The sequence below is a fragment of the Arachis stenosperma genome, chromosome 9 (genome assembly GCF_014773155.1).
Source record: "Arachis stenosperma cultivar V10309 chromosome 9, arast.V10309.gnm1.PFL2, whole genome shotgun sequence".
Taxonomy (NCBI): Eukaryota; Viridiplantae; Streptophyta; class Magnoliopsida; order Fabales; family Fabaceae; genus Arachis; species Arachis stenosperma.
Window position 1 is genome coordinate 9,894,249 of NC_080385.1, and position 72,089 is coordinate 9,966,337.

The 72,089-nt window shown below is 33.1% G+C and overlaps 5 protein-coding genes and 1 pseudogene across 17 annotated transcripts; 2 read left to right on the forward strand and 4 right to left on the reverse strand.

Annotated features, from left to right (window-relative positions):
- Positions 1 to 10,916: 10,916 nt before the first annotated feature.
- Positions 10,917 to 17,490, forward strand: LOC130951634 (protein HEADING DATE 3A-like). The gene is made up of 4 exons (XM_057880332.1): positions 10,917 to 11,161; positions 11,898 to 11,959; positions 12,084 to 12,124; positions 17,264 to 17,490. Exons 1-4 carry the CDS (start codon positions 10,961 to 10,963, stop codon positions 17,488 to 17,490), a joined length of 531 nt encoding a protein of 176 aa, XP_057736315.1. The 5' UTR covers positions 10,917 to 10,960.
- A 4,032-nt stretch (positions 17,491 to 21,522) lies between these two features.
- Positions 21,523 to 24,636, reverse strand: LOC130948693 (LEAF RUST 10 DISEASE-RESISTANCE LOCUS RECEPTOR-LIKE PROTEIN KINASE-like 1.2). 2 transcript variants are annotated; one of them, XM_057877537.1, is made up of 3 exons: positions 24,411 to 24,636; positions 23,828 to 24,279; positions 21,523 to 22,984 (listed from the first exon to the last, which is right to left on the reverse strand). In XM_057877537.1, the coding sequence occupies exons 2-3, from the start codon at positions 24,216 to 24,218 to the stop codon at positions 22,176 to 22,178; spliced, it is 1,200 nt and encodes a 399-aa protein (XP_057733520.1). In that variant the 5' UTR covers positions 24,219 to 24,279; positions 24,411 to 24,636; the 3' UTR covers positions 21,523 to 22,175. The 2 variants fall into 2 exon arrangements, with proteins under 2 accessions (XP_057733520.1, XP_057733521.1); XM_057877538.1 differs by lacking the exon at positions 24,411 to 24,636 and having other exon boundaries at positions 23,828 to 24,389.
- Positions 24,637 to 28,190: 3,554 nt separating this feature from the next.
- Positions 28,191 to 30,552, forward strand: LOC130949021 (LEAF RUST 10 DISEASE-RESISTANCE LOCUS RECEPTOR-LIKE PROTEIN KINASE-like 1.3; annotated as a pseudogene).
- Positions 30,553 to 42,626: 12,074 nt separating this feature from the next.
- LOC130947800 (LEAF RUST 10 DISEASE-RESISTANCE LOCUS RECEPTOR-LIKE PROTEIN KINASE-like 1.1) lies at positions 42,627 to 46,086 on the reverse strand. Of its 9 annotated transcripts, none has more exons than XM_057876508.1 (6): positions 45,801 to 46,086; positions 45,325 to 45,503; positions 44,408 to 45,232; positions 44,085 to 44,183; positions 43,435 to 43,689; positions 42,627 to 43,281 (listed from the first exon to the last, which is right to left on the reverse strand). In XM_057876508.1, exons 2-6 carry the CDS (start codon positions 45,491 to 45,493, stop codon positions 42,842 to 42,844), a joined length of 1,788 nt encoding a protein of 595 aa, XP_057732491.1. In that variant the 5' UTR covers positions 45,494 to 45,503; positions 45,801 to 46,086; the 3' UTR covers positions 42,627 to 42,841. The 9 variants fall into 9 exon arrangements, with proteins under 9 accessions (XP_057732491.1, XP_057732490.1, XP_057732493.1 ...); XM_057876507.1 differs by having other exon boundaries at positions 42,627 to 43,287; XM_057876510.1 differs by having other exon boundaries at positions 42,628 to 43,281; positions 43,435 to 43,650.
- Positions 46,087 to 46,821: 735 nt separating this feature from the next.
- Positions 46,822 to 50,256, reverse strand: LOC130949022 (LEAF RUST 10 DISEASE-RESISTANCE LOCUS RECEPTOR-LIKE PROTEIN KINASE-like 1.4). The gene is made up of 3 exons (XM_057877860.1): positions 50,193 to 50,256; positions 49,639 to 49,770; positions 46,822 to 47,669 (listed from the first exon to the last, which is right to left on the reverse strand). Exons 1-3 carry the CDS (start codon positions 50,254 to 50,256, stop codon positions 46,822 to 46,824), a joined length of 1,044 nt encoding a protein of 347 aa, XP_057733843.1.
- LOC130948641 (APO protein 3, mitochondrial-like) lies at positions 46,940 to 60,173 on the reverse strand. 4 transcript variants are annotated; one of them, XM_057877467.1, is made up of 11 exons: positions 59,672 to 60,173; positions 59,460 to 59,567; positions 57,294 to 57,403; positions 55,343 to 55,824; positions 54,667 to 55,097; positions 52,948 to 54,540; positions 49,443 to 49,770; positions 49,138 to 49,298; positions 47,776 to 48,000; positions 47,299 to 47,669; positions 46,940 to 47,158 (listed from the first exon to the last, which is right to left on the reverse strand). In XM_057877467.1, exons 4-6 carry the CDS (start codon positions 55,714 to 55,716, stop codon positions 54,134 to 54,136), a joined length of 1,212 nt encoding a protein of 403 aa, XP_057733450.1. In that variant the 5' UTR covers positions 55,717 to 55,824; positions 57,294 to 57,403; positions 59,460 to 59,567; positions 59,672 to 60,173; the 3' UTR covers positions 46,940 to 47,158; positions 47,299 to 47,669; positions 47,776 to 48,000; positions 49,138 to 49,298; positions 49,443 to 49,770; positions 52,948 to 54,133. The 4 variants fall into 4 exon arrangements, with proteins under 4 accessions (XP_057733450.1, XP_057733451.1, XP_057733452.1 ...); XM_057877468.1 differs by lacking the exon at positions 57,294 to 57,403 and adding an exon at positions 58,843 to 59,153; XM_057877469.1 differs by lacking the exon at positions 57,294 to 57,403 and having other exon boundaries at positions 55,343 to 55,789.
- Between the last annotated feature and the right edge of the window lie 11,916 nt (positions 60,174 to 72,089).

Consider the following 72,089-nt stretch of genomic DNA (forward strand, 5'->3'; position numbering starts at 1 on the left):
TATCCTAAATTGCCGTTCTTTTTATTTTATACTTAAATTAATAATTTATTAAATAAAGATCTAATATTACTCAAACTTATTATCACTAATACTATTCAATTAAAGAGTAAAGTATCGTTTTTGTCTCCAACATTTGGAGTAAGTTCAAAGTTGTTCCTAAGATTTAAATTATCCTATTTAAATCATTAACGTTTCAAAATTGACTCAATATTGTCCCGTCATCAATTCTGTTAATAGATCCTTAACGGCAGGACAAAATTGAAGCAATTTAAAATGTTAGGGACTTAAATAGGACGAAAACGTTAGAGACAAAAAGCGATACATAAAAATAAATGTTAATATTATCTTTTAATAATATCAATTTTTTACGATACATAGTTATTCAATTATTTTTTAATCACATCTAAGTGAATTACACTTAATCACATTACTTTTATTCTAAATAAATTTATTTTTTTATAATTTTACTCTTAAAGATTTTTACACATCATAAGATATTTATAAAATGACTAAAATCACATTACTTTATTGTATATGTATAATTTTTTTCACAAGTTTATGTACTAGTCATTTTACAAACATTTTATGATGAGTAAAAATTTTTAAGAATAAAATTATAAAAAATAAATTTATATAGAATAAAAGTAATGTGATTAAGGGTAATTTATTTATGTGTGATTAAAAAATAATTGAAAAGTTATGTACCGTAAAAAATTGATATTATTGAAGAATAAAATTAAAATTTATTTTTATGTATCATTTTTTACCTCAACGTTTTTGTCCTATTTAAGTTCTTAACGTTTCAAAATTGTCTCAATTTTTTCCGCCGTCAATTCTGTTAACAGATCCCTAACGACAGGACAACATTGAGTTAATTTTGAAACGTTAGGAATTTAAATAGAACGATTTAAACGTTAAGGACAATTTTGAGACTTATTCCAAATGTTGAAGACAAAAATAATACTTTACTCTTGAATTAAATAAACATTATTTTTTTTCTTTTAAGAATGTTATAATAAGGGATAAGTACTTTTTTCGTCCCCAAGGTCTAGAGTCAAAATCAAAATCGTCCCTAAAACTTTTTTTTTTTTATTAAAATCATCCTCAACGTTCAAAAACGCTTTAAAACCATCCTTTCCCTAATTTTTAGACCAAAATACCCTCATCATCATCATTCTCCTCTTCACCACCACCACCACCACCACCACCAAACAGCAACAACACCCTCACCCCTCACCCCCTCACCTCACTCCCTCATCACAACCCCACACCCCCTCACCCCCACCACTCCCTCACCGTAACCCCCTCCCCCCCACCCCTCACTCCCTCATCACAACCCCACACCCCCTCATCCCACCCCCCCCACCCCCTCACCCCACTCCCTCACTGTAACCCCCAACCCCCTTTTCATGCTCCTCTCTTCAGTTATCATCATCAATAGATTTCATCAACAACAACAAATTTTATCAAAAATCTAGTTTACAGAAAAAGAAGAAAAAGAATAAGAAGTAGAAGGCAGAAAGCAAAAGCAAAAAAGCAGAGGCGGCGGGTTGGGCTGGACGCAGAGGCGGCGGCGGCGGGCTGGACGCAGAGGCGGCGGCGGTTGGACGCGGGGCGGCGGGCTGGACGCAGGGGCGGCGGCGGCGGGTTGGGGGTGATGGAGTGAGAGTTTGGGGGTGGGTGTAGGAGGAAGGAAAATTTTGGTGGGGGGAGGGGGGAGAAGAGAGAGACGAAGAAATGGGTGTGTGGGAGGGGGGAGGGGGGGGGGGGGAAGGGAGAGGGAGACAGACGAAGAAATGGGTGTTTGGGGGTGGGGGGTTAATTTTTTTTTAATATTATTTTTAATTTTTTTAATAGTTAAGGGTAATTTGGTCCAAAAAAATAGAAAAGGACGATTTTTTAACATTTTGTAACGTTAAGGATGATTTTAATAAAAAAAGAAGTTCGGGGACGATTTTGATTTTGACCCCAAACTTTGGGGACGAAAAAAGTACTTATCCCTTATAATAATTATCAGTATAATACATAGTATGAAGTATATAAACTGTACATGATAATAAAAAGAACAATTAACAAATGAATTATAAGATACAACATATATATTCATTAAATATTTTTCATTGTGCCTATCCAATTTAAACTAGTAACGAATGAACTAAAATTATTATTAAAAAGGTTTATGCATATTTAGTTATTTTACTTGATAATTATATACTTTTTTAGGAAAGAATTTTATTCTAGCACCTAATAAATGAAAGAAAAAAAATTATGTTGTCGCTGAAATTTCATTAAGTTTAAAAATTATTATTAAATTTTTATTTAATTCAATTATTTATGTGTAAAAAATAATTTATTTAATTTGGTTTTATTTTATATTTTTTTTACTCATCCGCTTCAAGTTATTTTCATCATATTCATATAATTAGTAAGTACTAATAAAGTTGTTCTTTGGTCACTGCTCATAGTGGTAAGAATGGAATCGAATTGGTCGGTTGAATTGAAAAATTAATAAATTGATGATCTGGTAAATTTTAGTTAAAGTTTGGACCATTTGAATAATCAAATTGTTGAGAACCGGTTGGTTCGTCAAAAACCAGCCAAAATTGATCGGTTTGTTACAAATTGTGAACTGGGCAGCTCCAGCGCCTTTTGTAACTTCCCAAGCATTTGAATATTAAAAAGTATTCAAAAGTGCATGAGTATAGATTCAAACTCATGTCCTCCACGGCTCCACCCACACAACAACATACCATATGCCACTAGCCTAGTTGCTTTATTACCAATTTATATGCTAATTATTATATATATTATATACATATTAAATTATTTTATATTTATTTAATTTAATTTTAGTTTTATATTCACTTTTTTTAATTTAATATTCTTTAGATTTTATACCATTATTAAAAGGGAAATTTACGTTAATAATTCAAATAATTGCCAAAATTACGTGAATCTCCCAAATCATAAAATGCTACGTTAAAGTCCTAATTTGCATTTAAATCGAATTGATTAAATTTAATTTATGCAAACACGTAGTAAATCGAATTCATAGGATTCGAATTACATGCATACTGAATGTCCTAGTAAATCGAATGCATGGAATTTGATTTAGTCACGTGAAGAAACCCATGGTAAATCGAAATCAATGGTTTCAATTTGATGGTTTTGGTAAATCGAACCCATAAATTCGATTTACATGCAACAACGGTCTCTACTAATTCGAATTTATTGACTTCAATTTATGGCGAATGTGGCTATATATACAAATCGAATTCATTTCATTCAAACTACAAAACACAAAAACCCCACACCCAACCCCAACACTTAGATTCAAAAATTTTGGAAAGCAACCCAGGATCAAATTTGTACACATGGAGGACAATTCGAACCGTCTATATCAGCTAGATGGAGTCACGCATATTGCTGGTGCCGTTCACCTCGAGGTTAGTGAAATTTTTTTTTTAACATAAATTAGTCATTCTAGTAATATTAACATAGTTCGTGTGGTAGTTTCTTAGAGTCGTTAATTAGGGGTTATTCAATTTTTTTTAATATAAGTGTATGTTAAAAGTAGTAAGTTATTAGGTGGTTAGATTTTGATAACTTGAAATGGTACCTAAGAAGGTTACTTAGGATTAGAATATGTTAGATTTTTTAAGTTATTAATCTTATATTCAACGAGACTTGGTTTATGATTAGGATTAACGAACTATAAATTTTTTGAGTTTTTTAAAACAATAAATATAAATATTTTTTAGACTTGTGACGCACTTAAGCAATTTTTGTGTTAGCATTTTGTATTTTCTGTGTAAACGTGTGGGACTATATGCTTTGAACATTGTTTTGTGACGATTGTGATAAAAATCTATCGTTGTCCAGCCCCATCGATGCATCACCAGCATGAGACAGCAACACAGTTAGGGGTGGAAAAATGTCAGGCGGCCTACCAGGGGCCTGTAGCCTGGCCTGTGTTTGGCCTGATCTAACCTAGCCTGTTATAAAATAGGCATAGGCTCAGACTCTTATAAAAATCTTATTATGTTAATAGGTCAGGTCCAAACTCACTAATTAGCCTTATAGGCCTGTCAGACCTGCCTGACCTGTTAATACATAATTACATATATAAATAATTTTTTTATTATTAAAAAAATTAGAAGATATTTTAAATTTATTATATTTAATTATAAATAGTTTTGTATATTTTAAATACTTTAAAATTTAATTTTTTTATAAATATTAAATATCACATATTATATATAAATATGTTTATTAAAAAATAATTTTTTTTAAATAATATTTTTATTTTTGTAAAAAAAAATTATTAAGCCTTTTAACAGGCTTCAAGCTAGGCCAGGTTTAGTACTTTAAAAAAAGCCTATAGCAGGCTACAGGCCAGGCTCAGGCCAATTGACTACATGACAGGCTAGGCCTGTTAAAAACAAAGCCTGGCCTGTTTCCAACCCTAAACACGGTATGCCATTAGATGATAGGATCGTTCCGTACTTTCAGATAGTCGGTTTGTACTATCTTGCAAGACTGAACGAGACTTGGTTTCAATTGGACGAATTGGTGAGCACATTTGTAGAGAGATGGCGGCTTGAGACGCATACTTTCTACATGCCACTCGGAGAGTGTACGATCACGCTCCAGGATGTAACGTACTAGCTAAGGCTCCCGATCGACGGTCAGTATGTCAGCGGATGCTTGACAGACTTTGCGCGACATATCGAGGGTGGTCGCTCAGCGTGAGTATGGTTTGAGGAGCTATTGGGTGTATTGCCTCCTGCGAACTGTATCAACAAGTTCATAGTGAAGTGTAGATGGTTTTAGGAGACATTTAGTGGGCTTCCGCAGGGGGCAGATGATGAGATGGTTAGGAGGTATGCCTGTGCATATATCATGATGCTCCTGTCGACGCAGCTATTCGAGGATAAGTCAGGTATCTGCCTCCACATCCGTTAGCTACCCTACGTTGCCAGGCTAAAAGACATGGGTCAGTATAGCTAGAGGTTTGCTGCATTGTTATGGCTATACATGTGTATGTGCTGTGTGTCGAACAGAAATGCCATCAAGTTGGCCGGTCCACTGCAGCTCCTCCAGTCGTGGATCTTCTGAAGGTTTCCTGATTTCCGGCCAGATAGATTTGATGTCTTTCATTGGTCGTTGGCGTACTCTCCTTTAGTTATTCATCCTATTTTCAATAATTCCTCACTTTACTTTATTGTTAATTAAATGTTGTGATTTTCAGATGGTTAGGTTATCAGTCGACGTTGAGCGACAATAGGCCTCGTGTCACGTATTGGAGGTTTAAGATAGATTTACTCCAACCCAGGAATGTGAGTATTTATGGTTTCGATATGTTCATATCTAATTTGTCCCTGATAAACTCCAATTTATGGTTTATCTTGTATTGAATTTAGTGAATTTTATCAACTTATCCCACATTTATTTAATAAAATTGCATGATTTTATGAATTTCTCCTAAATTGTGCTTAAGAGTGAAAACATACTTTTTAGGTTCTTAATTTGCTAAATTTAATTCACTTTAATTCCATTCGATACCTTGATGTGTTTGATGAAGAGATTTCAGGTTTAGAAGGAAAAGATTGGGTTGAAAAAAATGAAAAAAATCATACAAAAATGGAGAATTCATGAAGAAATGAGGTTTTGGTAATTTGTCGAGTTTCGCGTACGCGTGGCGTACGCGTAACCATAACTTTTGTCAAGCGACACGTATGCGTGACCTTCGCGTACGCGTGCCACTTGTCACATGACCAACTTAAAGGAACACACTGGGGGCTATTTCTGAGCTCATCCAGGTCCAAATCCAATTCATTTCTAAAGTATTTAAAGCCAAATTCAAGAAGGAACAAGGGAGAGAAATTAGTGTAGCTTAAGAATCATACTTTAGGTTAGTTCTAGAGAGAGAAGCTCCATCTTCTCCCTAGAAGTTAAGATTTTTAGTTTAATTTCATCTTAGTTCTTGTTAATTTTTCATTTTGGGATATTTTTATGTTATTGAACTCTTGTTGATTTTTATTTTCTTTAATGCAATTGATGTCTTTTATGTTTCTCATTGTTTAATTGAGTTATTATTGTTATTTTCTTGTATTTGGTAACTTTAGATTTTATATTTCTTGCACTTTAATATGCTTTTCTTTTTATGCACACCAAGTATTTGATAAAATGCTTGCCTTAGTTTTAGAGTATATTTTTTAGTATTCTTGGCTTGGAAAGAGAAATTAGGCAATCTTGAGTCATTAATACCCAATTTGGATTGGTGACCTAGAGTTGTTAGTTAATCTTGTTTCCATTAACATTACTTATGGATTAGGGTTAACTAGGCATATTTAACTTTCTTCCGGAGCGAAGATAACGTAATAGACTTAATTCTTGGTAATTATTGTGTTATGATTAATGACTAGGATAAAAAATATTGATTCTCAATTCTTGCCATGAATGCCTCTTTAGCACTTGTTATCTTTAGTTGTTTGCTTTATTTTCCTGTCATTTAAACTCTTGCCCATTTTATCAACCTACCCAAGAAATCTCATAACCAATAATTGAGCTCTCGATTGCAATTCTTAGGGAAAACAACACAGGAGTAATACTCTCAGTTATTTTTATTGGGTTGAACTTGTGACAACCAAAATTAAACTTTGATTGAGGGTTGTTTATTGGTTTAGATCTATATTTCGACGAGATTATTTTTGTGTGAAAATTCTAAACTGATAGTAACCTTACATCAGTCCCATTTTGAAAACTATTTCATGTGTGCCATCCGTATTAATCAGGTCAGTATAATAGGAGTTACGTTTGAATTTTTTTGTTGGATCTGACAGACCTAAATGAACATGAAAAATCGATATGTCCAAATTTTGAAAAGATTAAGAATTTAAATGTATTTTTAAACTTTCAAAGGCTTAAATATTTACGAATCAAAATGTCAAAGACCTATTTATCCTTTTCTTCATATTTTTATTTATATAGAACCGATTTTACCGATTCAATGATTGAACAAGTAAATCAATAAACTAATAGCTTGATCAGTTCGATTACCGATTCAGTTCTGTCACTACTTTTTTTTAAGCTATCATTCTAAGGGTCAATTGGGAATTGCCAGGTGACAAAAGTTTGACATACAACCTGTGCGTCCTATGTAACCTATATCAAAATTTGCCCCCACTTGCTAGTTGCTACAACCCACTATTTACGAATCGGTCCTTGTTTTTCTGGTTATCTTCATTTGTTCCCCTGGTCCTTCAAAGTCTGAATTATTCTTTTCTCACCGAAGCGAGCTCCCTATAAGAATTATGTATTTGAATAATTCCGAATCCGAATGTACGCGCAGCATGCATATAGTTAGATTAGGGTTCACATGTATCCACGTGCGCTACAGTGTTTGGGCGTGACAAAGTATCTATATTCTGTACTATACTTTATTTGAGCATGTTTGGAATCATTAAAATAAGACCGTCCTTTATAAAAAAATATTTATGTTTCATCTAAAATTTTAAAATAAATTATCATTAAAACTAATAATTTATTATAAAAAGTATTTTTAAGTAAAAATAATATTTTAAAACATATAAGTATAAGTAATAGTTTACTTTTAAAATCATAATGGTTTTTATTAATTTGATTTCAACTATAAAATATTAAATAACACACACAATCATTTTATATCTATTTTTGTAATTATTTCACTTAAAATAGTTTCTTTCACACATTCCAAATGCAATAGATTATTTTAAAAAAATAAATATTATTTTAATTTTTAATATTTAGGATCAAAATCAAAATCATTCTAAAACTTATTTTTAATTCAAAATCGTCTTTAACATTTTATTTGCTATTAAAATCGTCATTTTAATTTTTTTTAACAAAAATACCGTTATTTCCATCGTCCACCATCACCATCTCTCTTTACTTTCACTAATTATCAGCCATTTTTCTTCTCTCAACTATTCATCATCAATAACAACACAACATTTAAATTTAAAAATTCATCATCAACAATAACACAACTTTAAAATTCAAGAACAACGCTAACAACATATCATTTATTGTTATTGAATCCTTCAAACTCAACAATAATATCACAGTAATTTATATTTCTTTTGAAAGTAAAAAATTATGATAGAGAGACAAGAGAGATACAATGTTGTAACACCCTACCACACAAAATTTTACGTTTAAGACATAAATTAGAGATAGTGAGTCGTTACGACCTTTAAATATAAAAATACGTACATAAATATAGTGAAAAAAATCATAACTAGGAGTCTTAAAAAAAATTAATAAAAAATGTATCAAAAATTGCATCACACATATCTGGATAAACGTAAATAGATAAAAAAAAGATAAAAAAGGATAAACTATATACATAAAAATCAGAATTCCAAAAGATACAAATATCCAACTCTAGATTCGACCTACAAAACTAAGACCGTACAGAGTATATATATATATATATATATATATATACCCAAAAGTCTAAATTCCAAAATAAACACATGTTTCTCCGAGTTAGCCTCTAAGAGGGATAAAACATACAATATACAAAGTGGAGAATCTATTTACATATATGTACATAAATAAAACACAAACACTAAGTCCCGAAAATAATTCTTCGCTTCTAGAAGGTCTCCAGTATCCTCAATGAGGTGCCTCACAACCTACATTTGAAAAACAACAATATATGTATGGAATGAGAATTGAGGGTTCTCAGCATGGTAAATGTGCCCGTATAGTTAATATAAAAGGTCCCAAAAAAGGTAGAGGCAATCCTATAACTCCGACACACAGAATTAAACTTAAAGGAATACACTAAACTAGTAGAAAAGGTATTCATCATATGCATTTGTATATTTTGTATGAGTGTACATTTGTTTTACCTTCTCTAATTGCTTATATGTGATTAACTGCTATCTGATCTGTTTACATTAACTGTTATCTATACCTGTGCTTTTTTATTTGACTTGTATGTTTTTCAAACTGAGAGACCCCTCGTTTGGCGGAGGCGTGATGAGGGTTGTTCCACCGGTATTTCGAAGGTTGGAGGAGACAGAAAGTGAAGTGTTGAGTTAAAGTTAGATTTAGAACTTGAATACCTTAACTAGTTTACCTAATTTCTGGTTCAGTATATTCCTTTAAATTTAATTTTGGGTATTGAAATTCTATGATTGCCACTGGCTTTCCCAAGACCTTTTATATTAACTATGCGGGCACCTTTATCATGCTAGAACTCCCAGTTCTCATTCCATATATATATTGTTATTTTTCAGATGTAGGTCGTGAGACACCTCATTGAAGATACTGGAGAACTTCTGGAAGCAAAGAACTATTTTGGGGACTTACTGTGTTTGTGTACATATATGTAAATAGATTTTTCGCCTTGTATATTTTATGTTTTATCCCTCTTATATGCTAACTCAAAGAAACAAGTGTTTATTTTGGAATTTGAGTTAGACATTGGGTTATATATATGTGTATGTATACTTTGGACGGCCTTAACTTCGCAGGCCGAGTTTGGAGTTTGATATTTGTATCTTTTAGAACTCTGATCTTTGTATATAGTTTATCCTTCTTTTCAATCTTCTTTATCCATTTACACTTATCCTGATGTGTGTGATGCGATTTCTGGTACGCTTTTGATTAACTTCTTTTTCAAGACTCCTAATAGTTATGATTTATTTTGACTATATTTATATACATATTTTTATTTTTAGCGGTCGTAGTGCCTCGCCACCTCTAATTTACGTCCTAGCGTAAAGTTCTGTGTGGTAGGATGTTACACAATAAGCTCAAGAAAAAAGAGAAAGGGAGAGTTGGTCAAGGCCAAGTGCAACCAAACAAACCTAACCCCATACAAACAGAGACCCGAAACCCTACCCGAGCCTAACCATGCCGACCTGGAACCTAACCTTATCATTTTTCCCATAGCTCGTGCTTCTCTTCTGTGACCTGCCTTCGCCGGAGCTAGCTAATACAATACAATTGCACTTCGACGAAGAGAACTTCAAGGAATAGAGAAGTCAGCGCTTTGACCCTCGTGGTTATCGCTGCTCACCCATTGAGAGACCGAGATCACGACGAAGAGATCCACCTCTATGCACAATCTACCTCTATTGCCTGTGGCATTCCTGATTTCGCACTGCCTCTGTCTTTTCTTGGTTCTTCTTGAACTCATAGCTTCTCCTTCTTCTCAGTGGTGCCGCTTTGATATGATACCACCTCTGCTTCTCCTTCTCCTTCTCTCTTTTACTTTAAAGAGAGAGACTTGGTTGACGACGATGGCATCCCTCAATTCTGTTGGCGTCGGCGCTGTCCCTTCTCGTCCTCTATTTTTCTTCTTCTTTCATTATCTTTGCTTCTCTCTTCTCTTTTTTTTTTTTTATATGAATGTGTGTGTGTGTGTGATTGTTAGTCTGATTATGATGAAGAGAGGGTTAGTAAGATAGAATTAGTGAAATAAGGATAAAATTGTCAAAAAGATGATTTTAATACTAAATAAAACATTAAGGATGATTTTGAATTAAAAATAAAATTAGAAACAATTTTGATTTTGACTCCAAACTATAGAGATTAAAATAATACTTATCCCAATTTAAAACTATTTTTTAGCTAAAGTATTTAAATATAAATTGATTGTCACATACTCAATTATTTAAAATATATATATATAATTATTGAAAGAAATTTCATTTTTCAGAATTTCCAAACACGAATAACATTGTTTCTTTTCTTTCTTTCAACCTTTTTTTCATAATTGGTATTCAATAAAAAAACTCAAAAGGAGAATGAATGGGGACCAACCCTACACACCCCCTTGAAACTATAAATAGTCCCATGTATGTTATACCAAATATAATAAACTCGTAGAATAAGACAAAAACAATTTAACTATTTGATAGTTAGTATTAGTTTTGCACTATATCAAAATTCCAAGCTAGCCATGCCAATTGTTAGTAAGGACCCTCTTGTAGTTGGGCGCGTGATTGGGGATGTTTTAGACCACTTTGAAAGTTGTATTCCAATTAGAGTTACTTACAATAATAGAGATGTTTGCAATGGATGTGAGTTCAAGCCTTCTCAAGTTGTCCACCAACCCAGAGTAGCCATTGGTGGAGATGACCTCAGGATCCTCTACACTCTGGTAATATACTACCATTCATATTATGTTAAACAGTTTAATATAAAATATTAAATTAGTTGACGCTTTTTAACTATTCACCTGAAGATGAGATTTAACTTAAGTATGTATTATATTATATAGTTTAGTCAAATATATTAAAATATTAATAATTTTTAATATCGTCTTCGCATGAAGATATTTCTGTGTGAGTCGTTAATAATTTGTTTTATAAACGAAAGAGTTATATTTAAAGACAAATTATAACCAATATAGTAACAAATCAACTTAAATTAATTGAATAATTAATTTATTTATTCACTTAATCAAATGTCAAAAAATTTAAATTTTATTTTATACTTACAGCAATTTGTTAGACAAAGACCTACGGCCAATAAATCTTAGTTTACATGGTATATCTCTTTCTAATTTATCGACAAAAAAAAACTTGTATAGATTCTGTATCTCATTCCTCTTCCTTCAAATTTGGTATTTTATTTATTGAAAAAAAAAAGCAATATATCAAAACTTTTAGAATTAAAAATACTTCTCTCGTTTTTTTCGTAATTATTGTTGAGTATATAATTATCTAATATAACATTTTCATATGTTAGATATAAAATTACTAATATACTTAAACAATAGCTAAAGTTTGCCAAAACTTGAAAGAAAAATAGTTATGACATGGGATTATATATGTTTAAAACAAATTAAAGTGATTTTAATGACTTAATTAATTCTTATTTAATTTTACTTATAGGTTGCTGTGAACCCAGATGCCCCTAGCCCTAGTGACCCTAGTTTGAGGGAATATCTACATTGGTGAGTTACAATACTTTGCGCCTTAAACTATATTACAACAAGTCACGTCTTAAACTATATAGTTTTTTCTCTCCAGTTTAATAGTTTTACTTATGTAATATCTCTTTGTGTTGATTGACTTCAGGCTGATAACTGATATTCCCGCCACAACTGGACCTAGTTTTGGTACGTGTAATTATTGTGCATCTATCTGTTTATTTAGCATAATCTCGTCAACATAAAAGTTGGCCTTTTATGTATACTAGGGGCTGAACAGGTATTTTTTATTATTTTTAAGAAATTAATTTTATTTTTTGTTAATATATTATTTATTTTTAAGTTTGTTAGATAAATATTTTTTATTTTAATATTAACATGATCTTATTTATATTATATTTTATTAAAATTAAAATTACTATAATTTTTTTTAAAATATTAAATTATAAAAACACATAATAAAAAATATATATATTATCAGAAAAAATATAATTCAAAAAATAATGATAATAATATTTAAAAATATTATTTACAAATTTAACTATTTATAACTTTTATTAAGTTTAATTATTTATTTTTAATAGTATTTAATTTAAAATTGAGATAAAAATTTATATTCAAAGTACACTTTATCTTTATGCATAATTTTAATTAATAAAAAATATTTTTTTAATTTTATATTTAATTTTTTAAATTTTCTTTAATTTCATTATTTTTTTAAAATTATTAATTTATATTTTTATTATGTTATCTTACTATATCAAACACTATTCTTTCTCTTACTATTATTCTCTATACACATACATGTCATTGTCTCATTGTCATTATTATATTATCTTGTTCTCCTTTCTCGTTTTTTCTTATAACCATCTATTAACTTTTATGAGTGGTTGAAGTTTTGTTAAAAGAAGTAAGACATAAAGCATAGCGTTTAATTTTTTTTTTCAATTATTAAAATTTGATGTCAGTAATCCTAAAAAAAATATCAAAATATATTATTTTCAACTAAAATAATATATAATTGTAAGTTTTTTAACTAATAATTATAAATGTAAGTTGCAATTTAATATAGTAACTTGGGACAGAAGACAGCCATTGCTATCTATATTTCACATTTATTATTTTATTTTACATGTTTTGAAATAATGCCATTGTATTATAAGGATGAGATTAATTTTCATAATCTAATAAAAATCTTTTTATTATTTTGTTTGTCATTTGAAATTTTGAATACTATCCATAAAAAATAGTTACTTAAAGTGAAACACTATATGAAGAGAGATAGAAAACTTTTAAATTTATCGTTCTGGATTGCTTCTTATTAATCCTCACTTAATATACTTAAATTTAATAGCTTTGATGGTGGTGAATTTTTGTAATTAGTTAAAAAAGTTCAACTTTCTCTTTCTTTCTCTATCTTTCTCTCTACGATTTTGGATAAACTCAATTTTATTAGTAAAAAGTTTTTTAAGTTCAGAATATTTTTAACTTCTTATATAATAATTAGAGTTAATAAATTACCAAAATTTAAATATATTCTCTTGAACTACTTCTTGATCATATAATTGGAATCGTCTAAACGGAAAATCTTTAGACCCTAAAATTTTTAAAATAAAAAAATATGATAAAATAAATAGAAAACGTAATAAATAAAATGGTTTAAAAAATTAGAATATATATATATATATATATATATATATAGAAAAAATAATAAATTAAAACTTACGTGGTCCATGACATAGAAAAATAAAGGAAAGAAAATAATCAATAAGGTTGAAATAATAAAAAATGTATAACACAGTTCTTATTTTACTACATTTAAATATTATATGTATCTAATAATCAATAAAAATAATATTATTTAATATAAAATAGATTAAAAATAAAAAAGAGATTAACAAAATTAATTAACAAATTTCGTATCTTAGGTTGCCAGATTATTTGAAAAATCAATTAACAAAGTTCTTATATCGCTACATTTATTGTGTTATATGTCGAACAAATAATCAATAAAAAATAATATTATCCAATGTAAAATATATTACAAATAAAAAAAAGAAATTAACAAAATATGCGTGAGAATTTTTTATTCTATCACTGGTAGGTGTAGATTTTTTTTGTATCTTTTATATGTTAATCATGTGACAAACGAATAATATTAAATGAATTAATTTTTTTGCAATATAATTTAGAAAATTAATAAATGTCAAATCAAGTACTATATATAATTAAATATCAAATTCAATACTCTATATAATTAATAGTTTAGATAGTTTAGAAAATTAACATATTAATATTTTAAAGAGAATTTTCTTGCGTCTTATATATCAATCAAATAAATTGGCCAATATTTAAAACAAATAATATTGTAGTAGACAAAATTAATAATTTAATTTAGTTTCAAAGTAAATATTTACGTACTCAAATATCAAATATAATACTCTACATAATCAATATGTTAAAAAATAAAAATTATTACAAAGCAATTAAAAAAATAAGTTAACAAAATATTTATGAAACTTTTTTCATTCAATCGTTAATAGGTAAAGACATATCAAAAAATAAAAATACATATCAAATAAAAAAAACTATTTTCTTTCTACATTAAATTGATAAGATAAAAAAATTATTTTTTTTACGTTAAATTGATAAAAAAGAGACAGTACTTTTTTTTATACGTAAAAAGTTTAGAATAAATTAAAAAGATAGAGGAATTACGGAGAATATAGATTAGATAAGTAAATTAAAGAGAAAAAAATATAAGTGAATATTATGCACCTGAGAGCAGTAATCGCTGCAAAATCGTCCAAAATTTGCAACTAAAGACAATAGAAAATGATGGAGGCGCTACAAGAAAAAAAAACTATTTTAACATTTTATTTTTTAACACCATAATTAAATGTCAAAATTAATATATATTTTTGACAAATATCACAAATGTCAAATTTTTTATATTTTTTAATGAATAATTTGACCGTAGAAAATTACTTTCCAATTTTGACACTCATTTGTTTTCAATTTACTCTACTATTTCTCTTCTTCTTTGGGCTCTGTCAATTTTAACATCACACTGCTCTCAGTTTGGGATCATACTACTTATTTTTTATCTTCAAAATCTCAATTTATTCTTCAATTTCAAGATCTCATCTCATTCTTTGTTAAAAATTTTTGTTGAGAATATTTTATGGTCAATAAGTGTCAAAATAAATAGTATTTTTTACGATTAATAAGTATCATAGAAAATATATTCTCAAATTTTTCTAACAAATTATTTTTGACAGCCAATATTTATGAAAATTAAGATTTAAACTTTTTTCACAATTACTTATATGTTAAAAATACTATTTTTGACAAAACTTTTATTAACATATTTTCATAGTTAAAATAGTGTCAAAAATTATTTTTTGACAAATTTTAATTCTTTTTTTTACACATATAACCGTAAAAAATAATTTATATTGTTGTAGTGAGGCGAGGGTATTAAAGAAACGAGAAGAACGAACAGTAAAAAAAATACAGAAAAGTAGAAACCAAACTAACATAGAGTTAAACAATAAAGTATGAAGACAGTGAAGAAGGTGAAAATATTGATATTTATTTTCGTCCATTTTTTTATTTATTAGCAATTTGCAGACCGTCTGTATTTTTTTTGGAGATGTGTTATAGTTATAGGAGTAATAAAACGGTTTTTATTTTAGTGGGAAGTTATTGAATTTTTCAAAATAAATTTTATGACTATTTTGTCCTTATAATTTACTTTATGAAATGGTTTGTAATAAGGTTAATATAGTCCAAAAAAATTGGACACTAAAATCATAGTCAATCTTTTGTATTGGCTCTATATATTATTATAGATTATAGATATAATACAAAAATTCTAGTGGCATTAATTTTTAATAATTTTGGTCATTATTTGTTAACACAAATATTAAATTATTTTAATAAATAAATTTTATTAGTTTATATGTACAAAATTTAAAAAATATAAGTGCAAATTATATTAATTCATGTGTAGGGTTAGAAGTGAACCAAGTTGAGTTGAGTTAGACCAAACTCAAATTCGACTCACAAAAATTAAGCTTGACTCACAACTCGACTCATTAACAACTTAGCCTATTTCGTAAGTTTAAACTCGGCTCAATGAAAGCTCACGAACTGACTCAAATAATAGGAACATAATCTATAATTTTATATCAATAAATTATAACTTATATATATTAAAAAATATTTAAAAAGATAAATTTTATATATTATCTATCTATTAATTATAAATTTTTTATTTATATCTTACATCAAAATTATATATAAAATATGATTATAAAATTTTAAATAATTAAAAATATTAATATATGTAAAATTATATATTACTATTATATATATATATATATAAAATTATTAATACGCATATCCTATATGCATTTAATCTATACTTTTAATATTATATATATAATGAAGCCAGCTCACGAGCTAATGAGCTGAGCTTATCTAAACTCAGGCTCGACTTATTTAATTAATGAGCTCAATTCCAAGCTAAAGTTCGGCTCACCAGCTCACAAGTTCAGCTTATCAAACTATTAACGAATTAAGCTCAAGTTGGCTCATGAATTGACTTGACTCACTTTTAATCGTACTCATATGTGCAAACTCTGATAAATATATCATATATGTACAAATTATGAGCTTATTTGAAAAGTATTTAAGTGTAAAAAAAAAATTTATTTTCTTTAAGAAAAGAATTCATTTTTTTTTAATTCAATTCCATGATTTGAATGACTTTAATATACTAATAGAATAGAATTTAATTTTTTAGTTTAAAATAATTCTTATATGAGTTAAATTTTCTTCTTTTACAATTTTAGCTTTAACAAAATTATTTTATTAAACATCCACTTATTTAAATAGGAACATTTTTAATCTTTGACATTTTAAATTAAATTGGTGTGAGAATGGATTTTAAAATTACACCTTTTTTAGTCTGATTTGTAAATGAGAAAAAAATGAGAATTAAAATTTTTAAAAAAAGTTTAATTTTTTTTATTTTAGTCAAAATAAAAAAATATATAATTTTTAAGTAAAATTCATAGATTTTCAAACAACTTTTATATATTTCTTATATATAAATACCTGTAAATATAGATACAAATTATTGCTAGTAGCGTATTATAATATATAATATATGGACCATGTCTTTTGAAAATATATATACAAATTAAATAACTTCGTCAGGAGGATATAATGTAATTAGTAACAATTTTATCAAAGTACAACAGGTAATTTATTTAATTAATAAGGTTACTAATGAAATGGAATGAATACAATTATGAACAGGTAACGAGGTGGTAGCATATGAAAATCCACGACCAACTTTAGGAATTCATCGAATCGTGTTTGTGTTGTTTCGTCAATTGGGTAGAGAGAAGATTTATGCCCCAGGTTGGCGCCAAAACTTCAACACCAAAGAATTTGCTGAACTATATAATCTTGGCTCGCCTGTTGCTGCTCTCTATTATAACATTCAGAGGGAGAATGGTTCTGGTGGCAGGAGGTTATATTGATCATCATCATAATTACATAAACAATAATAATAATCAACAATAATAAATGACTACTTTCTTTTCGGTTCGAACTCAAGACAGCTGTATGCATAAATTGAACCCAGCCTAAGTTACTACTGCACGGTTCATTCTTTACATGTTGTGTATTGGCAATAAAAGTTATAGTATGTTGTTTGTTCACAGTAATATAGCTATGCTGGATGTTTTGCATGTTCATAGTAAAACTTAAATTGGAGAGAATTTTGTGTTACAACATATAGACTTCTTTTTCTCTAACACCGGCACCCCAGTACACCCACACTCTCAAAACAAATATTTAACTACACCTCATAACACTCTCTAATTAAAAGGTATAGAGGAAAAGAAAAGTTAGATACAAGCTTTAAATGTTTTCAACTGGTGCAAAAAAATATGGAGAACTTAGCCTCATATTTATAGCCTAGGCCACCCACTCCATTTGCTATCTTAAGCAATGTGGGACTAATTCAACCAAATTCTAACAATCTCCACCTTGATTGAAATAGTCACACATCTTCAGTTTCCATAGTCAACACCGACAATTCTTTGCTGACATTGTCTATACCGACAATCATAGTTTAGAGAACTATCATACTCCACCATGAAAGTATACTCACTTGGAATTAGACCACTCTAAACATTTCGCTTTGGTACAGATTGAAACCTTGCTGAAAATTCATGGTGCAACTTTTAAATTGGCTTTTCCTGGAAGTTCTTCAGCCATTGACATAACTCCGCCACACACCTTGCATCTCAATGCCAACCAATGCCCGTGTGCAATTGTGGACCCGATTGCTACAACTTATCCTTATTCATGACAGTGCGGTAATACTATGAGGATACTTCTTGTCTTCTAGAAAACATCATCTTCTCCTTCAACGCCTTGTGCAAACCTGATTGTATCAACACATCCTTGACTTGTATTTGCCACAAGCCAAAATTGATTCTTCCATCAAATTTCTCTATTTCAAGCTTCACAGCACTTGAATATCCTGACATTGTTGCAACCGTATACTGGAATAGTATAACTCAACTGTAGACCGTGCACTAGGAAGGGTCCCCAAGAAAGAGAGGTGGGTCACAATGGACACACTTAAATACTAGGTCTTTCCTTAGCCAGAACCTTTCCAAACTGCACTCTCACAGTGTCACACTGCCTTCCAACAACAACAACAGCAACCAAAGATCAACCTCAAGTCATAGGACAAAATCTCTTTCTGATGTGGAAGGTCAGACTAGGCTGCAATCACAGAGCATACTAAGAATAAATCCCACCGAGCCGAAGCTCTGATACCACTTGTTGGGCCAACCGTGGAGAGCTCTCAACAACCGGAGAGACTTCGGGGAGGAATTAAGTGAGAGAACATAATTGGAGTTTCCACGTGATTTTTTCTCCAGTAATTGGAGTTTTCACGTTAAATTCTTGTGTTGTGATTGTGTCTATTTTATTTCTCTGTAAAAGGTATTTTCTCAAAGAAAAATTGTGTATTATTCCTAACATTTTGTTCTATATTAAAAAAGATTTAACGAGTTACGCTTATTTTGAAAATTGAAGGTGAAAATAAGAACAAATACTAGAGCTATATACCAGTTGTATGTTGGCCGGATGATTTATAGTTTTCTTTAGCAATGTCGAAGCATCTGATAAGACTTGGGACTTGTCATTAAGAGATGTACCTGATGTTAAGAATGACATTGAGCTTTGAGCTTGAAGCTCCTTGGGGAGAGAAGGATCTCCATTGACGAAAAAACGAGAATCTATGTTTGACTTTGGCGGTGCATCAGGTGCATGAGTGCATCAGTCTCCAACAAAATTCTATCAGAAGGATCTAAATAGGAAACAATATATGATTGTCAATATGGTAATTATTAAAAATTATTTTTAATTTAATTTATTAAATACAAATGTCACAATTTTTAACATCTTTTTTTAAAAGTTAATTTTTATAAATTATCTTTAAAAAATAAAAATTTTACCATACTAATTTTACGAGAAAATGATTATATAAAGTTCATATTTTATCAAAATTATTTTCTTATCGGCCTACGATTAACTACTTTGCATTGTTGATAAATATTACACAAATCAAAGGATGCATTTTAATAACATTTTACCTAAGTTAAGAGAGTAAGAAGGTAAAATGTTCATAACTTTCTTTGTGAAATCCGAGATTCTTAAGAATATGAGAGGAAAAAACAGAAAAAAAAAATTCTAAATATACCATCATATTACATAATCAAATATTTTTGGTTACTGTTCATATTTGGAGCAAAGGATATAAATCCAGCCCATTAAATTACTTAATAATGATCAATTTTTAATTTAGGTCGCTACTTATAACTCGGCTCAACAACAAGAAATCCAGTCCATAAGGCCTCGTCCATATATATTATTAAAGTGCATTTTGATCAAATAGACTAAAATATACATTATTCTAATCTTACAAGGAAGAAGAATTTATATTTCACAAATAGAGAAAAAAAATATCATTTAATCATCTTAAAGAAAAGAAATCATTATTTTCTCTAGGAGTAAAAGTAAAAAATAAAAATTTAAGCATGTGTCGTCACCAAGTATGTTTGTGACCTTGAGCAAGGTCTCCTTCATATTTCTAGCGGATTGAGCTTGCATATCAATTATAAAGAACCTCAGTAGACAATATGACTGTGTATAAATAATATTTCTTTATAACAAGGTCATTTTTCCTATGAAAGTAACATTGTTTTAATAAATTAATGAATTAGTAGACATTTATGATTTAAATCAAGAAATCTAGTTTGTTAGAATTTTGTTTTTTGGTCATCAGTTTGTTAGAAATTTGAATATTTAAGTTGTTTTTGGGTACTCAATCAAGCTTGACTCCATTCTGCTAGTTTTTTTTTTGGGCTGGGCCAGTTAATTAAACAAGCCCACAACAATTTTAGTATGTTGAGTTTATAAAATTTGGGATAGTCTAATTAGCATAGTTCTTAGAATCGAACCGGCAATCGATCCGGTCAAATTACTGGGTCATTGGTTCAATCGGTGAGTCACAGGTTCAACCGGTTAATCCGATCATAATTAAATAATTATATAAAATTTATTTTTTATATCAAATTAACTTATTTTCTAATTAATTAATTAATTAGTATCTATTACATTATTCAAATATATGTTAAAAAATATTAATATTAATAGATATCATATAATTATCAATAACAAAAATGTGTCATGATTAATAAAAAAATTTTACTTATATTTTTTTAATTTATAGATATTTAACAAAGTTTAATTTTTATTTTAATAATGATATAATTAAAAAGTAATTAATTTAAGAAAGATTAAATATAAAACAAAAATAAATTAAATTAATATGACTAAAAGATAAGTAAAATATCTTAAATTTGCATGACTAAAAGAATTAATATATAAGTTATTAATTAGGATATATCTAATAATTAATAATATATTTATTAAAAGATAGAATTAAGGACAGAAAGTAACTTTGTCCAAGTGGTGGCAGACTTTTTTTATAACTTGAATGTTTCAAGTTCGAACCCCAGCGCTGGTATATGCTCCAAATTTTTTAGATTTGAGTGTGGACGTGCTGACGTCATCGGGTCAACCAGTCCGGTTCAATTCTCGGTTTAAACCGGATTTGATCGGGTTTTCCGAATTTAACCGGTTTGTATGCTTATCCGGTTAGATGATTAACCCGAATCGGTCTAAGATCCGGTTCACCGGTTTTCCGGTCGAACCGACCGGTCCGGTTCGGGTTTGATAACTATGCTAATTAGCATACAACTTCTTTATTTATTTTAATCCTGTATGTTGTCAAATTCTCTTGTTATGGTGCAATTTAATCCTTCTTGGAACTGTAGGGAGTAGCTTGATTGATTATGATATTCAGTGGATGCTTATAGTAACATTATTTTCTAAAAACTATTTTAACAGGAGAAATAGACTGATTAACTTATTTTCATAACAAATATATACATTTGGTTTGGAGAAATTCATAAATATACATTGAGATATAGACAGAAAAATACCATTTTTATATCTTGTTTGACAGTAAACTAAATATATGATAAAATTAGTGCCATTTTGCCGTTATCATTTTTCCCCCTACCCCCTTTTATATCTGAGATCTATAAAACCAACACAATAACATCAACTTCAACAAATGGCAAGGGAGCTGATGATCTGATCATATCGATGGCGGACAGTGGTGAAGGCTGAGATGCAAAGCAGGGATTCAAGAGGCTGCTTCCCTCGCCACCGGGGGTAGAATCTATGTTACCACTAGAGTTTCTTGCCGGAGAAGGCTGGAGTCTGAGTTTTGAGAGTATGAGAAGAAGAACAAAGGTTTTGGTTGATTTTGGTTAAGGGTACAAGTACCATTATAAAATATTGATAAGGGTAATCAAGGAAGTTTTTTTTATCTAATCGGTGTCCCAATACACAATATCTTTTACAGATGAAAACAGATTGGTTATGGTAGGAAGTATATAAGATATATATAAGACATGGTGTTTATTTATAGTCAGCAGAGGAAGTATAAGATATAAAAGTGATATTTTGCTTTGGTTAAGCTATTTTCTTCTCAAAATAAATCACCATGCTAGCATGAGAGAATTTGAGCAATCGTGACATTATTGTAACACCAGATAAGAGCATTCTAAGAGCTTCAACAACTTTTAATTCTCACAAGGCTATTCAACACCTCTTCCATGGAAGGTCTCAATTTACTTTGGCTCTGAAGACACTTACACGCTAACTCTGCCACTGCAGTAATTGTTTTAGTATTCCAATCATCTGACTGAAATCCAAGATCTCGGTCAACAATACTCTGGAGTCTCCCACAGCTGATTCTAACCATGGCAAAGTTGGAAAGAAAAGGCTCTTTATCGTCCTCGCTATATGCCGGCAGGGATGTTATCAGCTCAAGCAATATTACTCCGAAGCTATACACATCGCTCTTATCAGAAAGATGGCCATGCTCATAGTACTCTGGATCAACATAACCCGGAGTCCCAGCAGGATCAGTGGAAACATGAGTTACACCTTCTGGGAAAAGGCGTGATAATCCAAAGTCTGCAACTTTAGCATTCAAATTTATGTCAAGCAGAATGTTGCTAGTTTTCACATTGCGGTGGATTATGCTAGAACTGTGTAGATAAGCCAATGCTTCTGCAGTCTGTATGGCGATGTTTAGTCGCGTAGACCACGGAGGAGAGCTCCTGTTGAGAAGATGATCTGCAGCGGTTCCATTGGGAATGTACTCTTGCACAAGCAGTACTTCATGGCTCTGAGGAGAGGTGCAGCCATATAGCTGGACAAGATTTCCATGCTTCAAGTGAGATAAGATGGCAAATTCGTTTGAGAACTTGGTGACTCTATCATTGCTCTCGGAATTCTCGTCATGCAACCTTAAACTCCTCAGCATGTCTTTGTGCAACTGCTTTATTGCCACATGACGTCCATCTTTGAGTATTCCTGCATATAAACAAAAACTAGTAAATCTTGTTATATGATGTTGCAGGCAAGTAACTGTATAGAGTTAATAACATGATTCCAATTATTACAACACCAAGCTAAAATAAAAGCTCAACCATACATGGCTACATTCTTGCCATTGCTTACTAGCAGCGCTGTACATGTGACAATGTAACTGCATCTTGTCATAAATCATCTCTTCTAAAAGGTTAGACCATTAGGCATAGGCATATGAATCATGAATGATTTTATAAATTTAACAAGCCTCACACATAAGAGTCTTTTCTTTCGGAGGCTTAAAGTGTGGATAATGCATAAGTCTCTGTTTTGTCTGATGCTAAAATCATACTTTTATTTAGAGGAATGAGAGTAACAAGAATAGTACTCTAAATTTTTCTGTCATACCCTGATACCATGTCACAAACCATTGGTAACTAAAATTTATTTGCTTTTTCTTTCTGAATAATTTTTATTTTGAGTGACCCAAGTTACATCTAATTTGAGTTTTGGTGACCATAATTGCAGTTATTCAGTTAGCTTTTCAAATTCTTTTTAAACACCGATTCATATTGTCATTCAAATAATAATCATTTTAGAGGGAGAAAATCGTTTGGATTGAAAGATCTATGGTAACATCTTGAATGATCAACTAACTCATGCTTAAGAAGGTATATAATAGGATGAACTGCAATATAATTATGTTGATGAAGCACACCATCATGCTACAATGTAGGATGCATGATTAGAACAATCAAAGTCCCTAACAACCTAAAATAACTTTATTATAACAAAGAGAATGAAACGACATACTAACTGAAATAGAAGGAATGTATATGTTCTTACCAAAATAAACTGTCCCATATCCTCCAGATCCAAGTTCTCTACTAGGGTCAAAATTGTTGGTGGCTTCTTCAAGTTCAGAATACTCAAACACCTCATTTATGTGGCAGCACACAGAATCAACCAACAAAAGTGATTGATTTTGATCATGGTCACTTGGTAACTCATCAGAGATCACAGGAACCATTGGTTCATCCCAGATTCTTTGAACCTTAGAATCCAGAGGCACTACATGTTGTTCATCATCACCACTACTTGGTTCCTCAGAATCCAGAGGCACCAATTTGCTTCCTCCCTTCACCTCAGAACCAATAATTGGATGTAAAGTGTGGTGTTTACTTCCACTACCATTAGGGAAGAAGAAACACTGAGATACAAATGAGAGAATTGGCATCACTCACACACACTCCTATGAATTATGATCTGTGATCACTGCCTCCGATATAGTCAAATCCCTAAGTTACACATTTAGCAAAGAAAAAACCTTAATCTTACAAGGGAAAACCGAAAAGAATTGTTAATCAAATTAATTAAGTGATCTAAGTATGGTAAGAAACTAATTAAGAAAGAAAGAGAAAATTCTCACCTTGAGAACCAATCTTAAAGTTGGAGGGATCAAGAGAATTGGGTACATAGGTTCATACAGGAAAAACTAAAAGGGTACCAATTAAATTTGTATATTTTTTAATTAAAAAAATGGAAATATGTGATTAAATCATTAAACGCTGATTGTACGCGTAAAAGAGTAGTAGTGTGGATAAAACTGGGAGGAGAGAGAGGGTAAAGAGAAAGTGAGTTACCTGGAAAGACTCATATTGCATGGTCCACCATTGACAAATTGAGTGAGATTTAAATAAGTCAATATATGAAATGTTAGATAAGTTGACACCATATCTTATTTAAAATGAATAAATACATTTAAATGGGGAAATAGAGTAAGAAAGAAAAGGAAGGAACAATGAAGTAGCATTACTATAGCCCTACTACTACTACTCACTCAAGTCTCAACTCTTAACTGTGCTTGACCACTTGGAATTCCTTCTTGTGTTTTCTCTTTTAAGTTTTGATTTGTTCCATATTTCTTCCCTGAAAATAAACACAAGCTTCAACAGTTCAAGAATGAAATCAAAGTCTTAAGTCAAATAAGCCATCAAAATCTTGTTTCGTTTTATGGCTACTGTTACCATGGTCTTGAACTCATGCTAATATTCCAGTACATTTCATGGCAGCCATAAAAGACATAAAGCACTCCACTACCTTTGCATACAGGATTGAATATAGCAATTGAGGCTGCAAGTGCATTGGCTTATCTTCACAATTCAGGCATTATTTGCCATGATGTAAAATCTGCTAACATTCTTTTGGATGAAAACTTCTGCATTAAGGTCTCAGACTTTGGCCTTTCGCACACTCTTCTGTTGGTTGTTTCAACTTCTTCACAAGAGGTTACTACTTACTACTTAATGGCCATATGGACCCTGTGTATTTCCAATATTACAGGGTTAGTGACAAAAATGACACTTAAAAGTTTTGGGGTGGTTTTTGTCTGAGATCTTATCATCCATGAAAGCTTTGGATCTGAATAGAGATCAGCATGAAGTTAAAACTGTCTAGTCTTATCATGAGCAAAATTCAAAACCAAGAATTTCATGAGCTGGTGGATCCATGCCTTGGTTTTCAATCAGACAACGAGATAGGAGAAGCCATAACAGCTGTGGCTGGGTTGCCATTCAGTGCCTGCAATGTTCTAAGGAACTATGGCCATCCATGAAGCAGGTGCTAGAGACCCTTCAGGGCATAAAGCACAGAACACAGCGATTTCACCAAATAACATAGCATCAATTAGGCTTGGTTGATAACCGTCTCAAAACAGAAATACCAAAATATAAGGAGATACAAATCTGCTTGGAGCATGAGACAGTGTAGAGGTAGAAAATAGAGTCACAACCTTTGAGTCTTGTCTCTCCCTTATGCCTTGTATGTTCTATCTAGAAACCCGTACCAAGCATATGGTCCAAGTTAATATATTTTGGTTATTTGTTCTTCCTTCATTCCATGGTTACATGAATTCACCAATTACGTGATGTATTGTGCAAACAATTCATGCATACCAATTCATAATTCATCTGGGTACCGGAATGTCATAAGTATATTTTCCATATAAAATATAACTATGCTTCGTACTTATATGGCTTTCTAATTCTTCTTTTCTCCTTCATTGTTTCTTCCAAATTATATCAGCTGAACCAAATAGCGTGTCTATATGTGTTGACTGCTGACTTGCTTTACACTCGTCTTGGTCTTGCTTTGACTTTTTATGGAGCTAAAAATCGCTTAAAAGTACTGTATCTTAGGATTAAGCAGCATTCTTTTTGTTTTATTTATTTGCTCTTAATTCCTTTGGGAAGATCATTGTTGTTGCCATTTTATTAAGCAACCTCAACGTTTTTAGAGGTATGTTCTGTTCTTCATACTTTCTTTTCACTACTTTCTTTGATGTTTTGTGGTTTGAAAAGTATGATATGTTTCCTTGTATCAGTGCTGCTATTTCATCTAACTAAACGTGAATTTTCTTTGGTCTTAAATTTAAAATTTGTATGAATAAATTTTCATGGACCTTACAAAGAAGGAATTAATACAAAGATATATTGAAACATCCAATTACATTTTGCTTTTGGTTACATGACTGATTCAAAGTAGTTTCTTGTCCTGTTGTAATGTTATTGTGCATTTCCCTTGACTATGTGTTCTTTGACAGTTTTTTTATTTCCTATTTTAATTTCTGCACTAACAGGGATAATTTATCCATAGTTACTAATTCCTGAAAAATGTTAGAAGGTTAGAATTTGTTTTTGGATTTATTTATCAAAATGATCAAGAAATATATTTTCTCTCTTAATAAGTAGGAGGTAACTATTGTTTTCTATCTAGCAATTATTTACTCTTTTTCTGTAAAAATTCAAATGATTTTATTTATTTATTTTTCTAATTATGTGACACTGTAATCCTTAAGCAGAACAAGTGGCCATACTTCACTTGGTACTGACCTTATGAGGTTGTGTAGTGAACTCTTTCAAAGCTGCTTCCCCGGAACTTCTTCTGGCACATCTCCAAATGATTCAATTCAGATAAAGTGGCCAATCTTATCCTACCGGGAACTTGCAAAAGTCACAAATAATTTTGACCAATGTAATATGCTTGGAAAGATAGGCTTGGAGAAAGTTTACTATGGTAAGAGAATAAGGAATAGTTGTTATATGCACCTACATGGTTTTACATTCTCAGTTCTCCATTGTTCACTATCAGATGAGATGTGAATACAATATAAGTTGAGTCTACATCTCATTGAATGATTAATAGGGTACTAGTCATCTCAGTGTCTCACACTCAATATGTAGCATACACATCACACGTACGAAAGAAACTCGACATGTCTTTGGATCCTGGTAGAGTTGTGTTAGGCCTCCAACAGCTTAGATAAAACTTTGTCGCATCCCAAAATATAGCCATGATGGAAGGCTGTCTTTGAATCCATGTAGGGTTGTTTTAGGCTGAAGACAACCAACATAAAACTTTGTCGCACCCCAATACTTAGTGAAGGTTTCCCTAAGCCTTAAGAAGGGGGTTGAGTCAAGAAATCAAAGGAAATATAATACTTTAAAATTGTTAGAGCAGTAAATCAATAATACAGGAGATTATTTTCATTTTTGTCTCGCACCGAAATGACAGTAACAAAGATGAGGAAAGAAGATGAGACAGCCATATATCCTAGTTCGGTCTTCATATGCAATGAGACCTACATCCAGTCTCCACCACAAACCATGGTGAAGTTTTTACTATAATCAAATATATTACAAACACCAATCCAAAAGTTCAAACCAGACTCTTAACACCTAAGCTCAACCTAGCTTAGAATTGTTAGTCACGATCCGGTAATAGGAGATTTTCCTCAATGAATGCTAATGTGCCTGAAATATTGCTTGCTGCATTATTGGTCTTAGAAGATCTTTCCTTTTCTTGACCTGCAATACCTGAATAAGATATTGATGCACACAAGTAAATAAGGACTATATCAATGGTTTGTCATCATCAAGGTTGTTAGTTATTCAATGAACTCAACACTTAGAAACGGCACAATGACTTCTTTGATCTATGTAGTCAATCCAACTTAGTGGGAAAAGACACATATGAAAGAATATATGGTTTAGATTTACTTTATTCTGGTGGTATACACTTGTAGGCAAAAAGAATGGGCGTGAGGTTGCAACTGAAAGATATTCCAATAATGAGATGCACATATTCCAGCAGTTCCTCTATGAAGATTTGATCTCAAATATCTTACCTCATAAGAATCTGGTGTCATTTCATGGTTGTGCCTTTTCATCATAAGGAGTTCCTGCTAGCACATGAATACCTCTCAAATGGCACTCTTGCTTCTTATCTTCAACTTGAAATGTCACACAGCAGCACACTACATTGGCTCACTAGATTTGACATTGCAATTGATGCTGCAAATGCATTGAGCTATCTTCATTATCATGGCATCGTCCATCGCAATGTAAAATCCCACAATATTCTGCTAGACAAGAACCTTTGTGCTAAACTTGGTGGCTTACATTTGTCAAGGAAACTTCCAGAAGGAGTTTCCATCGATGATACCTATGTTACAAGTGATTTAGTAGGGACACGTGGTTACATAGACCCAGAATATGTATCATACGGCAGGGTTGGTGCCACAGTTGATGTTTACAGCTTTGGAGTGGTTTTGTGTGAGCTTATATCATCCAAACTCTCTAAGTATTGGAAAGGTTGTGAGGAAGAGAGTTTCGCTACAATTTTAAGCAAAAAAATTGGAAGCCAAGGTATGAACAAGGTGTTGGATCCAAGACTTGGCTTCCAATCAGACCATAAAATCAAGCAGATGATAACTGCTGTAGCAGAGCTTGCACTTGAGTGCATGAATTCTCCACAAGAACTAAGGCCAAACATGGAACAAGTGCTAGAGATCCTCAATGGTATAAGACGAGAAATTTGAAGCAAACTCAGAAAAAGGTTTGAGACCATTTTCTTTGTCCCTTCTAATCCTTCATGGTTTTCACATTGTCTTTTTGGTGTTAGCATAATTAACAAAGGATTAACTACTTCTTTATTATGAATCCATCTGTCTCAGCTTTTAAAATCTTCCACCATGCTGAACTTGAAGAAGCAACTAAACATTTTGACACTTGCCTTGGAAAGGGAGGGTTTGCCACTGTCTACTATGGTAAGATGCTAACAGATGACACATTTTTTCTGCATATATTTAAAGAAAAAAAATTGTACATGGGACCTTATTCTCTTATTGATTGTCGTATAAAAATCCCCACTAGTTTCAATGTTTCAAATTTTAGACAATAACCTTTGTGAGCTATGCTATAATCAATCAATAGAGGGAGAGTTATGTTTGGTTAAGAGTGGAAAATGGAGTAAAATTTTCATAGATGAAGTTGATTTGTAAAGTTTTCTGTTTTAATGATGTGCATTTGTGATTAGGAAAACTTAAGGATGGGCGCGAAATTGCAGTAAAACATTTCCACAACGAGACAGAAAAGTCCATCAAGCAATTCATGAAAGAAATAGAGATCTTAAGTCTCTTGCAGGATCAAAATTTGGTGTTACTTTATGGCGGCAGCTCTCGTCACAGGAAGAAACATCTTCTAGTGTATGAGTACATCTCCAACGGCACCCTTTCTAAACGTCTTCAAGGACCTTCCAGTTGAAAGTTATCATGGCCTACTAGATTGAACATTGCGATTGAAACTGCAACCGCGTTAGTATATCTTCATGATTCAGGCATCATCTCGCAATGTGAAAGGAAGCAACATTCTCTTGGATGAAAACTTGACTGTTAAGGTTGTGGATTTTGGACTTTCAAGGTCACTTCCAAGTTCTGTTACACATGTTTCAACCATGCCAGTGGGAACTCACGCTTACATAGATCCAGATTACTATGAATCTGGAAGAGTCAGTGATAGAAGAAGCAATGTCTACAGCTTTGGCGTGGTCTTGTTTGAGCTCGTATCATTGAAACCACCTAGCTTGTTGGATGATGGAGAGAGTGTTACTCTAGCCAAGTTTGGAATCACTAAGATGTTAAACAATGCAATGGAGGAGCTCGTGGATCCAATTTTCAAGTTTGGTTCAGATAAAAAGTTGATGGAAATGATAACAGCTGTGGCAGAGTTAGCATTTCAGTGTGTGCAGTGTCCTAAAGATCTTAGACCTTCTATGAAACAGGTGCTGGAGACCCTAGAAGGAATAAAGAAGGGAACATGGGGATTCAACCAAATAACATAGTCTTAATTTCAGATTTCATGAAGTTCTATTCAGTTACGTGATGGTTATTGATGATTTTCAGTGGCTAAGAGAAGGGGGTTGAATCTTAGCCCCTTTTTGCTTGATTACACTTTCTGGTCTTTGAGGAGACTTTTTGATTTTTTTGTCTCGTCCCTAACCATGAGACTTTTATTTTTGTCTCGTCACTTGGCACGAGATATTTTTTGTTTTAGCTCCTATGCAGCAGAAACAGAAATGGAGTAGAAGAGAGAGAAAATTACACCTAGATATATCCTGGTTCAGCTGCTAAGTGTAGTGCAGCCTACATCCAGTCTCCATCACAACAATGATGGAATTTCACTATAGTCTTCCTGATTACAAGCTGTAAAGTGCTAGCCCAACTTATAAGGGGATTCCCACAGAATCATGAAACACAACATAGACGTACAAAGAAACTCTAAGACATCTATGGCTTTTTCTTTTAATTTTGCACTCTCTGCCTTTTTCCGCTCTATGGCTTTTTCATACAAACCTCACTGTTTGCCTTTTCCATGAGACTTAAGACATGACAAAATTAAACAGAAAAATACAAAACAGAATACATTGAAGGAGAAGAAAATCTGTAAGTTTAGGTAGCTCTGAGACTTCTGTGCCTTGCATTCTCAATGCTTACTTCTAACTCCTTGCTTCAAACAGTGGCTGTTCACCCTTTTTATAGAAGAGTGAAGCCTCCACAGTTGAAACCAAAACAGACCAAGCTTAACTTCTTTTCCTTCACTTGTAACCGGTTCGGGCAGAGAGAGAGAAGAGGTAACCCATGCAAAACCCAACATGCAAATACCTCTAGTCCTTCCTTGGTCATCACTCTTTATCAATCCGAGCGCTCCATCCTTGGCTTGCTCTCCAAGATGGATTTCTGGCCCTTGATGCTTCATGATGATGATGGCTTCATCTGCTCCAATCTCTGCCTCCTCCATCACTTCGCCACTCTAGCTACTTCCTGTGGTGGTTGAGCAGAATCAGAGACAAGTCATCCCTCCAAGAATCTCCTCCATGCTGGCCGAATCTCCTTCTACCATTTTTGGTATGAAGAAGCCAATATCTCCTCACCATATCTTACCATTCATGGTTGAAGATCTTAGCCACTACATTTTTTATGTTTTCTTGCCATCATCATGATGGTCTTTAGACTTGCTCCATCTTCTTTTCGGTGAGTAGGTGTAGCTTCCATGGTTGCTGAGTAAAGACCGAAAGAGAAGAAGGAAAGATGAGAGAGAATGTAGAGTTAAAGTAAAAGCAATTAATTGAGATGGAACAAATTAATGGGATTGCTTTTACTTCCCTTGCTTGAGTGGCGTGCTACATTAATCAAATCAATCATGTCACTCATACTCTCTCTCTCTCTCTCATTTATGTTTCCAATGCTAGCAAATTAAATTTTGAAATCCATCCCTCAATAAGAAATGGAATCCGTTGGAAGCATGGAGCCAATTTGCTTTCTTTCATTATGTTTCGGACCAAGCATTGGATCTTTGGTTTGATATGGGCTTAATGTTGAAATTTAATAAAAACTGGCCCAAGATAGAGTATTTCAGCCATCATTCATATGGCGAAAAATAACATTTGCTTTCTAGATGAGTTGTTTTCGGATCATGCATGAGGACAAATAGCAAAGCATGTTTAACTTGGGCTTGTAGCAATAATGGATCAATTTGGCCCAAGTCGCACAATAAACAATTCAGCTATATAACATAGAAAACATTCAACAAGGCTGAATATGAATTTGGGCTTGCAATATTTGTTTTATTTTTCGGCCCAATTATAAACCTACATCACAAAATTATTAATTAACATATGTTAAATGAAAATTAAATTAATAATTTTGTAATTAATATAATTAATAATGTTTAGTCATCACAAATATTAATTTAGAGTTTTCCAAACTCATCAATCTCCCCCTTGATGACAAACATTATTAAAATTGAAATGGAAAGAAATTTAAGATTGAGTAAGGAATACTCCTTTTGAATTTTTGAATTTCTCCCCCTTTCTAAATGTCACATGGCTCCCCCTTAATGTATGCTTATTTTCCCAAGGGAAGCACTAACCTGTAATATTTTAATCAAGCCTCAAATAACAATGTTATTTAGCATATTCATTACATGATGCTAAATGCTTGATTTATGAGCAGAGTTGGATGATAATCAAAACTCATTTGTTATCAATAATTTGATTTTCTGCTCAAACAATGATCAACTAAAAATCTTTTAAAAATAAATTACTGTTTAAAATATTTTCCATTAAAGTCAGAGCAATATACTTATGGTAAGAAAATATTTTTAATCATTGCATGATCACAGCAATTTCAACATTTATTTTCACACTTAATGCCTAAAGAGACTGCCAAAAAATAGAATTCATCAAGCTTATTTACCAAGATAAAGCAGAATATTCATATTCTACTAGTAACTTCTACTAGTAACAAGCATATTCATCAAGATAAATCCTATTCCACTAGTAACAAGCATATTCATCAAGGTAAATTACAAGAAAACAATCAGGCAGCCATGAATTCAGATGCATTACAATTGTAATCAATCAATCATCAAGTGTATTATTCTATCAAGGGTGATCATGAATTCTCAAGAGAGAATTTCATCCCTTGAATTTCAGTTTCAATTTTAGCACTTTCTCCCCCTTTTGTCATCAAAGGGGCACCTGCAAAAAGATTTTGTTATAGGAAACAAAATATGCAAGATATAACCAAACAAAACAGAGTATTACAGGGTATCTCAGAGTTATAAGAGTATCCAACCTAACAAAAAACAGAGTATCAGATTGAGCCTACTTAAGCCAATATCCTAAAGTAAACAGTAATTAATCCTCAGAGAGATTGAAATCAGATTCTCCAGCGTCTTCTTCACTACCAACTCCCAGATCCTTCTCCAAGTTTTCCAGCATCAGACCCACTCTCTCTTTACATCTCCCCAAAGCCCTTTCATTTTCATAGGCTAGCTTGCGAGCCGCCCTATGAGATTGCACCATTAGCTCAGACATATTTGAGAATTCATTGAGAATTTCCCTTATTGATTCGGTTGCTTTGGAGGATGCAGGCTGACTTTCAAAATCGCTATCTGAAGGTATTGATTTCTTACCCTTGGTTCCTTTAACAGCTCCACCTCCTTTGATCGAAGAGACTTTGTTTTCAACATTCTCATTTGTTAAATCTACCTTAAAGTACTCAAAAATACATGTGAGAAACATTTCATAAGGTAAATTAGCCTTCTTGGTACTTTTTATAGACTCCCACATATGTCTAATCATGAGGTAAGCAAATGAAATAGGAGAGGAAGTAACAAGAGCAAATATTATGAGAGAATCAGATACTGTTACCCTGTTATGAGAACTAGTCTATGGGGTCAAGATGTGAGTTATGATACGGTGCAGCAGTGAGTTGGTTGGTCCGAGAGCTTTGTGAGTAGGAATAGTATCGTCCAATCCAGACATGTTTGCACAGATATGAGAAAGAACTTGCTTGTATGTAAACCCAACATTTACATCCCATTTGTCAGTCATGTATACCCTTGGTCCTTCATCTGTGTAGCCAAGGGCAGCGCTGATGGTCTCAGTGTTCAGAGTGATATGCACACGCTTCACATAGGAGTGAAGACTACAGTCAATCAATCTCAGATTAGCATAAAATTGCCTCACTAATCCTGGATAAACCATTTTGTGAATGAGGAGCAATGGGGACCATTTGAGTTTGTCAAACAGAGGATGCAAGTTGATCCCTTTGGCAGCCAGATTATCAAGGTTTACCAAGTATGAGAAACATAGATGCCTCTTTTCCAAAACCTCCTGGTGGAATTCATAGAATGCACATGTAGAAAACCTTGATGGATCATAGTGGGAATGTGGCTTATGAAATTTGTTCTTGAATTCCAATGATTCAAGGTTTGCGGGTCCCCTGGTCTCATGCAACACGAAACCTTTGGGCTTCTGAGAACTCCTGCCTGATGTGTGTGGTGTTGCTTTCTTTGGTGAGGGAGGTGGTGGTGATGCAATGGGTGAGGTGTGAGATGATTCTTCCTCAATACTTGGCTCTTTATTTTTGCCTCTTCCTGAGCTTTTGTGGGCAATCACTTTCTTTCTCATAGTGGCCGTGCGTTTGGTGGGGTGTGAAGGAGAAGATGATGATGTAGAATGAATGTGGATATGTGTGTAAGATTGGGGTGTGGAGGGTTTCTGAGAGAGACAAATTCTTTCACTCTTTCTCGATGCAGTTTTCTTTTTCATTATGTGAAGAGAATGAATGAAGATTGAGGTTGAGGAGAAGGCCAAAGGGTGAGGTGAGTGGAGAGAGGTTAGAGAGGCATTAAATGCTGATTGGAAAGAGATAATGGAGGAAGTTAATGACCATTATGAGCGCGGTTATTAACCAGGGCGGTTTCTAAGAATTTGAAAAAGTGGTTTCCTTAAATCAAGGGGTTAGTTGAAAGGAAAGATTTGATTTGATACTATGCCTCTTTCAACTAGATTTGATAAGAACACAAAGAGATTTTGATTTCAAAAAAATAAGGAACTAACAAAACGGTCATGATGGGGTCAAAGAGATTTAGTGGGGCCCATAGGAATTAATTTCTGCGCAGTCTCCCCCTTGATCATAGCTCTCCCAGCATGCCTTTATTTTTATCTCGTCCATTCCTACGAGATAAAACCGAACAGAGTCAAAATTTCACAAATTCTCAATAAAGCTTAAATCAAACATTTCCAAGCTTTTTTCTTAGCAAACAGAATCTGTCTTCACAGATGAGTTTTATAAAAATATCAGCAAGTTATTCTTTAGATTTTACAAATTGAATATCAATAGTACCCTTTTGCACATGTTCTCTAATAAAATGATATTTGATCTCAATGTGCTTAGTTCTTGAGTGCAAAACAGGATTTTTTGAGATATTTATAGTACTAATGTTATCACAAAATAAGGGTATACTATTGATCTTTAATTTGTAATCTTCCAACTGCGTTTTTAACTAAATCAATTGTGAACAACATGCATGTGCGGATATATATTCAGCTTCAGCTGTGGATAGAGCCACTATGGCTTGTTTTTTGCTTGACCACATGTTGAGTGAGCTTCCAAGGAAGCAACACATGCCGGAGGTGCTCCGTCTATCCACTCTATCTCCCGCATAATCTGCATTACAAAACCCTACTGCACAAAAGTCATCAGATTTAGGATACCATAAGCCATACTCACTAGTTCCCTTAATATATCTAATGATGCGCTTAACGGCTGAAAGATGGGATTCCTTTGGGTGAGATTGAAATCTTGAGCATACACCCACACTTTAAACAATGTCCGGTCTAGAGGATGTGAGATACATGAGTGATCCTATCATACCTCTATACCTTGTTTCATCCACATCTTTTCCATTATCATCTTTTTCAAGTTTAGTGTTTGGATGCATTGGAGTTCCCATTGGTTTGGAATTTTCTAGGCCAAATTTTTTGATTAATTTTTTAGCATACTTTCCTTGGTGAATAAAAGTACCACTAGGAGTTTGTTTAATTTGGAGGCCAAGAAAGAAAGTTAGCTCTCCCATTAAACTCATTTCAAACTAACTAGTCATGAGTTTTCCAAACTCTTCACATAAGGACTCATTGGCCGATCCAAACACAATATCATCCACATAAACTTGAACTAGAAGCATATCATCATTAGATGCTTTAATGAATAAAGTTGTGTTTGTGGTACCCCTTTGAAATTGATTTTCTAATAGGAAGGCACTAAGCCTTTCATACCAAGCTCTTGGAGCTTGTCTAAGGCCATAAAGAGCCTTTGAAAGTTTAAAAACATGATTTGGAAAATCTTTATGTTCAAAACCGGGGGTTGAGCCACATACACTTCTCTATCAATAAAGCCATTAAGGAAAGCATATTTAACATCCATTTGAAATATTTTGAAACCCTTATGGGCAGCATAGGCAAGAAGCAACCTAATTGCTTCCATTCTAGCTACCGGAGTAAAAGACTCATCAAAATCTATGCCCTCTTCTTGATCATAACCTTGGGCCACTAATTTAGCCTTGTTACGAACAACTTGTCCATCCTCACCAAGTTTATTTTTAAACACCCACTTAGTACCCGTAACTTTCTTACCATCCGGATGAGGTACTAGTGTCCAAACCTCATTCTTGTCGAATTGTGCAAGCTCTTCTTGCATGGCTTTCACCCATGATGGATCTTCAAGAGCTTGTTTGACATTGTTGGGCTCCATTTGTGACAAGAGTGCAAAGTTGCTTGGTTCAGGTTGTCTTTTGGTTGAGATCTTGTTGTCACTCCTTGGGAGGGATCACCAATGATGAAGTCATGAGGATAACCCCTCATAGACTTCCATTCTCTAGGCTTCCTTTGTGGTGTTAAGCTTTGATGAGTTTTTATTGGTCTCACTGTTTCAGTTTCTTGTGCTGGCTCAAGAGACAAAATGGAAATGTCTCCTCCAATCTGACGAGACAAAACTGGACTGGCAGATTCTTCAATTTGGGTAGACTTGGAATTTTCTTTACTTGTTCCAGCTTCTTCACCATCTGAATCATTATCTATCACAGTACTGAGAATTAAGTTAGAATCATAGAAAGTAACATGTATGGATTCCTCTATGGTCCTATGTTCTTTGAGATAAATCCTATAGGCCTTGCTAGTGGTGGAGTATCCAACAAACATTCCTTCATAAGATTTTGGATCAAACTTGCCAAGATTTTCTTTGTTGTTAAGCACAAAATACTTGCATCCAAAAACATGAAAATACTTAAGATTTGGAGGGGTTCCTTTCCATAGTTCATAAGTAGTTCTTTTTAACCCTTTTCTAATTATTGTTCTATTCAAAATATAGCATGCTGTATTTACAGGTTCAGCCTATAGAAATTTAGGAACCTCATTCTCACATAACATAGCCCTAGTCATCTCTTGAAGGCTTCTATTCCTTCTTTCAACAACCCCATTTTGTTGAGGTGTTCTAGGGCATGAAAAATTATGAGTAATTCCAAAGTCATCACAGAATTTTTCAAAGTCTTGGTTTTCAAATTCTTTTCCGTGATCGCTTCTCAAATGGGCCACTTTTAAATCTTTTTCATTTTGAATTTTCTTGTAAAGGGTTGAGAAAGCATGAAAAGCATCATTTTTATGAGCAAAAAAAAGTACCCAACCAAATCTAGAGTAATCATCCACCACTACTAAACCATAGTGTTTACCTCCTAAAATTTGAGTTCTTGTTGGACCAAAAAGATCAATGTGTAACATCTCTAATGGCCTTTTGGTTGAAATTCCATCTTTTGGTTTAAAAGAGGATTTAACTTGTTTGCCTAATTGACAAGCATCACAAGTAAGATCCTTATCAAATTTTATTTTGGAAATTCCTCTAACCAAATTTTTCTTTACTAGCTTAGAAATTCGGTACATGCTAGCATGACCCAACTTTCTATGCCATAGCCATTTTTCAGATTCAAGAAAAGTAAAACATGTTACATTTTATTTTTTCAAGTCCTCAAGAGTTAATCCATATACATTGTTGCATCTTTTAGCTTCAAACAAAATATCCCCAGTTTTTTTCACAAACAACTAAACATACAAATTTTCTAAAAATAACTTCAAATCCTAAATCACACAATTGGCTTACACTAAGTAAATTATATTTCAAACCATTTACAAGAAAAACATCATTTATACAAGAAGAAAAGCTTTTACCGACTTTACCAACAGCCACTATCTTTCCTTTACCATCATCACCAAAAGTAACAAGTCCTTCATCATACTCATCAAGCTTTATGAAGAAGGTTGTCTTTCCGGTCATGTGCCTAGAGCATCCGCTGTCCATGTACCACATATTTTTCTTCCTCTTGGATGCTAGGCATACCTACAAAATGAGCTCAAGTGACCTTAGGTATCCAAATCTTCTTGGATCCTTTCACGTTAAAACATCTCCTATGTTCCAAACCATTGTAATCAAAAATAACTTTGTAAATTTTATCACCAATCATTCTTTTACTAAAAAAATATTGAATGGGAAAATGACCGTTTCGGTTGCATAGCCTACAAAATCTTGGAGTTGTTGTTTTGTTAAAGTAGGTGGGATCTTGAAACCTTGTGTCATTAGAAGATGAAGCTCTATTTTCAAAAGAAGGTTTCTCATCAGATTTGTAAAACCCCAAACCAGCTTATCAAAGAGTGGTTTTTGACTAGCCAATATTTGATTTAAATTTTCATAACTTTAAGTGAACTTGGCTAAGTCATTTTCAAGGCTTCTAACCTTTTTTAGCAACTCTTCATTTTCCTTAAAACAGTGTACATATGCAACTACCGAATGATCACTTTCACAACTTCTAAGTTGAGCTTTCAACTGCTTATTTTCTTCTACAAGATCACAAGCAGTTTCGGCCTCCCTTACTTTATCTTTAATAAAACTATTTTCAGCTTTAAGAATGATAATTTGTTGTTCAAGATCTTGGTTATCAAGCAGAAAACATCTTATTTTTTCAGAAAGGTGGTCTATCATAAGATGAAGATCTTCAGTGTTAGGGTTATGAAAGACTACCTGATCTATGTGATCTGCCATGAGACATGGTTGTGACTTGGTCTCGGATTCCTCATCATCATCATCTGAGTCGTTTTCCAAATCTTTCCATGAAGCCATCAGTCCCTTCTTCTTTCCTCTTTTTGGTTTCTCCTCCTTCTTCAACTTGGGACAATCAGATTTGAAATGCCCCAATTTCTTGCAATTGTAACAAGTTACTTTGCTAAGGTCTTTCTTCATTTTCCTTGAGCTGCCGCCTTTGCCTTTGAACTTCACCATTTTCCTGAATTTTTTGGCAAACAACACAAACTCATTTTCAGAGGAATTATCACTGGATTCATCATCCAGGGGGTTAGTCACAGAAGAAAAAGCAATTCCTTTCTTTTTTGAATCTTTTTTCAAATAAGTGTTTTCGAAAGCAAGAAGGTTTCCTCTCAAATCATCACATGTCATAGAATCAAGACTACTGCTCTCAGAAATAATTAAAACTTTTGTTTCCCACACTTTTGTGAGACATCTTAACACTCTCCTCACAAGCACAGAATCTGGATATGTTATTCCCAGAGCATCTAAGCCAACAATGATGATGTTGAATCTTTCAAACAGTTCATCAATGGACTCTCCTTCCTTCATTGCAAACATTTCATACTCTCTGTTTAACATGTCTGTCCGAGTCTTCTTTACTATGGTGGTTCCTTCATGAGTGATTTGCAGTTTGTCCCAGATTTCCTTTGCTGTTGTGCATCGTGATACCCGTCGGTATTCCTCAAAGCTGATAGCACAGTTGAGTAGATTAACAGCCTTGGCATTTTACTCCACCTTCTTTCTATCTTCCTCGGTCCAGCTTGCTTCTGGTTTAAGTGTGACTACCCCTTCAGCACTTGTGTTGGTTGGAAAGTGAGGGCCTTCTAGGATGATCTTCCATAGTCTGTAGTCTACTGCTTGCACAAAGATCTTCATTCTCTCCTTCCAATAGGTATAGTTTTTCCCATTGAAAAGAGGCGGTCTGTTGCTTAATTGTCCTTCTGTAAGGTTGTAGGAGACCAGATTTGTGCCACTGTTCTTTGCCATCTGGATCTTTTCTCCAAGCTGCAAAGCTTGATCTCTTTGAGACAAAGCTCTGATACCAATTGATAGTTTTCAGTGGCTAAGAGAATGGGGGGTTGAATCTTAGCCCCTTTTTGCTTGATTACACTTTCTAGTCTTTGAGGAGACTTTTTGATTTTTTTGTCTCGTCCCTAGCCACGAGACTTTTATTTTTGTCTCGTCACTTGGCACGAGATATTTTTTGTTTTAGCTCCTGTGTAGCAGAAACAGAAATGGAGTAGAAGAGAGAGAAAATTACACCAAGATATATCCTGATTCAGCTGCTAAGTACAGTGCAGCCTACATCCAGTCTCCATCACAACAATGATGGAATTTCACTATAATCTTCCTGATTACAAGCTATAAAATGCTAACCCAACTTACAAGGGGATTCCCACAGAATCATGAAACACAACATAGACGTACAAAGAAACTCTAAGACATCTATGGCTTTTTCTTTTAATTTTGCACTCTCTGCCTTTTTCTGTTCTATGTCTTTTTCATAGAAACCTCACTGTTTGCCTTTTCCATGAGACTCAAGACATGACAAAATTAAACAGAAAAATACAAAACAGAATACATTGAAGGAGAAGAAAATCTGTAAGCTTAGGTAGCTCTGAGACTTCTGTGCCTTACATTCTCAATGCTTACTTCTAACTCCTTACTTCAAACCGTGGCTGTTCATCCTTTTTATAGAAGAGTGAAGCCTCCACAGTTGAAACCAAAACAGACCAAGCTTAACTTCTTTTCCTTCACTTGTAACCGGTTCGGGCAGAGAGAGAGAAGAGGTAACCCATGCAAAATCCAATATGCAAATACCTCTAGTCCTTCATTGGTCATCACTCTTCATCAATTCGAGTGCTCCATCCTTGGCTTGCTCTCCAAGATGGATTTCTGGCCCTTGATGTTTATGATGATGATGGCTTCATCTGCTCCAATCTCTGCCTCCTCCATCACTTCGTCACTCTAGCTACTTCCTGTGGTGGTTGAGCAGAATCAGAGACAAGTCATCCCTCCAAGAATCTCCTCCATGCTGGCCGAATCTCCTTCTACCATTTTTGGTATGAAAAAGCCAAGATCTCATCACCATATCTTACCATTCATGGTTGAAGATCTTAGCCACTACATTTTTTATGTTTTCTTGCCATCATCATGATGGTCTTTAGACTTGCTCCATCTTCTTTTCGGTGAGTAGGTGTAGCTTCCATGGTTGCTGAGTAAAGACCGAAAGAGAAGAAGGAAATATGAGAGAGAATGTAGAGTTAAAGTAAAATCAATTAATTGAAATGGAACAAATTAATGGGATTGCTTTTACTTCCCTTGCTTAAGTGGCGTGCTGCATTAATCAAATCAATCATGTCACTCATACTCTCTCTCTCTCATTTATGTTTCCAATTCTAGCAAATTAAATTTTGAAATTCATCCCTCAATAAGAAATGGAATTCGTTGGAAGTATGGAGCCAATTTGCTTTCTTTCATTATGTTTCGGACCAAGCATTGGATCTTTGGTTTGATATGGGCTTAATGTTGAAGTTTAATAAAAACTGGCCCAAGATAGAGTATTTCAGCCATCATTTATATGGCAAATAATAACATTTGCTTTCCTGATGAGTTGTTTTCGGATCATGCATGAGGACAAATAGCAAAGCATGTTTAACTTGGGCTTGTAGCAATAATGGATCAATTTGGCCCAAGTAGCACAATAAACAATTCAGCTATATAACATAGAAAATATTCAACAAGACTGAATATGAATTTGGACTTGCAATATTTGTTTTATTTTTCGGTCCAATTATAAACCTGCATCACAAAATTATTAATTAACATATGTTAAATGAAAATTAATTAATAATTTTGTAATTAATATAATTAATAATATTTAGTCATCACAAATATTAATTTAGAGTTTTTCAAACTCATCAGTTATAATTCACAATTTTCATGCATGCAGGAAGAAATAATCCATAAGATCTTTAGGGGCAAACCAATCAGACTTACATGTCACTCAACAACAAACAGCAGAGCTTGGTGCTCTTAAAAAGATGAAGCAATTTCAATGGATGAAATTTCATCAGTGAAAGTCAAGAAAAGAAGATTCAACCATTAATGTAACGAAATTGATTACAAATTTGAATGAAACTATGTTGAATGTAAAAAGTGTCAGAAGAAAGTAGATGTGGCACATATAATCAAACACCACAATATTCAACAATAAAATAACTCTATATACTTTTCATAATCTCATCTATAAAATTATTAGTTACTAACCCAATACTTATTTTAGGTTCAGAAATAATGACATTGAAGTACCACTCCATCAAGAGATTAAGAAGAAAGAAAACTTTACAAATTCAAGACATATCTTCGAAAGAAGAATATACATACAAAAATGGAACAAACAACACAATAGAAAGTGCATCAAATTCAACAATTCATAAAGAACATGCCTTCACAAGAACCTATAACAGAAAGAAGAAAGTAACAACTCTAACAACAACCAATAAAAAAAAGGAGGACGAGCACCATATAAGAAGATTAAGTCCATCAACTAAAATAAATGTAAAAATCAAACTACCAAATAAAAATGTCATTTTATACAATTCCAACATCCAAATCTTTTGTACTACAAATTATTTTAAATAAAACACCTTTTAAATTTAACTTTAATTTACACATATTTAATTTATTTTTACAAAACATAACAATTTCTAATATTTATTATATACTATCATTAATTTACCGTCCCGCGCGATGCGCGGGTCTCATTCTAGTTATATTAAAGAAGAGAATAACAACTAACGCAATAGGATGATGTGGTACTCTAAAAGAATTCAAAGTAGTAGCACCACGATATGCCATAGCTTGTGCCTTCAAAATAATATCTATAGATATATAAATATATGCTACATCTCAATAAACTTTGAACAATAAATTTAACAAAAGAAATAGAATTATGCTATCAAGGATGAGTTCAAACTGTCAAGAAAGTGTGAATAAGAATCAAGTAACTGGAGATATAAATATGCAGTGGCAGAGAATTGAGACTAAGTTATCTGGTTGAATCCCCATGTTCCCTTCTTTATACCCTCAAGGGTCTCCAGCACTTGTTTCATGGAAGGTCTAAGCTCTTTAGGACTCTGAACGCACTGAAAGGCCAACTCTGCCACTGCTGTTACCATTTCCGTTACATCTTTATCTGAATCATAGCCAATATCTGGATCTACTAGCTCCTTCAATGTGTTATTTAACAGTTTGATTATTGCAAACTTAGGGAGGCCAACCGCCTCGCCGTGTGGGACGTCCCTCCAAAATGCAGGTTTAGATGATATGAGCTCAAACAAGACCACTCCAAAGCTATATACATCACTTCTATAGGAAACCCTGCCTGTTTGGAAATATTCCGGATCCATATAGGCATTTGTCCCTGCTGGAGCTGTTGACACATGAGTAACATAATCTGGTTGGGACCGTGAGAGTCCGAAATCTGCAACTTTAACAGAAAAATTTTCATCCAAGAGGATATTACTTCCTTTTACATCACGGTGTATGATACCTGAATCATGAAGATATGCCAATGCAGTTGCAGTTTCTATGGCAATATTCAATCTAGTAAGCCATGGTAGCTTTTCAATTTTACCTCCATGAATATGTCTAGAGACAGTGCCATTGGGGACGTACTCATAGACTAGAAAGAGTTCGTTATGTTCAAAAGAGCTGCGGCCGTAGAGTGAAACCAGGTTTCTATGGTGCAAGAGTCTTAAGATCTCGATTTCATTCATGAATTGCTTAAGAGAATTTTGCCGCATGTTGTGGAAACGTTTTATTGCAACTTCAAGTCCATCTTGAAGTTTTCCTAATATCAGTGGCAAGCCAAAAGAACAAATATACATACCTATTGTTCATAAGTCTCATATGTCGTGTATGAATTGTGATAAAAATACGAGAGTTCTTACAATTGTAAGTTGATAAGTAGTGAAATTGAATGTGGGTTGGTAAAAAATAACAACAGAAACTAAGCATAAGGTTGTAAGAATGTTGGCATGTTGCATTGTATGTTTGACATAGTAGAAACCGTGAGGATAAAAACAAAGTTAAAATAAACTTTCATAAAACCATATATATGTTTAAATTTATGCATTGAATCAATCATAAAATTTCCATCTCATATTTCATCCCCAACCAAACATCTCTACTATAGGTATAAAATTGTACAAGAATATGAAACATGTGAGCACTATTTTATTCTTTACATATATGCAGGAAGGATTTATAGTGTTAGCATGTTACCATAAAATACGCTGCCGAACCCTCCCTCTCCAAGGATCCTATCTGGACGAAATTGCATGGTAGCTTTTCTGAGATCAGCATAGTCAAAGATTCTGAAAGCTGGGAAAGATGAATGAAAGGAAAAAATAGTTAGGTGCATGTCTATTGCATACAAGTCACTTTTTATTCATGACTTTGTTCAACAATACATGTCGTTGATTAGATTAAGAATGTTTTAAACCATTATTCATTGATTATAGTACACTCTAATATGTGCACTAAACCAACATAATGGGTGGAATCCATTGAAGGGGAAAGGGACAAAAGTCAAAAAGGTTGTGCACCTTCTATTGTTTTATATCTCTCTAGTCTCTTGCCATTGAGGATATCTAGCACCTGTTCCATATTTGGCCTGAGTTCTTGTGGAAATCCCATGCAATTAAGTGCAAGCTCCGCCATTGCAGTCATCACCTGCATGATCTTATGGTCTGATTGGAAGCCAGTTCTTGGATCCAATACCTTGTCCAAAGCTTGATTTTCAATATTTCTGCCTAAAAGTGCAGCAATACTTTCTCGGTCACAACCTTCCCAATACTTAGCAAGCTTGGATGATATCAAATCGCACAACACTACTCCGAAGCTATAAACATCATTCTTGGTGCTGACTCTGCCATGAGACACATACTCTGGGTCAATGTAAACACAATTTTTTGCTAAATCACTTGAAATTGAAACAATGCTGGTGGCATTGACAGAAACATCCTCCGGAAGTTTCCTTGATAAGTGCAAGCCAGCAACTTTAGCACACATGTTCTTATCTAGCAGAATATTGCTGGAGTTTATGTTATGGTGGATGATGCCATGCTTGTGAAGATAGCTCAATGCATTCGCAATATCGATGGCGATTTCCATTCGAGTAAGCAAAGGTAATGTGCATTTATTATGTTGGATTTCACATTCAAGATAAGCAGCAAGAGTGCCATTGGAGAGATATTCATGTGCTACCAGGAATTCCTCATGATGAAAGGCATAACCGCGAAATGTCACGAGATTTTTGTGATGCAGGATATTCGAAACCAAAATTTCATTGAGGAACTGCTGAAATATTTGCCTCTTGTCATTGGATGATACTCTTTCAATTACAATCTCACACCCATCTCTAAGTTTGCCTGCATGTACTTACTATCAGAAAAGAAAATGAAAAGAAAAGAAAATCTACTCATAATGTTCATTTCATATATATATAGGGCTAGTCTCTTACCATAGTATAGATTCTTCAAGCCTATCTTTCCAAGACAATTACGTTTATTAAAATTATTTGTTGCTTGTGCAAGTATCAAGTAGGGGAAGATTTTCCCCTTTATCTGAATAACACCATTTGAAGAACTGCTAGTGAAGCAGCACTGAAGAAGATTACACCTCAACCTCATCAGGTCATTACTGTATACATATTCAAATTTAATTATTCTATTGATTTTTATGGAATTTCTATTTAAGCAATAATTTTTTAATTAAGCATACCTACAACACTGCTCAAATCAAGAAATGCTAAGTTATTTAAAATGAGCATGAGTAAATTGAAAAAGCAATGAGTTAATCACTGGATCATTAAGTAGAATCTATCACGCAATGAAAATTATGATTTAAGGGTGAACAATCCATCCTTGAAGGATTCAACTCTCTGTTCGCCAAAATAAATAATAAAAATAAGGATTATAGTTGAAGGCAGACACATACTTTCTGGGAAGTAAGAAGTTGCTGAATGAAATGGTGACTCCGATTTTCTACGGAAGAGAATTGTGGAGAGCAAACAATTGTTGACCTAATCTTGAGATCGGTTCTAAGTGATATTTACCATTCAGTGCTTGACTTATTTGATTCAGTGCTGCCCTGTTTTGTAGAGAAAGAATTGCACATTCGTTTCACAAATAATCATAACTATACAATTTTAGTTTTTCAACGTCTCTTTTAATTAATGTATCAAGATATTGAGTTGTTGTGAGTTCGTCGCTGCTACTTCCTGGAGCACACCACTCAGAAATTTCTCATGCTTTGCATAAGAATTTATTAGCTTGCTGAAAAGTCACATATTCTAGACTCTAGAGTATTAGACCTCAAACTCAAAATATCCTAAAATAAAAAACTATAAAAGAAAAAAAGAAAATGTTTTTCCTTTCTGTTTCTTTTTTGTTTTCCCAAGAAATTTGAAAGAAGAGAAAAATACAGAGCACTTGAAAGGTTTAGACTTCAGAGTCATCACTAGTTTGCACATTTACATTGGAGTTCGTCCACAATTATTTCCAGCCAAAATCCATAAGACTGCAAAGCACAAAAGGAAAATCTTTTTGGAGTAATGCTAGGAAACTAATTATTTTTAACTAACCTCAGCCAATTTTTTTTGAAATAATTTGATTTATGTTAAATTATAAACTCTTAATCTTAAATCTTAAACTATAAACCCAAATTCAAAAATTAGTTAATATTGACTAATTAAAAGTTAGTTTACTATATTTTTTTTATCTGTTTATTAACCTTGAATATTAAGAAGGAATATTGTCATTTTTTAATTAATAACATAACATTTCTATGATATGTTATTCCCAAATAAATATGAAAAATAAAATAATGAGAATTGAGGATAATTTATATAAATTACATAAAAGGGAAATAACATGATCAGTTTTGGGAATGACAGCATCACTCGTCTAATATTATAAACACATCTTCTAAATGAAAATGATAAAATCAAAAACCAACACTATGCTATTTGGTGAAATCCCCATATTCCCTTCTTTATACCCTGCAAAGTCTCTAGCACCTGCTTCATAGAGGGCCTTAGTTCCTTAGGACATTGCAGGCACTGAAATGCCAACTCAGCCACAGCAGTTATAGATTCTCCAATCTCATTGTCTGGTTGAAAACCAAGGCATGGATCCACCAACTCATGCAATGCTTCATTTTGGATTTTGTTCATGGCAAGGTGAGACAGTAATGGTACCTCATATGGATTCCATGTATCATCAACCGCTGGCAACGAAGATATAATCTCGGCTAAAACCACTCCAAAGCTATAAGTATCACTCTTGTCACAAACCCTGTGAAATTGAAAATAGTCAGGGTCTATATATCCATTTGTTCCTTGTGGAGCAGTTGAGGCATGAGAAGCAAAAGTAGCAGCCTCTTTTGAAGCTGAAACAACCAAAGGAAGCGTGCGCGAAAGGCCAAAATCGGCTACCTTAACGCACAAGTTATCATCCAAAAGAATGTTGGAGGATTTTATGTCGCGGTGAATAATTCCTGAATTATGAAGATAAGCCAATGCACTTGCAGCCTCAATTGCTATGTTCAATCTGGTATGCCAGGGTACCAGAGTGCCTTGTTTCTTACACTTTCCATGAAGATGATCGGCCAGAGTTCCATCGGAAACAAATTCAAATACTAGCATGAGTTCATGGTCATGGCGGTGACAGTAGCCATAAAATGGGACAAGGTTTTGATGGCTCAATTTGCTTAAGACTTCTATTTCATTGACAAACTGTTGAACTTTCTTGTCATTGTTTTCGCGCAAGGATTTGACTGCAATCTGTCTCCCATCTTGAAGTTTACCTAAATCGCAAAGTTCATAAAAATAAAATAAAATAAAATACAATCACCACCAGAGAGACAAGACAATCAGAATCTTTATTATTATTATTATTTGAAATCCTCTTACCATGATATACTATGCCAAAGCTTCCCTTTCCGAGTATCCTGGAGGAAGCAAAATGCTTGGTGGCTATTAAAAGTTCTTCATAGGAGAATGTATGAAATTGGAACCCAAAATCTGAAGAAAATTGTTGAGGGTGGTTTTAAATCTGTTGAGGTTGGTTCTTCCTTGTTGTGTAGCATTGAAACCAGCTAAACGGGACACACCTCATCAGGGGTAGAAAGAGTTATGCTGCAAGCAGTGCAAATGCATTTGAGGGGAAAAAATGAAAGAAAGAAGAAACCATAGATTTCTAAACAAATAGAGATTCTAATTAATGGTTATATTGACATGAGCTTAAGTTTTGTTAAGTAAACAAAATTAAAGTCCATGAAATGATCAGATATCCTTCAAAGAGTACATCTATTGTTAAGGATTTCAAGACTATATTCTCAAGCTACGTAAAATTTTTAATAGTAATCATGTATCTACAAAAACACTTCTACCACTAAGTAATCAAAACAAGGGATAAAAGAAAATACAAAAATAAGAATGTGAGTTCATATCTAAAACAAATCAAGTGCAGGACAGATTAATTAAGCTTTGCAAAACAAGAAACAGAACAAGGAAGAAAGGTACCGGATATGGATCATGCCAGAAGTAGGCAGCACATAGAAGATGGTAATTTAGGTAATACTAGTAGTCCTCTTGAGAGAACAAAAGAAGGAACTAGAAGGAAATGAGGTAACAATAATTTCACAAAAAAGTGACAGTTGATTTGCTGGTTTCCAAGAAATTAAAGAGGGACTACTGGACAAGATGTATGAAAATATGACAATGAGACGCGTTATTATTATTTAGCTCCAAACTTTAATTTACTTAATTAATTGTAAATTTATGGTCAACATATACCTTGGCTCCCATATTATCATTGGATAGCAAAGTATGTCAATGAGAAAAGAAAAATCGGGTTATTAATCTTTGCGTGGGCCACACTCTAATTTGAACCAATAACTAATATAAAAAAAATTAATTTTAATATACTGATAATGTAAAATATTTTACACAGCATTCTTTTAGATGACAATTTACACAATTAATGAAAATAGTAATTACTTTTGATGATATGACATTACGTAATTAAATGTACGTGTAAAATTGCTTTACGCTAACAATGCATCAAAATTAAATTTTATAAAATAACTCATTTATCAAAGATTTATGATATATAATTTAGGGTTTATAAAAATAAGCTACGGTGCTGCATTGAGAATGACCTTAGGTAACGACATCGGTAATAGTGGCAGTAATGGCAACAACAATGGGTCTTAATTGACAACTCCGGTGTTTACGATACTATGATAGTACATATCACTTGATTAATCTTACCGAAACAGGTTCTTATCGTTTTTGGGCAAAACAGAGGTGTAGCAGAATTGTTCACACTTCATAAATCTTGAAGGTAAATCTTTCATTTTCAGAACTAAATTGAATTTTCACAGTTTAGACAATGCCGAACTCGCAACATTCTTATACTCCTCTACGAATCCCTACACAAAAATACAAAAACATAACATCAAAATTCAGAAATATTCATGAATAAAGTGGAAAGAGAATAATCATAACAATATAATAAATTTTTATATTTTATCCCTTGTAGGATTAAGCAGGAGTTGCTTTCACGACAGACTTACTTGGTAAACCTCTTACGGTGATTGCTATTTGACAAGCTCGTTGCCGAGCCACAGGCCTGATCCTTTTCATAGTCCTTCATTCATTAACCGCTGCTTTACTTATAACTAAACTTCCTTTGCTTTTAAACTCAAAGTGTTGCTACCATTTGCTCCTGCATGCTGAAAGTACTATCTTGATAATGCCTTCACAGTTCACAGGCTCGATAAGGCATGACTTCTAATACTGCAAGTGTTTTCTCATATGATCGTCCGCGAATCTGATAAATAACTTTGCGCTTTGTCTGCCAACATATGAATATTTCTTCCAATGTCTTGTCACTCTCCTGCCCTGCAGAATCAAATCACAATGGGTTATATATTTTCCAAATTACGACTTACTAGATTTACATTCAATATTTGATGGAATATTTTGTAACCTCGGAGCTGAAGATTACAATGTATCCACTGTTGTATGCTGCTATTTTTGCCCACCAATAAACTGTTTGTTAATAAACTATGTTGCAAAGATACAGCTATTTTTGCTAAAATATCCTTACCGTACGGGTACGCGTTAAATATGTACCAAGTACGTTTGAATATGCACCGAACCAAAAAAAATTTGGCACTACGGCTAAGTTGGATTTGGGTATGTATTTATACCAAAATAGAAAAACTGCATTGTTTTAGGAGGTATTTTATTTTTCTAAACCGCACCTTTTGTTTTCAGGGTCATTTAACCTTTTTATCTTTTCTTTGATAGCTTAACCTTACCAAAAAAATGACCATTAGTCTCACTCTCCAACCCCTGTGACAGTGTAACCTCTAATCCTGGCATTGCCTTGCCGAAATGGAAGACCGATGACAGCAATCACGAGAGCACCAAAACGCAAGCTACATAATAGAGCATAATAGCACCTAGAATGACGTGAGAGAGGCAACGCCTTAGAGTCCAAGCAGGGCAACGACTATCAAAGTTAGTTTCCTTCCCTCTGGTTTGCATTTGTTCCATATTCAATGTCTCTTTCTTGTTTTTTTTTTTTTTTTATATTCCCTTCCTCCGCTGAAAATTTGGTTCTCTGGCTATTTTATTTTGCATTTGTTCCATCTTCAATATCTCTTTCGTTCTTTTTTATTTCTCTTTTCCTCTTGAATATTTGGTTCATTTCATCATTTCTGAAGCTTTTTGGTTATTTTATTTTATATATATTTTTTCAGGATTATATGTTTTTTTTCCTTTAATTTTTTTTCATGTATCTCTTTTTGCTGAATTTTTTTTATTCTTATTCATTGTTTTGAAATTATTTATCAAATGTTTTTAGAACGACCAGATTCTAACACTAATAGTGGTAGTGGAAGTGAGTCTAACTTAATAACTAAAACAATGGTCCTGCAAGATAAAAAATCTGAAAAAGGAAATGTAAGTTGGCATTGAAATTATTATAGTGGTTGTTTAAGGAATTTAATTCTAGAGTGAAGACTCATTTGCTAAAGGAAAAGGGATTTGGAATTGGTGTTTGCTCACAAAGTTCCTTGCTATTTCACAATTCAAATGCTCCCGAGCTTCATATTAAAAGCCTTCATCAAAGGTCTATCTACCCCTCTTCTTTTCCTACTCTCCTCAGGTTTTCTAGGTAGATTTTAACTTGTAGTTCTATGAACTTGAACAATTTTTGACTTCTCAATTGATTGTTTCTCTATTTGCTTCATTTCTTCAAGATAGTCAGTATTGACTTATGAGTAAACATTAATTCCAAATCCTTTTTCTCTGAACAAATGAGCCTTTACTCTAGAATAAGATCCCTTGTAACAGCCACTACAATAATTGCAATGTCAAAGTACATTCCCTTCTCCAAATTTTTTACCTTGCAGTACAGTTACATAAAACCATATTTTCAGATTGTCTAGTAACATACCTGGCATTTATGAAGTTAGACTCACTCTCACTGTCACTATTAGATTTTGTTTTTTGGGACTAGAACAGAGACTGAGAGACTAGGAGATTAGATTGAGTATTATGTTTGGTGATCAGAGGCTGAAACAAAAATTTCAATCCCAAGACACAATTTCAGTTCTTTCATGTAGCGTTTGAAAGAGAAACAGAGACTGAGAGATAGACTAAAATAAGTCTCAGTATTGTGTTTGGTGTAAAGTGGGAGACAGAGACTGAAATATGAATGAAGCTCTAATTTAATTTACACAAAGAATAAAATTGGAATTAATTAATTAAAATGAGAATATTTTAACTATAAAATGTTATTAAAATTTCAATCTCCATTCCTAAAAATTTCAGTCCCCTATGTCCCTACATTTTAGAGGTACTGAAATACTAAAAGTTTGGGGACAGATTGAAATTTTAGTACCAGTCTTTAGACAAACAAATATGATACTGAGTCTCAGTCTCCTAGTCTCCGTCTCAGTATCTCAAAACAAATGATACCTTTAAGGTTTGTTTGGACGAACTTCTACAAAAAGATATTTTTTCAAGTGATTTTTTTTAGAAAAATCTTTTAAAAAAGTAAAAGTAATTTTACGTTTAGATATTTCATGTAAAAATACTTCTTTATCTAACAATTATATTTGGATGTGACAATATAAAAGTATTATTTATTTATATATAATGTTAAAAACATTTTTTTTAAAGTAAAAAAGATCTTTTGAGAAAAAGATGTAAATTATAACTTCTAAAAAAATGTTTTTTTTATTTTTCTAATACTTTTATTTTTACTACTAAAATTTTGGCAAACACATTAAAAAATTAAAAAAAAATCATCAAAAAAATATCTTTTTCTAGACCATAGAACATCCAGTCAGGAGGGTGGATGAGATGAAAGATGGACAAAGGGCGAAAGGCAGAGGAAGACCTAAGAAGACCATCCATGAGGTGGTCAAATGAGATCTACATGTAAATGGTCTCTCTGTAGACATGATACATGACAGAGCACAATGGCGTCGTTTGATTCATGTAGCCGACCCCACTTAGTGGGACAAGGTTTTGTTGTTGTTGTTGTATCAAAAAAATATCTTTTTCTAACAACCTAATTGTTAGAGATATAATTATTAATGTTATCTTTTCCTATCAACTCAAACTTTTGGGATGAATGATTTTATGACATAATATCAGAGCTCTATATGTAGGTCAAGAGTTCAATCTTTAGAAAATTGAAAAAATAGCATAATGCAAATAAAGAAGAAAAGAAAGTCTATGCAAAAATCAAGCAAATCCAAAAAAGGCTTTTGCTCGAAGGAGAGTGTTAAGGAATATAACCATTAATGTTGTATTTTCTTATCAGTTTAAACTTTTGGAATGAGTAGTAAATAATTTCAAAACAATAAATAAGAACAAAAGAAAACATTCAGCAAAAAGGAAAAAAATAAAAATAAAATAAACATATAAATCCTAAAACCAAATAAATAAATAAATAAAATAGCCAGAAAATTTCATATACGATAAAATGATCCAATTATCAACGTGGAAAGGCGAAGGGAAAAACGCAAGAGACATTGAAAATAAGCAAAATAAAATAACCTTGATAGTCATTGCTCTGCTTGCTCTCTGTTGCATTGCCTCTCTCACGTCGTTTTGTTGCCTGGCGTTTGGGTTGGGTGCTATTATGCTCTATCACCCGTGGCTCGTGGTTTGGTTCTCTCGTGGTCATCGTCACCGGTCTTCTTTCTGGCAACGGAGTGAAAGGATTGGACAACACACCGTTACAGAGGTTGGAGCGTGAGACTAATGGTCATTTTTCATTCTGATATGTTAGCAAGGTTAAGCTATCATGGAAAATAAAAAATTAAATGACCCTGAAAACAAAAGGTTAAAAAATCTCCAAAAACACTACACTTTCTCTATGTCGATATAAAATACGGCTTAGCCGTACCCAGAAGATGTCCAAAAATTATCTTTTTGATAGTGCGTATTCGAACATTCCTAACATGTATTCAACACGTATCCATACCCGGTACGAGTACTTTAACAAAGTAGCCATATCTGTGCAATGTAACGCTATGTTACTAACTTTTACCCTACAATAAAATTTTCTGGTACATCAAGGTATCATTATTGATTGCAACCATGAATCAATCTGAAAGAAGCAGTAATATTAGTTATGGTTACTAGTGTATGTAGCTCCGAACTAGGAAGTGGTAGCATGAAGAGCACAAGTGGTTGAAAGCTGAGGCAGACAAGCATCGGGTTCCAAAGCTTGTGTGTTGTTCCCTCCAGTTTTCTTCATCCAAATACAAAGAATTGTTTTGTTGGGGTATGAAATCAAATGGCTCTTTCATTCTCTCAACTGGTGGTTAATCACCCTCTCCCTCTCCTTCATTGAAACCAACCTCCACTTTGTTCCATTTCCAGCCGATCCCGATGTTCCCATCCCTATTCATGGGATACCTGCTGCCATCCCTACTCACAATCCTCATCAATGATGGCATCACCTCAAAAGTCTAAAAACCCTAATTCTAGCATCTCCTTATATACTCCTATAAAACCCTAAAAATTGACTTTTGTGCAACCCAACAGCAACATGTACTAGCGAGATCAGTATTTGTTTCAGCTCAAACGTACTTTCACTCTAATTTTCTCTCTCAAGATTTTCTCATATGCTAAAATATCAAGTCAAAATTTCCTATTGGTCTTTGCTAATAGACACTTTCAGTGCCGAAATAGTTTACTCCATACATAGGATTCAGGCGCCATCCAACCCATTACTTTAAACCACCCACTTTTCCTCATCCATTTCTGGGATTACAACATCCCTCATCGCGCCTGCATATTTCGGTTCCAATGGTGCTCCACACTGTGCAAATAATTCAACCACTGCAGGCAGCATAATGTAGTATCTCCTTAACTCATTCACCAAAGGCTTATTATTTTGTTGATCTTGAACATGATAGACATATACTGGTGGTACCAAATCACTAATTCTAGCTTCCTGCCATGCATGCTGCCCATCCCTCATTTGGTGTTTGTAAGCTTGACAATTTCGAACTCGATGACCTTTTGGTCCAACTTGTACTTCTGGACAATATCCACAAGTTTGGACAGCATATGTTTCCATCAGTTTTGAGGATCCACTACACATTTTCTCCCAGGCTTTCATGCCTCCAACAGCAATGGCTGCAAAAAGAACATGCACAGGTCAGCATGGTTAGTTTCAGTAAATGATAAAGGATGGAATAGAATATGCGTGTCTGAAGAGAGTGGCTAAGGACCAAAAATAAAAAAAGAACTTTTTTCTGCAACCTTTGATATCATTAGGATATAGCTCCGCGGGATGTGTGTCTTTATCCATTCTCTTTCTGTTATACCGAAACCCACATGCATCTATATCTTCTCCAAGAGAAAAATCTTTTGGGAACCGTTTCTCAAAATCAATCATCTTGCCAGCAATGGAGTAGACAGGAAAAGTCCTTCTCCTGGTGGGGTATTCAGGTATGTCAAAGCCTGCCTGGACACATAATTCAACAATCGCTGGAATTCGGTCAACTTCAAGCATTTCCTTATGTGAAACAGCCCTCCCTATTCTGTCATACAAATGAAATGACTCGACAAGTGGCAGAACATGTTGGATACCTCCTCTGACCCAAGCATGCTCTTTGCTTGAAAGGCTTCCTTGAACGTTACAAGTTCTAATTTTATGGGGTGGATGGCCAACATGAACTTCCCCGCATAAGCTGCAAGAACTCCAGTGTCTCAAATACCATTGTAAAATAAAAGAATGCAAAAGGATGAGAATAAATCATTCACTTGTACTGGCTCCTATTTGCACAGTAACAAATCCTCTAAAACACGTGTTGAACAATCATATTTAGTTAAAAGCTTAAAATGCTTGATGTTGAAACTTAGTATCACACTTGAATAAAAGGTCCTACCTACAAGAAGCTAAAACAGCTCAGATAACCACAAAGAAGAGAGTTACCTGCATGTATAAATAGCAATATACTTGATAAGTCTTGAAACAGTAGATAATAGTTCAGTTCTTGCAGCATAAACTTCACCAGCAACAGGAACTAAATGTTCAACCAACAAACCATTTTCAGGAGGTTGTAAAATAATCTCACGTGCATTTTGTCTTTTCTTTCTCTTCAGTCTAGCTTCACGCTTTAGCTCATTAAAACTTCTCACAGGTGGTTTTCTCTCAGACTTCTTGAGCTTTCTTGGCAGCTCATTGCAAGTAGGCAAAGTTGAGTACGAAACACCAAAATGCCTATTTATGCCTTTGAGTCGGGCAACAGGAACTTGTATAATTCCCTCAAGGAGATTACCAACAGTTGGTACATGTCTCAACAGCATTATTTGTTACCAAGTACATATACACTAAAAAAGTATTCTCCACTTCGTCACTGATGTCAATGGAATATCAAAGCTTTGCAGATAGCATGATCATAGGAGCATTAGTACCTTAAAAAGCAAAGTTAATATTACAAATTTATCAAATGGATCACAATAACAATAATTAGGAGGCTCAATTTAAAAGAATGGACGGTTTTTAACATTCTAAGACATTAAACAGAATGGATAGTTTTTAAGATTATAAGACATTAAAAGTATTTAATGTCAAACCATTTCTTTGATAAATATTGACCAAAGAGGGAAACTATCAAGGATACATACTAGTCATCACATCACCAACAGTCAACAAAAAAAATTTTTGGTGAACTATTGGAAAGTCGTTAAAGAGATAATTCTCTTCAAAACTGATGGAAGGAGCGACATGCAACAGGAGGCAACGAGAAGATAATTTATCGTGTACAAAACAAATAAAGAGTAATTAAAAAAAAAAACTGAAATTTCGTAAACCAAATCATTAAAAGAATAAAAGCAGCTTATAAATAAGTTATTTTGTTTCTGGGTAAACAACTTAATTAAGCTCTTTTTAATAAATGGGAGTGATAAAACAACTTTTGAGGAGAAGTAATATTTTTTTACTTCTTCCAAAGCTCTTAAATAACTTTTCGGAAAGTTAAAAGCATCTTTTAAAAACTGTACCAAACAACATTAACGTGACTTTTCATAATTCAAAAGCCAAAAATTAGCTTTTGCCACTTCCCAAATGGGCTCTAAGTACAATGATGGAAACAGGAAAAAATATATTGCCCAGCAAGACCATGAACAATTCAAGACATGCAAAATTTTGCATAATATCAAAACTAAGCAAGATTCACACCCAACCCATGACACCCGCATGGAGCATATATGACCACTGGAGGAGCACTCAAATCTATAAAAAAAAAAAATGATTATGGACTCTATTTCAACCAATGTATGTAAGATAGTACCTGACTAACGCAAATAATCTAGAACAGCAATATAACATGGACAAGGGCAGTATGAGCTTATGAACGATGATTTATTTAAATATCAAATTTTCAACATCCAAAATTCAAATAATAGTGAAACTGCAAACTGGACAAACTCCTATTCAAAAACTGGAGTGTTAAATATATAGAACAAAATAGAATTCATATTCTAGATGCATAAAGTCCCAGTGGAGCAAATGTGAGCACCAAGAAAAACAATCACATTTGAAAAGATGGGCTCAATTAATTTTCCAGATTTATAACAGCAATAAGGAGGACACCTGATTTGTGTCTGCAGGGTGGAAACAACAAAAATCTAATAGAACCAATAACCTTGAATATTCTATAGATTTAAGCTATTCGTATCACATCAGTCACCACATTTTGCAGATTAAACTGAAATACCCAAAATAATAATAATAATGAACTGAATGGCATTCATAATCTAGATGTGTAGAGCCCAATGGAGCAGATGTGAGCACTGAAAAAAAGAAGTTGCATCTGAAATGATGGACTCAATTAATTTTCCAGACTTGTAGAGGTATCAATAATATGTATTGAGAAGGATACCTGGACTTGTGTCTGGAGATAGTAAATATCCAATTGAAGAAAAAAACACTTCAAACATTCCATACATTTGAGTTATTTGTATCTTATCAATCAAGCATTTTACATGTCTTCTGAAAAAAAAAATAAAAAATAAAAAATTTTTACTCTCGACATAGTGAGATATCATAAAAATTGAATATATAAATCAAGGTTAAAGTTATTTGTGTCATATTATGAATAATGAACACTTCCCCATAAGATAAATAAACTTCCTATCAAATGATTCAATTAAATATTTAAATGTGCTATGTTTTGCAATTTTTTTTATGTGAGAGTTGAGGCTACATAACCTAAAAGGCTAGACATACAGGGATAACCAAAATTTCCAAACTTTGACAGAGATGATACACAAAAAGTGCCCATCTAGTATGGGTAAGGTTGGGAGCTGCAGAGAAACTTTGGAGACAAAATTTCCGAACTACATTACCAGCAACTTTTGCCAAAAACATATTGTACACTGAAGCTTTCAATCATTAAACATCAACAGATAATACAAATCATATTCACTAATGTCACTATCAAATAGTGAAAAGGCATATCACACAAGAGAGGACCATGATATATTCGATAGTATTCATTGATCTAGCTGGTTATATGACTTAAAGTATCAAAGCACCATATGCAATTCATCTGCATCCAATAGGCCAGCAACTATTAGGGCACTGTTTAACCAGTAACATTTGACTCTTCCAGAAGCAACTAGTAGGAACTTAAAGCAATCCACATCACATTGACACAATGAAAAATCAGCTACTCTTGAAGAACACTGTCAAGGAAACAATCATTCCCAATATCAAATCTTTCACAATGTATGCATCACAACATCAATAAAAAATACTTTAACCAGCAAATAGAACAAAACTTGAGCTAAACTGAAATGAAAAAATGGACATTTGCAGCAACATTATCATGTAATAACATGAACTGAAAACATATAACTGCAAAGCAAGCTTAACACGAAAACTAGGCAAACCTTCAAAGCACGTGCAGCCATCGCCCCTTCTTTCTTTCATATTTTCTTCGAATAAAAGAAAAGAGGAGAGGGAAAAGGAAACCCACAGTAACATAATATTTAAGATAACATCTTTGTACCAAAATTTAAGCTGTATTCATCTAACGTGTTAGCAAGATGACATTGTTAACCAAAAGCAATTTGAATCTGATTCAGCAAAGGCCAAAAGGAAATTTTGACTGGAAATATCGGAGTCCGAGAACATGTTGGAGAGAAAATCAGAAATATTGGAAGGTATTTGAATCACCGCAGATAATAGAATTAAAAACCTCATCACTGTCATCAGTAAGCAAAATAAATGGTACAAGCTTAAATAATTAACAATATAATACAATGCTCAGAAAAATTTTAGAAAAAACAGAAGCTAAGCTTATAGTAACTAAGAAAAAATTTACAGAAGCTACATCTACACACAGATATTCCGCCGTTAACAATTTACAGTTAGAAATGAGTCAAAGCTGTAAAAAACAGTGAGAACTGAAGCAAAGGAGGCTACACCTATAGATGGCTGCGGCAGCGGCAGCGGCAGCGGGAGCGGGAGCGGCAACGACGGAGGGAAGCAGAGGAGCGACACAGTGCGGCAACCAAGGAGAGATTGACAGAGTCAGGGGCTTGCGACAGTTGGAAGGCGAGGAAGAGATTCACAGAATCAAAACCTGAGTGTGATGAGAGAAAGAGAGGCGAGAGTTGAGGCTTGAGAGAAAGAGAAGAAGTGACAGACTATAGAATGAAGGTGAGGCAGCGGAAGTGAGTGTGGTTGTGAGAGTAGGGCCGGCTGAATTCTTGGGCCAATCCATTTACCCGTTTAACTGCGGATTTGGGTTAGTCGAATGGTAAGATCACTGGTCCACTTAAATATGCAGCAACCCTTTATCTAGTGACAGACTTTTAAATGAAACTCCAATCCTAAGAGACCTTTAAATGAAACTCCAATCCGTGGTGAAAAAAATTTTGGTGTGTCAGATTAAAAAATACTGTGGACAATAAAAAACAAATAGGCAGGAACTCTAATAGAATCACAACTTAAAAGCTCATTCAAGCAATCAAATCCAAGACAACTATTGGAGAAGCATTAGCTATCATCCAAGATATTCAAATTCTAATGGAGAATTTACCTGAAAAAGGAATGACTTGGACTCCCAAGTTAGGAAATCGTCTAGCTCATGCAGTGGCAAAGGCAGCGGAAGCAGAAACATTACGTTCGAGCTGGAGTACTCGATCACCTGCAGACATACAAAGCATCATTAGAAAGAAGGCTAAAATGTGAAGTGAGAATTAGAAAGACTAATGTGAAAAATCAAAATAGGTAAAACGGAGAGGTTTGAACCAGGGAACAAGGCAGCGGAGTCAGAATTCAATCCAGATCATTTATGATCAGAGGCAGAGGGCCCGCATGCAACCTAAGCCGACGCGGTCACACGGGTAGGTGTTCCAGGTTTAAGTATCAACCGGATCTTCACAGGTGGGGTTGAAATTGAAACCGGGGAAATGAAAAGAGCTGGAGCTGCGGTACGATGAGACAGACGAGGTGTCAGCTGCGGTTAAAGCGGCGGCAACCTATGGAGGTTGCGGATTCGGGCTGCTGGGCGAGGGAGGGCATTGACGGCGAGGTCCCAGCTGCTGCTACGGAGGCAAGACGGTTGTGATGGCGGCTAAGACACGAACAGTCGTCGGCGGCGTCGCTATCACGCAGGGGTCCGATCACCGCGCTGGATCGCTGAGGAGAAGTGGCCGCATCGAAGCCTTGGCAAATACAGCATCTCTCACTCACCGGCAAGGGATGGGGAGCATGGATGGATTCATGGGTCTCTGTTCTGGACCTGGGCTGGACTGTTGGCCCGGCTCCTGTCCAAAAGTATTATATTTTTCATAAAAGAAAAATTAAAATTAAAATGAACTATTGAACTAATTTTTTATATTTTTAATAAATAAATAAATTATGAAATTATAAATATCTAAACTAATGTAATTTTTTTTTAATCATATCATACTTTCTTTTTTTTTTGTGTTTGGTTGATTATTGAATAGTAATTAAATTGGGTGCTGTTGTAACTAGGAGAGATAAGAATGGATGCTCATTTAATGTGTAACCCATTTTCTACGTTGAAGAGAACAAGTTCTTAGGATGAAGCAAAATAAATGTAGTTTGAAAAGTAAATTTCTCTTTGCCTATAAAAGCATGATCTGAGGCAAGGAAATATGCACAGCAATATAATAATATTCTCTTTCTTTCTCTTTCTATAAACAAATGCAATTTTTTCTCTTCTTACTTTTAATACTTCTTTCTATCTTTATATATATATATTTATGCAATTCTCTCTATCTTTACTTTTTATACTATTTTCTATATATATATATATATATATATATATACACATTACAACATATAATATTATTATATATATACAAATTATTATTGAGCTAATTATTTTAATGCTAGAATCTTATATTAATACATCTTTATTTTATATTTAATATATCTTTTATTTATTTCACAACACGTTATCAGCACGAGACTCTGATCAAATTTTAAGAAGACTCAGGTAACAATGTTTCATTATGTCGAAACTCTCTCATCTTGAATTCAATGCTCTTGATATATCTGGAAACAATTATTTATTATGGATACTAGATGCTGAAATCCATCTTGATTCAATGGATCTTGGAGATACCATTAAGACTGAAAATAATGCATCCCAGAAGGATAAAGCTAAAGCCATGATTTTTCTTCGTCGTCATCTTGACGAAGGATTGAAAAATGAATATCTTACATTAAAAGATCCTGTAGATCTTTGGAAAGACCTTGAAGAAAGGTATAATCATCAGAAAACGGTGATACTTCCTCAAGCTCGATATGAATGGACGCACTTGCGTCTACAAGATTTTAAATCTATAAATGAATATAATTCTGCAATGTTTAGAATCACCTCACGAATGAAATTATGTGGGAAAAAAATAACTGACCATGATATGTTGGAGAAAACTTTCTCAACCTTCCATATCTCGAATGTGCTCCTGCAGCAGCAGTATCGAGAGAAATGGTTTAAAAAATATTCTGAGTTAATTTCTTGCCTTCTTGTTGCTGAACGCAACAATGAGTTGTTATTGAAAAATCATGAAGCGCGCTCAGTTGGCGCTGCCCCATTTCCTGAAGTAAATGTGGCAAATTACCCCAGAAGAGGTAAATGGCAAGGTTTTAATAATAAGAAAAATTATGGAAGGAAAAAAATTATGTTCAAAAGAGAGGATCTCACCAGAAGTGGGATAAAGAAAGGAATATCGGGTAGAATAAATCAACAGGGGATAAGTGTTTCCGTTGTGGTGGAAAGGGCCATTGGTCACGTACCTGTCGTACCCCAAGGCACCTAGTCGATCTTTACCAGGCATCTTTGAAAAAGGACGACAAAGGAAAAGAAACAAATTTTGTTTCAAATGATGCTGAGAACTCCACCACTCATTATGATGTATCTGATTTCTTTGAGGATCCTGAAGGAAATATTAGTCATTTGATCAATGATTGAATAGTTTAATATGTGGGATTGTGAAGTATCTATGTAAATAAATAATGTAAAGAACTTATTGTTAAGTTTTATTTTCTATGTATTTAAGTTTCAAATGTGATGTACATAAATAATGAAATATTAATGTTTATGAATTTTGAAATTATTAAATGTGTCAAATTTTAAAATAAAATTTTAGTATATGACATTATTTTATGTACAGTGTTTTTTAGAAAAATAATTCTGATCAAGTATTCAATTTAACTGTGCATACTACTCATTTTATTATTATTTGTTTTTGAAGAGAATGGCAAGGATATGTAATGAAGATGTATGCCTTGCGGATAGTGCAAGTTCGCACACTATTCTCAAAAGTGATATATATTTTACCCATCTTGTCCCAAAAGAGGAATATGTTAATACTATTATTGACTTAGGCAATGTGATAGAAGGCTCCGGAAGAGCTATAATTTTGTTTCCTAGAGGAACAAAATTTATAATAAATAATGCACTATTATCTACTAAGTCTCTGAGGAACTTGTTGAGTTTCAAAGATATTTGTCGAAATGGATATCATGTTGAGACGATGAATAGGGGAAATCATGAGTATTTATGTATCACAACTCATGATTCAAATAAGAAAGTTATATTAGAAAAATTACCCTCACTTTCATCTGGGTTGTATTATACCAAGATTAGTGCAATTGAATCACATGTCATTGTAAACTAGAAGTTTACTAGCTCAAATGAGTTCATAACTTGGCACGACCGATTGGGTCATCCGGGAACAACCATGATGAAGAGGATTATTGAAAACTCTCATGGACATTCACTAAAGAACCAGAAGATTCTTAAAACTAGTGAATTTTGTTGTGCTGCATGTTCTCAGGGAAAGTTAATTTTAAGGCCATCACCAGTAAAGATTGGATTTGAGTCCCCTGAATTCCTAGAAAGGATTCAAGGTGATATATGTGGACCTATTCATCTACCATGTGGATCTTTTAGATACTTTATGGTCCTAATAGACGCATCTTCGAGATGGTCACATGTGTGCTTATTATCTTCTCGCAACCTGGCGTTTGCGAGATTACTGGCTCAATTATCGATTAAAGCACAATTTCCAGAAAATCCAATCAAAGCAATTCGTCTTGATAATGCTGATGAATTTACTTCCCAAACCTTTGATGCTTATTGTATGGCTAATGGAATAAGTGTTGAACATCCAGTAGCTTATGTTCACACACAAAATGGTTTAGCAGAATCACTTATTAAACGCCTCCAATTAATTGCTAGACCTTGCTTATGAGAACAAATCTCCCAACCTCGGTTTGGGGGCATGCTATTTTACATGCCGCAGCACTTATTCGTTTGAGGCCAACGAGTTACCATCAGTTCTCTCCTATGCAACGAGCTTTTGGCCAGCAGCCAAATGTTTCCCATTTAAGAATATTTGGGTGTGCGATATATGTTCCCATTGCACCACCTAATCGCACCAAAATGGGACCCCAAAGAAAATTGGGAGTATATGTTGGATATGATTCTCCCTCTATAATGAGGTATCTTGAGATACAAACTGGAGATGTATTTAAAGCCCGGTTTGCGGATTGTCATTTTGATGAATCAAAATTTTCAACATTAGAGGGAGAGAATAAGCTTCCTGAAAAGGAACTTAACTGGAATGCATCATCGTTGATGCATTTAGATCCTCGATCAGGACAATGTGAACTGGAAGTTCAAAAGATTATACATTTGCAAAGAATAGAAAATGAATTGCTTGATGCATTTTCTGATAGAAAGAGGATAACCAAATCTTATATACCAGCGGAAAATGTTCCAATTCGAAATGATGTCCCAGTAGGACAAGTAGCCACTGAAGCAAATTCACGCCAGAAGTGTGGCAGGCCTGTCGGTTCCAAAGATAAAAATCCTCGAAAGAGAAAAGAGGTAAATAATATTCCTGTTGAAAAAGACATAGTAGAGACACCTGCAGTTGTCTAAAATCATGATATAACGCCAGAAGACGTTCAGGTACTTGAAAATAGTGAAAATGACGAGATCTCGATAAATTATGTCTTTACAGGAGAAAAATGAGACCGAAATAAGACAATTGTCAATGAAATATTTGCATATAATGTGGCATTAAATATCATGCATGAAAATAAGGATCTTGAGCCAAGATCAGTCGAAGAATATCGACAAAGGAATGATTGGCCAAAATGGAAAGAAACCATGAAGGCTGAATTAGACTCACTTGCAAAACGTGAAGTCTTTGGACCTGTAGTCCGCACACCTGAAGATGTAAAACCTGTTGGATATAAGTGGGTATTTGTGATAAAACGAAATGAGAAAAATGAAGTTGTGCGCTACAAAGCCCGACTTGTGGCACAAGGTTTTTCACAAAGGCCCGGTATAGATTATGAAGAAACGTATTCTCCTATAGTGGATGCGATAACATTGTGTTATTTGGTCAGTTTATCTGCATATCATAAACTGCATATGCATTTAATGGATGTGGTAACAGCCTATTTATACGGCTCATTAGATCGAGATATCTATATGAAAGTCCCTGAAGGACTAAAGATATCTAAACCATCCAATGAATATTCGCAAGGGTTATACTCAGTCAAATTGCAAAGATCTTTATATGGTCTAAAGCAATCTGGACGAATGTAGTATAATCGTCTTACTGAGTATCTGGCCAAAAACGGATTCAAGAATGATAATATCTGCCCATGTGTTTTCATAAAGAAAACTACATCTGGGTTCATTATAATTGCTGTGTACGTTGATGATTTAAATATCATTGGGACTCCTGAAGAGATTCCAACAATTATGAAAACTCTAAAAGAAGAGTTTGAGATGAAAGATCTTGGAAAGAATAAGTTTTGTCTCGGCCTGCAGATCGAGCATATAAAAAGTGGGATCTTTATTCATCAAACAACATACACAGAAAAGATCTTGAAAAAATTTTATATGGATAAGTCACATCCATTAAGTACTCCAATGATCGTAAGATCTTTGGATATGGAAAAGGATCAATTCCGCCCTAAAGAAGAGAATGAAGATATCCTTGGTCCTGAAGTACCATATCTTAGTGCCATTGGAGCGCTAATGTATCTTGCTAATAATACGCGACCTGACATATCATTTGCTGTGAATTTACTAGCAAGATATAGTTCCTCTCCAACCAGAAGACATTGGAGTGAAATCAAACAAATCTTTTGATATCTTCATGGGACGGTTGATATGGGATTGTTTTATCCCTATAGATCCAAGTCACAACTAGTTGGCTATGCAGATGCCGGATACTTGTCTGATCCACATAAAGGGAGATCTCAAACAATATATCTATTTACATATGGTGGAACAGCTATATCATGGAGGTCCACGAAATAGACGATTGCTGCAACCTCCTCTAATCATGCTGAAATACTGGCGATTCATGAAGCTAGTCGCGAGTGTTTTTGGCTGAGGAGTCTGATTCAATATATTCTGTCATCATGTGGACTGATTGATCATAAGATAGCTCCAACTGTCCTGTTTGAAGATAATACAGCATGCATTGCTCAACTTAAAGGCGGATACATCAAAGGTGATAGAACAAAACATATTTCTCCCAAATTCTTCTTCACTCATGATCTTCAAAATCAAGGGACAATTGATATCCAACAGATCCGCTCAAGTGATAATCTGGCAGATTTATTTACAAAGTCACTCCCAAAATCCTCCTTTGAAAGATTGGTACATGAGATTGGGATGCGCCGATTTCGAGACATTAAATTATGTCAGCAAGAGGGGGAGACTGTACTCTTTTTCCCTTGGTCAAGTTTTTTCCAATTGAATTTTTCTTGACAAGGTTTTTAATGAGGCAGTCCCAATCACAAAGGATTTTGTACTCTTTTTCCTTCACTAAAGTTTTTTTTCCCATTGGGTTTTTCTTTAGTAAAGTTTTAACGAGGCATAATCCTGAATGGACATCCAAGGGGAGGTGTTATGACTAGGAAAGGATAAGAATGGATGTCCATTTAATGTGCAACCCATTTTCTATGTTGAAGAGAACAAGTTCTTAGGATGAAGCAAAATAAATGTAGTTTGAAAAGTAAACTTCTCTTTGCCTATAAAAGCATAATCTGAGGCAAGGGAATATGCACAGCAATATAATAATATTCTCTTTCTTTCTCTTTCTATAAACAAATGCAATTTTCTCTCTTCTTACTTTTAATACTTCTTTCTATCTTTATATATATATTTATGCAATTCTCTCTCTCTTTACTTTTTATACTATTTTCTATCTTTATATATATATATACACATTACAACATATAATATTATTATATATATACAAATCATTATTAAGCTAATTATTTTAATGCTAGAGTCTTATATTAATACATCTTTATTTTATATTTAATATATCTTTTATTTAGTTCACAACAGGTGCAAAATTTTATCATAATGGTCATATTTTGTGTAAAATTTTTTTGTGCTAGATGAAAAATAAAATATTTATTAAAGATAAATATGTGCATAATTAACTAACTGTTTTTTTTTTTTAATGACTATTAACTAACTATGTTGTTTTTATGAATTGTATATTAATGCCATAAAATATTTAAACTAAAAATAAATTATTTAATAAAAAGACTACGAGATTTTTAATAATTTTTTTAATGACTACGAGATCTTTAAACAAAAAAAAATATTATTTTTAACCTTTGATATTTAATTTCCTAAGACTAGTTAATCTATCTGTCTTCAAAACATACTCACATAATACGTTAATTATTAATATATCCTTTATTTAATTTTTAAAAGTAAAAATAATTTAAAAATTACTAATATTTCTTAATTTTATACCATATATTTATCTAATTTATTTCAAAAAGATAATAAAAAATAAAAATAAAAACTAAACGGCCTTTATAATTATTTTTAAAAGACAATGAGACTCCCAACTAAAAAGAATTTATTAATTTTAGTTGATTTTTAATGGATAAATCAATAATTTAATATGTCATGTAGGTTTATTCGAATAATATAAATAGAAAATATTGACAGATGAGCTAATCAATGTCATAAAAATAAAGATCAAAATCGAAAAAGGTAACTTTTTTTGTTGAGTATCTCATTGTCTTTCAAAATAATTTTCAAACGTCGTTAAAGATTTTTTCTCTAATAGAAACATGACCAAAATAGAAAAAGCAATAGGTATAACATTGGTCTTCCTTGAAAAAAATTGGCCTCCATACTTTGGTACTCTTTTTACCCTTTTTATTATTGTTTTTATTATTTCAATTTATTATGACAGAGAAAAAAATAGTCTATTTATGGGTTATATACATATATTTCAATAATATAATTATATTATCTATTTTTATGTTTTGACGTGTATATATGTTAGTTTTATTGATGTTTTGAATAATAAAAAATAAGTCAAAATTACTTATAAATTTAGACCTTAATTATGGTAATCAGTGGTTAAGAGAAGGGAGGTTAAATCTTAGCCCTTTTTTGTTGAATATTAATTTCTGGTTTTTTAAAGGAACTTCATGAGATCTTTCTGCTTTTGTCTTGTACTGAGTTGAGAGATACTTTTGTTTTGTCTCGTGCCGAATTGAGAGACATTTTTGTTTTTTTCTCTTGATAAATAAAAACAGAGAAAAGAGTAGAGAAGAAGAAGTGACATCAGATATATCCTGGTTCAGCTACTAGGTACAATGTAGCCTACATCCAATCTCCATCACAACAATGATGGAATTTCACTATGTTTTCACAACATTACAAATACCAATTTCTCCCTAAGAACTATTCATTCCTATCCAAGACAAATCTAGATTCTAACCCTAATCTGAACTTGACTAGAACTCAATCTAGCTTTCCACAGCAAAGTGCTAACCCAACTTGCAAGAGAATTTTCACAGGATCATGAAACATAACAGATAGATGTACAAAGAAACTCTGAGACATCTATGACTTTTTCTCTAATATTGCTCAATGCCTTTTTTCTCTCACTGCCTTTTTCTTACAAACCTCACAATGTTTGTCTTTTATCATGAGACTCAGACAAACAATACTAAAAAAAGAAAACAAAATGAACACCATTGAAGGAGAAGAACTCATGAAGCTCGAGTAGCTATGAGAACTCTGTGCTTTCACTTACTCTCCTTGATCTCAACCCTTGGTTGTTCATCCTTAATATAGAATGGGAAGCTTCCAAGGTTGAAACCCTAATCCAGCAACTTCTTCTCCTACCAAAGAGTAGCAATGGCTTCATCATACTAAGTCAATTATTGATATCACAGTGACCTCTTTTGTATTTCATTTGAGCTGACCTCCATATTTGTCTATATCAAATTGCACTGGTGCATGCCGTCTCATGTATATTTGTCTCAAGTATAGTCAAAGTAAATTAAATGTGCATTTGTTGACATGCTTCTAGTTTTACACAAGTTTACCACGAACCATTTCATTTCTATATGTTGCTATGTGCTAGACTGTACTCAAAAAGTGATAAGTTATTTTTCTGCATTGACTCTTATTTTAAATTAATACATTGGATACATATTTCCCTTATAAATCTAATGCTTTACATTGTCAATGAAACTTGTAATTCATAGGAATCACATGGATATGTCATCTTATACTCATACTATATTTCACAAACTGAATCGGAAACATTAGTTAGTTCTTCATTTTAGACTTTGACATTTCAATTGGCCATTTTTGTATCCCTAAACATGTGGAATGTTTACCACTTGAATGTGTGGCCTATATTCTTTTAAATATTTTCTATTTATTGAAGGAATTCTTTTAATTCAACTTCAATAATCTTTTAGGCATTTTTAGAATAAACTTTGTCAACCACATAAGGTCCTTCTTAAGTTGGAGGTCACTTGTCATAAGTTTTTGACTTTTTTTTTATAGGCAAAATTATTTTTCACACTAAATCTCCAATTATAAATGTCTTTACTTTAACTCGGCAGTTGTATGATTTTGACATAATCTCTTTTTGTTGGATCACTCGCTCTAAAGCTCTCAACCTTTCATCATCTAGTTCATTGAGCTCATCATATAAAGAATTCCAATAATTTATTGCTGGTATCTCATCTTATCTAGCCACCCTTATACTATCAATTGGCAACACTGCATCATAACCATAAACTAACTTATACGGAGTAGCTCCAGTAGAACCTCTTAGAGAATTTCGATAAGCCCAAAGAACTTGACTAAGAGTTTGGTACTAATTTCTTGGCTATCTTCTAATATGTTTTTTAATTAATGCAATCAAAATTTTATTTGCTGTTTTCACTTGTCAATTTGCTTGGACATAATAAGGTGTAGAAAAAAGTATTTTTATATCATTCTATGGTATTTTTTTTCAATAAATATGGTTTCTTGATTAGTGGTAATAGATTGAGAAATCCTAAACTTATGCACAATATGCTGCTCAACGAAATCAATTATTTCATTGTGAGTTACCTCCTTTAAAGGGATAGCCTTTACTCGTTTAGAAAAATGATTAATACCAACCAAAATGAACTTATGACATTTAGATAAAGGTGGGTGAATTTGCCCAATCATATCTAAAATTCGACCTCTAAACGGTCATTGTTTAATTATAACGTGCAATTATGATGCTAGAATATGTTGAAGATTTTCATGGTTTTGGCATTCCTCACAAGACCTAGCATAATTTACACAATCTCTTTAATAGTTGGTCAATATAATCTTTTTCTATTTATCACCTATTTCATTTTTTTTTCTTGATTGATGGCCACCACAAATTCCCTCATGCACTTCGGCAAGAGTCAAATACACTTCTTTTTTCTCCCAAACATGTCAAGAGATTTTCATCAATAGATTTCATAAACAACACATTATTCATTAGAACATAACTTTGAATCCTGTATTTTAAGTTTTTTATCGACGCTAAGATTTAAATTTTCTAAATATTCCACAATTGACACTCTCTAATTTTTTAGGTCTAGTTTTTCTAACAACAACATTTTTCTTTCTCTCAAAGGCATAAACATTTTTTTTATCCTTACCAATTTTTTTAGTGTTAAGAACTTGATCTTATATCTTGAAACAATTTGAGCTAATTCATTTGCTTCTAGATTTAATTCCTGTAGAACATGTCTCATAATGACATTGTCAAATTCGTTCAATAACTTTGTAACTACATTGAAATACTTTCTTAAATTTTTACTAACACACTTATATTCAAGTGATACTTGATGGACTACAAGCTATGAATCTCCAAAATTTTTTATATTTTTTACTCATCTTTCTAATAATAATTTCAATCCCATTACTAATGCCTCATACTCTGCCTCATTGTTAGAACATGAATAATTCAATTCAAAGAGGAATTTACTTTGCTTGCCATTTGAAAAAAATAATTAAAATTTCTATACCAACACTACTCTTATGTCATGAATCGTCAAAAATATAATTTTCAAGGCACCAAACCAACAAAACCCAATAAACTTTCATCAATGTCAATAAGGATGGTCAAATAGAAAATCAGCTAGAACCTGTCCGTTAACGGCTCTCGCAGGAACAAAATGTAAAAAAAATTCTGTTAACGCCAACATCTATTTTTCTAGTCTACCAAGCAAGATCGAAAAAGACAACATATATTTAAGAACAACAAACTTAAAAATTACATAAACATTCCTAAGAATTAAATAGTACTTAAGTTTTAGACAAGAAAAATATAAAGTTAGACAAAGTTTCTTAACTAGAGAATAACAACTCTCAACATTATTTAACATATGACTTAGATAATAAATTACTCTTTCGTTGCCATCCTCATCTTCTTGAGCCAGCATTCCACCAATTGTTACTTCAGAAGCTGACACGTAAAATTTTAAAGATGCTTGGTACCTTGGAGGTGTTATAACAGAAGAATTAGTCAAGTACTATTTGATGTTGTCAAAAGCTTCTTGATGCTTTATTTTTCACTGGAACTCTTTCTCTTTTTTCAACTTGATCAGAGGCTCAAAAACCTTATTTTTTCTTGATAGATTGAAAACGAATCTTTTGAGATAATTGACCTTTTCTAAAAATGCTTGCAGGTTGCAGCTGTTTTTTGTTATTTGGAAAAAGAGCCTCTAAAATAACCTTTGTCTTATTCTTGTCAATTTCAATCCCTTTTTCTGTACCAAGAAAACAAAAAAATTTTCTGTACTCACACCAAAATCACATTTTAAGGGATTCCTTTTCAATTTATGCTTTCTCATTCTTTCAAATACTTTTTTTTAATTTTCTAGATGCCCTTTTTTAGCATTTAATTTGACAACCACATCATCAACATAGATTTTCATAAAATTTCTAATAACGTCATAAAAAATTTTATTCATAATTCTTTGATAAGTTGCACCGGCATTTTTGAGCCCAAATGGCTTCACAACTCATTCATAAGTTCCTAAAGGACTTGGACACCTAAATACAGTTTTTGACACATCTTCCTCAACGATGTATATTTGATTATAATCTGAATATCTATTCATAAAATTTAAAATTTCATGATCAGCAGTAGAATCTATTAACATATCAGCTATATGTATTGAATATTTATCTTTTGGTATTGCAGAATTTAAATCTTTAAAATCAATGCAAACCTTTAATTTTCCATTCTTTTTCATAACAGGAACAGTATTAGAAATTCAGTTGACATATCTTGTTGTTCTTATAAATTTAGTCTTAAGAAGTCTTTCAATCTTTTTCATAATCTTTTGAACGATCTCAGGAGCAAATCTCTTTGGTGGTTGCCTGACAGGTTGGACATTGGCTTTTAGTGGCAATTAATGCTCTACTAGTTCACGACTCAAGCCTGTCATCTCTACATAATTTCATACAAAACAGTTGTAATATTCCTTTAATATCTCCATCATTTCTTTTTTTGAAATTATCAGGCAACATCTTACTCACATATATTGGTCTAGAATGATCATCATTACCAATATCTACCTCCTTCAAAGGATCTTGCACCTCAACCTTTTTCACATTGTCAGTATTATTTTTTACAAAACTTAAAGGACCATCTGTAAATCATGTTGCTTGTATGCGAAGTTTATATTCGTAGGTTTTGATGAATGACAAACCAACAAACGACATGAAAGACAAACCAACAAACAACTTGAATGAACAAGCATGTTGAAAGATCAACCAACATTCAACGTTGAGGAATGAAGAGTTGAAAGCAACACAACAACAACAAGAAACTCAAGTCCACAACAT

Coding starts and splice junctions, on each gene's coding strand:
- LOC130948693 (XM_057877537.1), bottom strand. CDS start 24,218: ATGCCAATTCTCTCATTTGTATCTCAGTGTTTCTTCTTCCCTAATGGT. Junction 22,985..23,827: donor ATATGGGACAGTTTATTTTG/GTAAGAACATAT, acceptor GTTTATATGCAG/GAATACTCAAAGATGGACGT.
- LOC130947800 (XM_057876505.1), bottom strand. CDS start 45,493: ATGAGGTTGAGGTGTAATCTTCTTCAGTGCTGCTTCACTAGCAGTTCT. Junction 44,184..44,407: donor GAGATATAAAACAATAGAAG/GTGCACAACCTT, acceptor CATCTTTCCCAG/CTTTCAGAATCTTTGACTAT. Junction 43,690..44,084: donor GTTCGGCAGCGTATTTTATG/GTAACATGCTAA, acceptor TATGAACAATAG/GTATGTATATTTGTTCTTTT.
- LOC130948641 (XM_057877469.1), bottom strand. CDS start 55,716: ATGCTGTTGAGACATGTACCAACTGTTGGTAATCTCCTTGAGGGAATT. Junction 55,098..55,342: donor ATTGCTATTTATACATGCAG/GTAACTCTCTTC, acceptor GAGTTCTTGCAG/CTTATGCGGGGAAGTTCATG. Junction 54,541..54,666: donor ATATCCTAATGATATCAAAG/GTTGCAGAAAAA, acceptor TTCTTTTTGCAG/CCATTGCTGTTGGAGGCATG.
- LOC130949022 (XM_057877860.1), bottom strand. CDS start 50,256: ATGCCAGGATTAGAGGTTACACTGTCACAGGGGTTGGAGAGTGAGACT. Junction 49,771..50,192: donor GACTAATGGTCATTTTTTTG/GTAAGGTTAAGC, acceptor TTGATTCTGCAG/GGCAGGAGAGTGACAAGACA. Junction 47,670..49,638: donor AGTCATGCCTTATCGAGCCT/GTGAACTGTGAA, acceptor TTTGCGATTTAG/GTAAACTTCAAGATGGGAGA.
- LOC130951634 (XM_057880332.1), top strand. CDS start 10,961: ATGCCAATTGTTAGTAAGGACCCTCTTGTAGTTGGGCGCGTGATTGGG. Junction 11,960..12,083: donor TTGAGGGAATATCTACATTG/GTGAGTTACAAT, acceptor GATTGACTTCAG/GCTGATAACTGATATTCCCG. Junction 12,125..17,263: donor CACAACTGGACCTAGTTTTG/GTACGTGTAATT, acceptor AATTATGAACAG/GTAACGAGGTGGTAGCATAT.